Source organism: Choloepus didactylus, chromosome 3 (assembly GCF_015220235.1).
Source record: "Choloepus didactylus isolate mChoDid1 chromosome 3, mChoDid1.pri, whole genome shotgun sequence".
NCBI classification, from domain to species: Eukaryota; Metazoa; Chordata; class Mammalia; order Pilosa; family Megalonychidae; genus Choloepus; species Choloepus didactylus.
The window spans coordinates 74137587-74203590 of NC_051309.1; the positions used below are offsets into that span (position 1 = coordinate 74137587).

The window sequence follows — 66004 nt, forward strand, 5'->3', positions numbered from 1 at the left end:
TCCTTGATTTCTTTTAGCAATGCTTTGTAGTTTTTTCTGTACATGTCCTTAACATCTGTCAGCCCCCAGAAAAAGAGTCTAACATATAGAAGGAATGTCTGATCCACGGGCCCTGCTGCTTATCTCATAAATACCAGGTGTGCCATAAACTAAGAGTTAAAGGCTGTTTTAAGAATCCCAGTCACAGTGGCACCTAGACTCCAGGGGGCAGACAAGGTAAGATCAGATATCCCCATAAAGATGAATGACGGCAAACAAGCCAAAAGGCCTGCTTCCTCCACATAGATGCACATCAAAGAAGAGTAGTGTGTTAAAACCCTAGTAACCAGTCAGCAGAAACTGATAAACACTCACCCAATCGAGGCCCAGAACACACTCAGCAGGACCTTCCCCCCCAATACCCAACGTGGGTTTTTCCTTTTAAAAAAAATGCTGCTCTCAGATAGAGGGCCGGAGCCATTTTTCCTTTCTTTCTTTTCTGATGGCTCCCACCTGCTTTCTTCTGCTTTCTTCCTCTAACAAACCTTAAACTCTCTACTTAAACCATGACTTGCTGCGTTTGTGTGGATTCTTGAACGGCTCTGAACCTAACAACATCCTTGGTTAGAATTATTCCAAAATATTCAATTATTTTAGTTGCTATTGTTAAAGGAATTTTGTTCTTGATTTCTTCTTCTGATTGTAATACCAGACAAAAGTGATGAGTTCTTTGCCTGATACACTCAAATGATCAGTTCCTGAGACACCTAGGCTTCAAGGAGAGTGTATTGCTAAGCATGAAGTAGGAGGTAGACAGCCTATTAGTCTAAAAAATCTGTCTTCCGAAGTCTAAGAAGTTCAAGGTTTTTATGCATTCAAACAAGGGGAGATGGAATTGTGACCATTTCGATAACAAGCATAAGCAGCTACAATTTACAAATGTAAATGAGTGGAGCTATGCTAGAACTAAGCTAACCATTATAAGAATAAGTCAATGGTTACTTCTGAGCTGACTCAATTTCCTTCAATTATATTAGGGGTTGCCTTTGTGATTATAGGACTCTAAAGTTGAAAAAAATGAATGGATAAAAGGGTGTCAGTCACCAGGTTTTGTAATCACATGGTCACAAGATAAAGGCTAATAGTTAGACAATCATTATCAAAGATCAAGACAACTGGTTTACAGTTCAGCGATTTCAGGCATTTCGTTCTGGCCATCCTAATACACTAGAAAGTAAAAATAAATATCTCTATAATTATTCAGTAATCATAATCATTTCTAAAGCCCTAACTTCTTGATTACAATCGTTCATTACTAGTGTATACAAACACTACCAATTTTTGTGTGTTGATCTTGTACACCATTACTTTACTGAATTCATTCATTAGTTCTAATAGCTTTGTTGTGGATTTTTCATGATTTTCTGTATAAAAGTTCATATTCATCTGCAAATAGAGCAAGTTTTACTTCTCCCTCTCCAATTTGGATGCCTTTTACTTTTCCTTTCTCTTGTCTGAGCCTGAGTGGCTCCTGCTTCTTTTCCTGGGCTTGTGCTTGCCAGGGGCATTAAGAGTTTCCTCATTTACAACTTACAGGAGTTTGAATGCCCACTCTACTCCCTTTGAAATAGACTTTCACCCCTCCTGGGTGCTCTTTTCTGTTACTTACATATGCAGGTAGTCCTTTGTCCCAGGCCACATTTACTTAATTGTATCTCACATTCTCCCAGCTGTCTGCAAGCTGCTTCTCTGCCCTCAGGACAAACTCTGAGAGGAAGTGCCTGAGACAAGTTCCCTAGTTCACCCCTTCAGAATTCCACCCACACCTCAGTGTGCATGCAGGAGCCACTCTGCTCCCTCTGAAACAGGGTCAGGGACCCATCATGGGGAGCACAGCTGGGATCCACCCTGCATGATACATAGGGTGGAAGGCCAGCAAGGTCTCCAAGAGCTTCTTCTATGACTTTTGAAACTGCATTTTCTTGATTCAGCACTTGCCCAGTTAACATAGCCATTTTAACTGTTTTCCATAGTTTTGAGGAGGTTTACTGTGTTTAAGATTGGTGTCTTGGCCCAAGAGGGATTAAAATAATGGCTGCCCTCAGCTATCAGAACACACAGGCCTGAGTTTAGAAGACTATGTCTTTGTGTCCCACCTTGGCATGAGCAAGTTGTGCCAGGAGCCTGAGCTGCACTTCCCAACCTCCATGAGGCTGAGGGATGGGGGATTATAGCAACTGCAGAGAGTGGAGCTCACCAGTATTTACTGCAATTTGCCAGGTTCTTCCTCCTGCGATGCTGCATGGAATTCCATTAGATTCTGGAGTTTCAAAATAGTTAATTCAGACAGTTCCTGCCAGTTCAATAGTTGTTTTGGTGGATTATATTGATTCTTGGAACTTCTTTCTTTGCAATCTTCCTGTAATACCCCGAAAATCCACTGAAATTGCACCATAACTGATTATCTTTGATTAGATTTCATTTCAGGCTATAGTTACCACTGTTTGCTTAAAACTCTTCTTTTTAAAATCAACCCTTTTTATTTTGAGGTAATTGTCAATTTACATATAGTTGTAAGAAAAAGATCTTATTGTCCTTTACCCAGTTTCTCCCAATGACAATGTCTTGCAAAATTATAGCACAATATCAAAACCAGGGTGTTGATATTGATATAGTCATGATATAGAATCTTTCTACCTCCACAGGATCCCTCATGCTGCTCTTGTATACCCACTTCCCTCCAATCTCTTCCTTAGACCCTGGCAACCACTAATCAGTTTTCCATTGCAGTAATTTTGTCATTTCAAAAATGTTATAAATGGAACCATACAGTAGGTGACTTTTTGTTTTTAGTTCTTTTTCACTCAGAGTAATTCCCTTGGGATGCATCCCACTTGTTGTATGTATCAATAGCTTGTTTCTTTTTATTGCTGAATAGTGCCTCTTTTGTAGGAGGGTCTGTATCTCAGCTAAGAATGGTTAATGCCAGAGGAGCAATGTAACAGCAAAGAACTCAGCTGTGGGCCAGCGACCACATATAGAAGTAAAGAGGTCTGACTGAAGGACAATTTATTGTACAAGGAGATCCTGATGGAGGCCATCCAAATCTGACTTAATATTGTGAACAAAAGGATGGAGAAAATGGTATTTGCTGGGAATATTTTGAGCAGGTATCACTAGCTGCAGCAGTATAATTTCACAGCAGCAAAAATGTGGGATTGAAGAATAGAAATGATTGGACCACACTAACTTTTCTTCCTTTAGGTACTAGAGAATTAGTAAGATTAGCCCATCGTTTTAAAATTTAATGTATCTCAACTGGCCAAAAAGGGGAAATGAATTCCTGATATTATGAACCTAATTAAATCACCTATGTCACAGTCATAATCAGTTTAGATATAAAGTGACATCTGATTGAGTTGATGATTCAATTTCATGTTTCATTGTCTAGGTGGTGACCTAAATGCTGGAGGGAAATGACATCCCTCAGAAACCTGAAGTCTAAGAGCACCGGAGACTATGTATAGATCTATAGCAAACTGTTAGTCACTGAAAGGTGGTTTAATGTGAAGCCTCTAAGCATAATATTATATTGATAGTAAAGAAGTGGGAGGAAAACTAGTTGATGACTCTTCCTCAAAGGCAGAGAACAAATAGAGGATTATTAGCTGTGACTTATAGGAGTGGTCCACAATGTGGCATGTATGTACTCCAAGGAGTACCCAAATTAATATAATGTTTGGTTCAAAAAGAAAATATTAACTTGTTTTTCCAAATGTGTATACAGTGCTGGTTTGAATCTGTTATGACCCCAGAAAAGACCATGTTCTTTTAATCCACTCTTGTGGGAGCAGACTTATTGTGGATGGGACCTTTTGGTTAGGCTATTTCAATTGAGATGTGAGCCAGCCCATTCAAGGTGGGTCTTAATCCTTTACTGGAGTACTTTGTGAAGAGGATAAAAGACAGTAAAAGCCCAAAGAGTTTAGAGAGAAAAGCCCTGGAAGAAACAAGCAAGGACCCACAAGATCTGAGAGAGAAAGCCATTGAAACCAGAACCCAAGAGCAAAGGACTAGCAGATGTCACCATGTGCCAAAGGCTCTGGATGCCAGCAGCCTTTCTTCAGAGAAGTTATCTTCCTCTTGATGCCTTAATTTGGACATTTTCATGGTCTTAGAACTGTAAATTTGTAAGCTAATAAACCCCCTTTGTAAAAGCCAATCCATTTCTGGTATATTACATTCTGGCAGCTTTAGCAAACTGAAACATATATATGCACACAAATGTAGATAACACTTATTCACACACACATATGTGCATATATAATGACTATGATTACAAAAATAAGAAGAAATTGAGGTTTACTTCTATATAATTTGCAGATTCTCTCTCGCATAGTCACTTGGTCCCTATGTCAGGTAACCATGAATCATATGCAAATAATACTTCAAATGTTCTAAGGCAAGAGGGGAGTTCTAGGAATCAGAAGGATTGATTGACAAGGGACTTCTCAACAGTTGTTTTTACTTTCAGTGAATTGCAATGGATTACAGTTTGCAGACAATATGAGGTCACGTTCAAAAATAATTTTATAGAGACATGTATTATAAATTTTGCTCTTATTTAAACAATCAGAAATGCTATACCAATTATGGAAATCCTTTAAACACACTAAAGTTTTTCCATTATCTCATGGAAAAATACTTACATGAATTTAAAAACCATTACATTTTCTTTTATCTTTAAAAAGTTTCAAATTGTTTACCTTTCTATGACAAAAATTGACTATCAGTTGTATGATTGCAGAGAAATTTGATGTTTTAACATTGAGTGTGAAACAAGGGCTTTCTGAAACAAAGTAAGTCAAAAAATGACCTAAAGAGAGGGTATTTTGAAAATTTTAGAAATGCTTTTATGGTTACAAGATTTTTTTTGCTGAAAATGAAGTAAATGTGTCACAGAAAAACTCAAAGCAGCGCACTTAAATACATTAAGCACTTAATGTACTTAAAATTTATAAATTTTAACACAAATTTTTTTCTAAAGAGCTTCAATATATTTTAACATTATTGCTAAAAATGTAAAAATATAACACCCACAACATGGCATATTACATGAAGATAGAAATTTAATACCAAATTTCAATTATCATAATTGTCAGGTAAGGTGGGAAAAATGAGCCCATGATTCAGTAAGTACAGGAAAATTTGCATTTCTACTATTCAGACATATGATTTTTAGTGACAAATATTATTCACCTCTTATCACCACTTTACCAAGTTGTAAAATAATCTGAACTTAAAACCAGTTTTCTAAATCAATGTGTTAAACCAAGATTAAAAAAAATCGTGATGCAATTTCAATCATACATTTCTCATCATAATGTAACATTGCTGGAGAAGTCATGGACACATGTAGAGCTGCCATCTCCCAGACCACACCTATCCCTGCCTCTGCTTCTATTATGTGACAGTGTTTCAGTCTGCTTCCATTCCACTACTTTGGGGAAGATGTTAAGTCTAATGAAAAGGACCAACCAAGTTTTAAACCTGGAAACCAATAACCAGCAGTCACAGATTTCTTTCCCTGCTCTTTGGATCCTTTGTGTTGTGTTAATAATAAGGTAGTCAACTGCTGAAAGTTTCTGTTGTGCCCTGTGCTGGTGTTCCCACAATGCACCATGTAGCAACTTGCTCCACAGATTTTGGTGCAGGAAGCAGGATGCACAGGGAAGTAAGGAGTAGGTTGGGTTGGGACCATTGTTTTCTTGTAGTTCTTTTTTATAGGAGTGTCTTGGGCAACATGGGACTCAGGGCTTTGTGGGATACAATGAGGGTTCACCCCTCACTAGCAACCTGGGGAGAAGAGCCAGATTCACTCTGGGGTTCTAGGGTGTGCTGCCTCTCCTCTCTGAGTGAGATGGTGATGCATGGGACTTTGGAATTCCCCCATGAATACCAGGGAATTGGCTATTTGGTTCCATGCTCCCCTGGCTCATGGCTTCTCATATCTACTTTCATTTTGGAAACAGGCATACCAAAACTCAGGTCACCAGGACTGATTTTGAGATTAGTGAGAAGCCAGATATTATTCATGAGACTATTAGAACTAAAGTTGGGGAAATGGAGGTGAAAATGAAAGTGCAAGGTTTTAGGGAAAAGAGATAAGGGATATGAAAGACAGATATGGGCAGAATCCAGGAGAAGATCTGGCTTCCCCTGATCTTCAAGGAACAGCCTGATCAACAAAGCTGACTAGAAGAGTCTCAGCTGCCTTATGCCGAACCCCATCCATCCTCCAATGGATTCTCAGTCATTAAGAGATAAAAGAGGAGGAAGCTATGAGTGGAGAGGCAGTGGTGAGAGCCCCCCAGGGCTGAGTCATGGTCAGGCATGGCATGGCCACAAACATTGTTTGACTGGGTCCTAAAAGGATTCAGACAAGGATAACCCACCTTGTGTGACCTCCCCTGAATTCCAACTAAGGCTTGGAGTTACAAAGAGGAAGCTGTGGTCACTCTGTCATAGCTGGAGATTGGAGCATGGATACTCCATGCCCACAAGAGGGATTTATCCCCTCACAAGATTCCAAAGTCCTGATGGGATATTGATAATTTTATTAGAATGGCCCTCCATGAATGGGACAGCAAGCTGATTTTGCTCCTCACCCCAGGGCTTCCACTGGGAGAATGACTGAGCAGGTTTATTACACCCTCCCCACTTGGGGGAGGAGCTCCATGCTAGTGGAGTGGCCTCCATGGTGACTGGTAGGGGAGCCAGGTCTGTGGGCAGCAGGCACATGTCTACTAACCTGATGGGATCTAAGACTCACCAGTTAGGTCATCAGCCACTGCTTCCTCTGGGGCCTCCATTCACTGATATATATATTATATATTTTAATATATATATTTAAAGCAGTTTTATTGAGATATATTCACATATCATATGAATCATCTGAAGTATACAACCACTGGCTCACTGTGTCATCACATAGTTGTGCATACTTCCCCATGATCAATTTTAGGACATTTTCATTATCCAGAAAATAAATAAAAAAGAAAAACCCAAATCTTCCCATACCCCTTGTCCCCCACCCCCATTATTGAACAATAGTATTGGTGTGGTACATTTGTTACTATTGATGAAAGAGTATTAAAATATTACTCTTAACTCTAGTCCATAGTTTGCAATAGGTACATTTTTTCCTATATACCTTTCCATTATTAACTCCTTGTAATAGTGTTGTACATTTGTTCTAGTTCATGAGAGGACTTTCTCTATTTGTATAGTTAATAGCAGCACAAGAGTCACTGTGTTATACATTCCCATGTTTTAACTTCCAACTTCCCTTCTGGTGACATACATGACTCCAAACTTCCCATTTCTGCCACATTCACACAGCATTCAGCACTGTTAATTACTTTCATAATAACATGCTACTGTCACCTCTGTCCACTTCCAAATGCTTAAATTCAGACTAGTAAACCATGCTGCACATATTAAGCAACCACTCCCATTCTTTAGCCTCATTTTATATCCTGCTAGCCTATATTCTAAATTTTATGTCCTTGAGTTTGCATATTATAATTAGATCATATAAGTGAAATCATACAATATTTGTCCTTTTGTGTCTGACTTATTTCACTTAACATAATGTCCTCAAGATTCATCCAGTTGTCACATGCTTCAATCCTTCATTCCTTCTTACTGATGAATAATATTCCATCATATGTATACTCCACATTTTGTTTATCCATTCATCTGCTGATGAGCACTTCAGTTGTTTCCATTTTTTGGCAAGTGTGAATAATGCTGCTATGAACATTGGTGTGCAAATGTCTGTTCACATCCCTGCTTTCAGATCCTCTGGGTATATCCTGAGAGGTGGGATTGCTGGGTTGTAAAGCAGCTCTATACTTAGCTTCCTGAGAAGCCACCACACCATCCTCCACAGAGCCTGCACCATTGTACATTCCCTTCAGCAGTCAATAAGTGTTCCAACCTTCTCCAACACTTGTAGTTTTCTGTTTGTTTAATAGCAGCCATTCTAATAGGTGTGAGATGATATCTCATTGTGATTTTGATTGCATTTCCATAATTGAGCTACTTTCTTGTGATTACTATAGAGCAAGGGATCCCCAAAGACACCATAGATGGAATCTCCATTATAGAACTTTGGGAAATATATAAACTAGACGAAGGGCTGCAGGCTCGACAGGGCAATCTGCCCCTGTCAATTCATTCTCATAATCCCAGTTCTGGGCAGTGGAGGGGAGGTTGTCTGTAGATCCCCTGCCTTTCCCTTTGGCCCAACTGAGAAGTCCAGCCCCAGGAAAGGCCTCCCCACTCAGGCTTGAATAAATTAAAAATGGCTTAGGGGTGGGGCCCTTTCATCCCCCAGGAGCCAAAGGCCTTATTCTCTAGTGCATGTGCTTTATGAGGACAGTGAGTGAAACTTTATGGTGCTTTTGGATACAGGCATCCAAGCCACTATTATTCCAGGACATGCAGAGGGGAGGGGGCAATGAATAGCACTGGAAAATTTGGGGCATTCCACATGAGTGTGGGGATGGAAGATTACTGCCACCCTGTAGGTCTGTGCCTCTGGTCAAGGTCATGCTTTCTTCCAGGGAATGCATTATAGGGATAGATCTCCTGTGCTACTGCACCTCTCAGTAGTGACTGTGAGGATATGCTCTCCTATCCCAACAAATTCTGGCCATTATGATTGGGTGAGTGACAGACTGGGCAACCCCAGTGCTATTACCTCCTCGCTGCATTATCCAGCTGTGGCAATATCACCTCCCTTATGGGGAAAATGACATTACTGATCTCATAAAAGACTGTCTGTGAGGGGCAACACCAGGCTGCTCATGGCAAGTGGACTATGTTGGCCCTCTCCCACCATCCCAAGGTATGTCCTATGCCTTGGTTATGATAGATACCTGTTCAAGCTATGGTCTTGCCTTTCCAGTTCATTGTGCAGACACAGTACATACACAGGATACCTTGAAAAAGTGGCTTTGCAACCATTTTGGCTACCCAGACAACATCTCTGACCAAGGACTCCACTTTACTGAACAACCCACTCAACAATGGACCCAGACTCTCAGAAAAAAAGGGAACTTCTGTGTCACCTGCTACTCCCAGCAGCTGGCATTGTGGAGAACTTTAATGGCCTCCAGAAAAAAAATGAGTATTATCACCTATACTTTGACAGCTGTCTTACTGGATGGACTCCCCACCTTACTTGGGCCCTCTGGAAACTGAATTCAATGTTCCCCATAAGGAAAATAAGACTCATCCCACTTCCAAGCTCAGGAAGGAGACAAGAACTGGGGAGGAACCCAGTTTTCATCTGCCTCTGCACCAATCAAGATGTGGATTGGCCCCAAAAGGGGGACCAAAGACATACCACTTAGGACTTTCCAGCCACTATCAGGTCATCATCTTGTTTTATACCAATTATACCTGCCACATGATTTCCAGGTTGGTGGGAAGTTAGGGCCACCAGGTAGAGGAGTGAGATGACAGAAACAGGCCAAGAAGTGCCAGACCTGTGGGATCTGACACAAGTATACTGGAGGTTAGTGGGTGATGTCTACTCCTGGTTGCACTACCTGTCTCCCTGGAGAATGGTCATGGGACACCTTTGAGGAGTCCTAACAACTTTCATCTATCAGGGAGGGGTGGATGTGGGCCAGAAGATATGGGTAAGACACTCAAATCAATGGGAAAGGGGTAAAGTTATAACCCAGGGGAAGGGGCAGAGTGGGTGTACTTAGAAGGAAAAAATAATTTACTGCAAATAGACCAAGAGAAGTATGTCCCATGGGAAGCAGTGACATTACCACCCAAAGGTTTTACAGATTTGACCCAGCCAGCAACCTGGAAGGTAAACAGCTTTGTCCAGGTGACCTAGGCCTTCATAGTAACAAGGAACCTGAGTGGTGGCTGGATCTGCCATCTGATCCCTCACTCTCTCCTCTTTCCCAAGTCTAGATTGACACTCAAGGAGTGTCAAAAGGCTCAGTCATCTTTCCAATTTATTCACCAATATACATGTGATATACAATCTGTCAGCTACCTTGGCTGACCTTACTGAGTTCACAGCACAAGACCTTCAGACTCAGCAAAAATCACTAGACCCTCTAGCCAAGGTAGTATCTGATAACTGCATTACCTTAGACTTCCTCCTAGCCCAACAAAGAGGCATATGTGTTATTGTCAACACATCCTTCTATACATGAGTTAATACCTCAGGGGAGGTGGAACAGGAGGTAACTAAAATCCAATGGCAAGCCCACTGGCTTCAAAGTTTACAAACAGATTCTCTGTGGGACCTCTCCCTCTGTCTCCTGGGAGGTTAGAGGAGTATAGATGGAACCATCTCTTCTCACAGGCCTGATCATCCTGCTTGGAGAAATGGTATGCATGGGTGAAGTTTTCCTAATGTGTAGCCACTGGTGTTCCCAAACCTTTACTGTCAACATTGTTGAAAGCTATAGGCTTACAGGCTCAGCCCATCTCCACTTTCATGTCCAAGGAGGGTGTGGGCTTATGTTGTGAAAGACAGTGCTGAGGAATAGGCTATCCCTGGTCGAGAAGCTGAAGGGTTGCCTGCTGGGAAGTCATGGGACACTCTCAGCTGCCACCTGCCAACCTTCACTTACCACACACCTCCTCTTCTATTATATGAGATGTTTCAGTCTGTTTCTTTGCTGATCTGAAAGTGTTATGTACCCCAGGAAAGACTTATTATAGATGAGACCTTTAGGTTATCTCTATGGAGGTGTGACCCTGCCCATTCAGAGTGGGTCTTGATTAGATCACCGGAGTCCTTTAAGAGAGCTCACAGAGAGAAGGAGCTCAGAGATGCTGAGAGAGACATTTTGAGAGAAGCTGTGTAATCCAGAGTTTCTCCAGCTAAGAGCTGACATAGACCCAGATGCTGAGAGATGCAGACAGAAAAACATTTGATGATGCTAAACTAAGAGATGAAACCCAGAGTTTTCTCCAGAGAAGCTAAGAGAGGACCCCCAGATGCTTAGAGAGAAACACCTTAGGAGAACAAGCAAGGATGCACAAAAGCTGAGAGAGAGGAGATAAGAGACAGAAGCCCAGAGACATTTTGGAGAAGGTTGTTTTGAAACCAGAACCTGGGAACAAAGGGCCAGCAGACACCAGCCACATGACTTCCCAGATGACAGAGGTGTCCCAGGTGCCATCGGCCTTTCCTCAGTGAGGGCATCCTCTTGTTGATGCCTTAGTTTGGACACTTTTTTGTCCTTAGAACTGTAAATTTGTAATCTAATAAATCTCCTTTATAAAAGCTGTCCCATTTCTGGTATTTTGCATAATGGCACCTTTAGCAAACTGGAAGTTTCCATTCCACAATCCAAGGGAAATGTTAGGTCTAATGAAAGGCCCAACCAGACCTTAATCCCTGAAAAAACCTGGAACAAGCATCGCCATATACTAATCAAGTCAAGAATTCTCACCATCTGCTCCTAGAGTGGATAAATACCTCATCCTTGGCAGCATAGATTTGTCTGTCTTCTCCCATGTGAAGTGGGTTTGTGGAGCTGTCATTTACCAACCACAACATGAACAATTTTGGTCACTCCAGGAGACCAGCCCTGATGGTATCTCTTCCCCTGCTCTTTTGGACCCTTTGTGCTGCATAAACAACAAAGCAATAATAATCAATTTTTGGAAGTTTTGGTTGTGCCCTGAGCTTCTGTCCCCATGAAGTACCATGTAGCAACTCACTCCACAATCACTATAAAAATATTTTAGTAGCAACAAGTGTATTTTGTGCAATTAATTAATAAATAATATATTCTAAGTTGTTTATTTCACATTTATCTCCTTTTAATTTCTATTTACATGTATTTCACAGAGTTCATAATATATTAATACATCATATATGTGTGTAATTTACAGAGAAATAAATATGTATATATTATAGGATATTCTCAAAATTTTTATAGTAATGGTGAATGATAAGAAAGATTTAAAGATTGCTAGAATAGAGCATCAAATATTCAATAAGAATGAGATTTGAAAATATCTCCTGTTTTCTGTAGCAGGAAATGGGAGATTTTCAGTGATCTTTAGAATTTTAATCACATTTCAATGAGATGAAGTAATGAGGTATGATTAACATGCAATGGTAAGTGTTCTAGTTTGCTAATGCTGCTGGAATGCAAAACACCAGAGATGGAATGGCTTTTATAAAAGGGGGTTTATTTGGTTACACAGTTACAGTCTTAAGGCCACAAAGTGTCCAAGGTAACATATCAGCAATTAGATACTTGCACTGGAGGATGGCTAATGGTGTCCAGAAAACCTCTGTTAGCTGGGAAGGTACATGGCTGGCATCTGCTCTAAAGTTCTGGTTTCAAAATGGCTTTCTCCCAGGATGTTCCTCTCTAGGCTGCAGTTCCTCAAAAATGTCACTCCTAGTTGCACTTGGGATATTTGTCCTCTCTCAGCTTCTCCAGAGAAGGAGTCCGCTTTCAATGGCTGTCTTCAAACTCTCTCTCATCTGCAGCTCCTTTGCTTTCTCCAAAGTGTCCCTCTTGGCTGTAGCTCCTCTTCAAAAGTTCACTCTCAGTTGCACTGAGTTCCCCTTGTCTGTCATTTCATTTGTATGGCTCCAGTGACTCAATTTAGACCCACCCCAAATGGGCAGAGCAACACCTCCATGGAAATTATCCAATCAGAGTCATCACCCACAGCTGGGTGGGGCGCATCTCCAAAGAAACACTCAAAGAAATACAATCTAATCAACACTGATAACATCTGTCCACACAAGATTACATCAAAGATAATGGTGTTTGGGGGATACAATATATTCAAACTGGCACAGTAAGGATTAGAGTATATGAAAGTAGGAGAACAAACTAGTGAGGGGTTATTGGACCCCACTAATTACTGAGTCTGTTAAAAAGGAAAAGGATCAGAAATCAAGCAATCTTTTCTTTGTGCTTTTACTGAATATTTGACAATATTTTGTGTGCATAATTACCCTATCTGCTAGCTTACATGACAGTAAAATTGGGAAAAGTTAGAATACCTATTTGAAAAACTGAATGCAGATCAGTTGACATGAATCCATGTTACTTGTATAACACAGTGTTCAGTACATAATAAGCTCTAAAAAATGTCAGATATTAGTATTGTTGTTGTTTCTGATGTTCTTCTCACAATTATTCTTCTGTATTTTTTTCTCCCTAACCTAACTTAAGTTCTTTGAATTCAAGATCAGTGTTTTATTATTTGTTTTTACTAAGGCACATTATTTACACTTAGGTGGTAGCTAATAAATTTTGATTACTTTGATATTATGATAAAATAACTGATCAGTGATTTTTGTCTTTGACTGTAGCTAATGCATTATTATGAGGACAATACTTCAGTAATATATATTTATTGATCACTTCTTGATATTATTTTAGATAATTAACATTTAAATTATGACAGTAGAAGGTTATGATCAGCAAATCCAAAAGTTAGTCTGTAGTTAGCCATTCTAAGGCAGTAAATTTCATTGAACTCTGCACAAAAAAAATCATTGATTTTATAGTAAACTGGTATAATTCTAGACATACAACAGGGAAATTACAGCCTCCTAGTGGGGAATTTGGGGTTCTAATCATTTTGGGATCTCCCTTAAATATCTTCTTTGCAAGACTGATGATCCAGAGCTTATCTTTCATTGAATTAAAAAAAATAAAATAGGTACCTTTGTAGCTTTTTAAACTTCATTCCAGGGTTTAATTTTTAAGAATACCAAACACATTGTGGAAGGTACTTAAAGTCATAGATAGTATTCATTTTTCCTATGTAGGTTTTGAAATTCTTTTATTCCATTAAAAACCACTAATCTAAGTAAATAAGGAAAAATCACATGCCAAATTTTCTTTCACTATATGCTTAAAGTGATTGTTTTATTTAATTAAGTCTCAGCTAAAAGAGTCAGAGAAAAAGCAGATATTACTCAGATCTCTGATTGAAACTTTAATGTAGAACCCTTCATTTTCTTTTTATAATCTTCTTCAAATCTCTCATACTGGGCTACAGTGAATTGATTTTTCCAGTCCCCCGAAATACCTGAAAAGAAAAAATAAAAAGGAAACTTTGAGATGATTAAATTTCTCTTCTCAGGTGAGCTTTAATTAGAATTACCTGAGTTGTATTTTTAAACCTTTAACTTTAGAATGTTGTATTTACTCCATAGTTCTCTTCCTCACCTCCTACTACCTCTTCCAGATGCCTGAGCTTTCTTAATGTTCCAATAATTTCAATGGATTATTTTTCAGTATCAAATATTTTAAAAATTATACCTTAAATAGCTTTGAGAAATGTCACTGGGATAAAATCTAATGTGTCAAAATCCTGACTTTGGTTTCAAGAACCTTGTTAACAAGTCATACAGTGAATTGCTCAGTCATTTGAAAACCATATTTTCCAAAGTCCAATAACAATTTATGTCATGAATAAAAGTTCTATGGTTAAGTAATATTGAGTATTGATGAGTTAAATGTAATTAAACAAATTTCTTTATTATAGAATTGTACAAAGTCTTCAAAATACTAACAATATCAAAAAATCTTGACAGAAGGATATAGAATACAGCATTTTCAATGAATATTTGATAAATTAATGAACTTTTCATACAACTTTTCACAAAGTTACCCAGACAAAACATTTAGAAATCTATCTTTAGGGGAAAAAAAGAAAGAAAAGAAAACATACCAAAATAATTTTGTCAGTCTGACTCAGGGTTTCTCAACCTTGGTGTTTTATTTTATTTATTTATATCTCAAATATTGAAATTTAGGTCAGACAATTCTTTGTTGGTGGAAGGAAGGATAGTCTGTGCATTGTAGGATGTTTAGCAGCATGTCTCTACCCATTGGATGCCAGTAGCATCCCCACAGTTGTAACATCAAAAATGTCTCCAGGTTACCAGGGACAGGGAAATGGGGAAATAGGGAGCTATTGCTTAAGGGGTACAGAGTTTCTGTTTCAGATGATGAATAAATGGAGGTAATGTATATTGGTGATGATAGCAAAAGAATGTAATTAATAACACTGAAGTGTGTACTTAAAAGTGGTTAAAATGGAAAATGTTGAATTGTGTGTGTGTGTGTGTGTGTGTATATGTATATAACTACAATAAAAAGATTGAAAATAATGTCTCCAGACATTGCCAGTGTCCCCTGGGAGGCAAAAATTATAGTTGGTTATATTTTCAGCAAGATTTATTATGACAACCTTCCTAAATTTCTAAAAATCTCTAGGACATACCAAGATATATTATAATTAAAATTACCTTTAACTACCCTTTTATAGGCTCTCACTAGACTGTCTCTCAAAACCTTAATTTGCATTACCATTAATACTTATTCACTCCCCACTTCACTTTAAGATTTTAGATCTTTGCCCATTGCCATGTGTTGTACCCATTTGTCCTTGCCTCATTAACTTTGAGCTTAGTTTTTGTACGATTTCACAAAAGGAATTTGAGTATGTGTGACATATGCTACATTTGAGCAAAAACTTTAAAAGTCTTGCAAGTTTCCACCAGTTCTCTTGTTCTTTCTCTTTACCATATTGGGCATGTCCAACATACGGGCAGTTCTTTCAGTCTGGATTTCCAAACTGAAGAAATGAGGAGATAAGCTCAGAAGAGCTAAGCCAAACTGAACAGAGCCCGAGAGTTGAACAAACCTGCAGCAGGCACAACTGACCAGCATCACAAACATACAACTCAATGAAAAATAAATTGTGTGGTTTTAAGCCTCTGAACACCTGAGTGTGTTATATGGAAAGCTGAGTAATAATACAATACTAGCTGCATCTCTCCTTCTCTCAGTAGCTCTCTCTCTCTCACTTGCACAATTCAATTCAATACATATTTATAAAACACTTATTTTGTGCAAAATGCTATACATTGAGTTCAATGCTAAGGATGCAATGATTTACAATAATCACAGCAACAACCTCAATGAGATGACATTCTCCCTTATTAATTTAGTCTGCCTTACACACTTAAGCTAGCTATCTAGCTCAGCAAAAGTTTCATTCAGTCAAATGAAGGCCATCCTTTGACATAGCCATGAGTATTAAATGCTGGGGAAGTCACAGGTACACACTCAGTGAGTATCTCCCACCCACCTACCCCACCCCCACCTGCTGTCCTATTGTGTGCCGATGTTTCAGTCTGTTTCCATTCCATAACCCTGGGGACATGTTAGGTATAATGAAAAGGCACAACCAGAACTTAAACCTGGAAACCAAGAACAGGCAGCCCAAGATGCAGCAGGCTTCTACACATGTCCCCCACCCCCAGGGTTGCATAAATATCCCACCCTTGGCAGCATAAATTTGTCTCTCTTCTTTGATGTGGAGTGAGGCATGTGGTGCTGCCATCCACTGACCCTGAATGGAGCAGCTGGCTTCACCAGGAGACTGGCCATGATGGGCTCTCTTCCCCTGCTCTTTTGGACCGATTGTGCTGTGTAAGTAATAAAGCTGTCATTTTCTGAAAGTTTCTATTGTGCCTGAAGCTTTGTTCCCATGATGCACCTTGTAGCAACTTGCTTCACACTAAAGCTGATATTCATTGAGGCACAGGTTATCGACTAAATATTTCCCATTAGTAAGCTTAATATGCATGTTAAACTTCTAGCAAAGTAGAGTTTCTTTGTCATAGATTGCTTCCTCTAAAGTTTTTCTTTTCATATTTTTTCTCTCCAACATATTCAATCTTTCAATTTCCTACAATATTATTTTTATCTGCCCATCTATGTTCTTCTTGATGTGACAGAAGCTGTAGAGAAATTGCTATGTGATTGCCTCACCCTTTCTCATGAAGGGAGAAACAGAATGGTCCATTGCACAGGTTGACATGGTGGTATAATTTGCACAAGGGTTCTGCTTCATCACATCAAAAGAGCTATGATAGAGGATTTTATCCATGGTTTCTTCCGTCAGGTCCTTCTTTAGGAACTTTAATAACTTCTGAAGTCCACCCTTTGGATCCTAAAGAAAGAAAAAGGAATATTTCAGATGGATTTAATAATTAAATAGGCAATGCATTTAATAATGTTCTAATTATGCCAATGTAATGGATGAAGTAATTTTATATATTATGTGCGTTTTTTAACTTTGCTTTCTCATATACATAAACCATTCTTAGTTATCCCAAGTAATTCTCTTTAAATGGATGATGGAAATGAGAAGACAAGAGGGTCCCAGGAAGACAAAGTAGACCTGGTATTATGGTGGAAGGTAATAGTGTTAGAAAGAAGTGGAAGGTTGCAAGATCTATTTTGGAGGTATAACTGATGGGACAGTAAATTAGTCATATTTATTCACCTAAAAGTAGAGTGTGAAGCAAAGCATAGGAATCTTAAATTTCCTTTCAGAATAAAGAAAATAAATCACCCTTGCCTCTTACCTCCTTCATATCTTCATAGAACAGGTAAAGGATCTGATAATCTTTCCTCTTCTCCCACCATCCTTTCACATGGTCATACCAGGAACCAAAGTTCACTGAATTGAAAGACAAAATGTTTTCAAATTGTAACTATTTGCATGAAGTAAAGAATTGTTAAATGTCATCCCAAGTCATCATTATCAACACATACGTATTGAATACCTTTTAGTTCAAGAAACAGGGATGCTAAGGATAAGAGAAGTACATAAGATAACCCCATTCTCATGGAATTTACAATCTATTTGGAAAAGAGGAAATAGTTTAATAAATAAAACAAAAAATTCAAGAGCAAGTTGGTAGATACTGGGTAATGCAGACAATAAGTAGTATAGAGGTTCATAGGAGAAGGAGAGAGGGAGAGAAAATCACAGAGATGGAGTGATTTAAAAAAAAAGGCTGTGGAAAAAACAGTTTATTTGGATTTAAGGAGAAGAATATGGCATTTATAATGATGAAAATGAGGAAGACATTCTATAGACAGAGAGTAGTCCAAACGATAGCAGAAGTAAAACGATGCAAGAAATGTATTGTGAGATGTATTTGCTTCAAGAAGAGGGCTTTTACAGGAGACTCTTGGGAAATATATATAGATATAGATATAGATATAGATATAGATATAGATATAGATGGAGAGAGAGAGAGCATGCCTTCAGCTATAGATGAAGATACTGGTTTTTTGGGGTTTATTTTCTTTAGGCAATCAGATGCCATTAATTACATCTTTAAGCAGTGGTGATATGGATGTAAAATGTTTTAGGGAGATTCAGTTAACATTAGTGGTACTGAAATTTGTGCTAAATAATATGGCTTCTTAGATGAAAAATTCATGATTTTGTGCTTGAAAGAGGTTCATCCTCTAAGAAGTGTCTAGCCATCAGGAAAGAGTATTGAGAATTTTGACTGAAGAGAGGAAATGCACACACATTTCATTGTATTCCTTAAGCACTTTTAACAATTTGGGATTAGATCAGACTGTATTTCTGCAAAAGTATTCTAATTGATCTTCCTACATTTTGTCTCTCTTCTCTCTGATCTATATAGTATATTTCCTCCAATGAGTATTCTAAAATCCCCATTGAAATATCTCAATTTTTTTCAAGGACTTAAAAATGTTCATCATTTCTCATTTCATCAAGTCGAGTTTATTCTTACATTTTAGCCCTTCACAATCCAAAACAATTGTATACCCTTCAAATCCACATCTCCAGCAGAATGGAGTTGGTAAGGACGAATTTTAAGGAAATCCAGTTAAGACATGATTGAAGTTAGGTTGTGAGGGCCTGGTGTAAGGTTGAAGCAAGCACAATGGAAAAAAAGAAGTTATTACAGAAATTAAGAAACTAAAAAGGTTTAATTTGAGATTTAATATGATAATTGATATCCAGAGAAGATTCAAAAAGACTCAATTTTACTTCTCACAACACCGGAAAGATGTTGGCACCACTCATGAAACAGAAGTATTGAAAAAGCATAACTAATTTAGGGATACTTTATAAGGACTCTTTTAAATATGTTGAACTTTCCATAATAGATTTTCAAAGTGTGTGTAGCTTGCAGGTATTTAAATACTTCATCTAGTGTTTACTTGGGAACTCAGGACTTGAAATGTCCATTTGGGTATTATCAGTAGAGTTACTACCACTGGTATGAATATGTTTCCCTAAAGGAGAAAACACAGGTAGAAGAATGGAACCTTGAGGATAAAGCTCTCACTTGAGAATTTTAACAGCTCATATAATAAAAATGAAAGAAAGGTAATGAAAATATAGTCCAAGTAATATGTATAAAATTAAAATCGTACAATGATATGGATACCAAGAGAGGAAAGCATTTAAATAAATTGGCAGTAGATAAAAGCACTTATGAAGCAATGAGACTAAACACTGAGAAATCCATGTGTTACATATTAAAAAAGTCATAATCCTTTAAAGCTGTATTCTTCATAATGCATTAGTAGAGTCCTGAGCACATGTAATGTTTGTAATATACACAAGATTTATATTTGAACTTTATAATCTCCTTTCAAAAACATCTCCCATCATGGAATTCAATGATTAAAGGAAGAGTTAGACCCACCCTTCCCAGCCATGAATTTGTCCAGGAACTCCTCCCAGGTGCCAGGCTCTGGGTGCATTTTTGCCATCTGGTAGAAATAATAGTAAGAGACAGCCACGTCTTTGGCATTCCGAGCCACATAAATCATCTGTGGAGAGATATGGAAAACCATCATTTTCTTTCTATTCCTTAACAGTTTGTAAATTTTTGCTTGCCTTGATAGAATGCTTATTTTCTATTTTCCTAATCTGGGCATTTATAACTATATTCTTATATAGAATATTCACAATTATACATTGTTTTAACACAGTGAGCTCTCCTTTCTCATGACCCACCTTTCTATTTAGTGTTTGAGAACAAGTGTTTTGAAACATGAAAAATCAACTATAAGAATAGAATTAAAGTAAATATTAAACTAATAAAATAAGTAGTATTATCTTTATATGTAGGATACTTTTCTGTATCACAAATTAAAATTAATAATTAAAATGAACAAACAAATAGAAAAATGCTTAACAAATGCCCAGTGTTTCATTGAAGATAAATTAGTACTTGGATAAATTTAGAGTAAGGAAAAATTTCATATCTTTCATTCTGTCCGTGATCATAGTTACATAATAGTAATGGCTATTTATGATGACTAGTGTAAGATTAGAATTTATTTTATGCATGAAGCCCTCAAGTCTGCTTGAGGGCTGAAATTTTGAACATATTTCCTGATAAAAATGATATTGTTATGCCTCATTCATAATAAGATTTTCAGGCAAGTCCACTAAAATCCATTAAGCCCATCTCTCCCTTGTAGTAATACTTAGTGATACTGTGGACCCAGCCACCCAGGCAGTAAATATATTTCTGAAGAAAAAATGCATTCAGGAAAATATCTTCTTTCATGTATGTAGAATCAAAATTTACTTCTTCTCTCCCAACAGATAGGCAAAGGAAATGGGTGTTTTCATACTCTCAAGTCACTGGTGTAAGTTCTTATATTCTGGGACATGAATGGGAGTGGATGTAAAGAGACATTTCAAAAAATTGTGTATAGGGTTCTAAGAGTTAAGACTCTCTTTCTGACATAACTTCCTGAGAAAATATTAAACCCCTAAATGTTCTCCATCACTCCTTATTTCAATGCAAACAGTAGAAAAGAACCCAGATTTTCTTTTTCTATCATTACCTGTAACTTCCTTAGAAAATTGTGTTTCCCACTTACCTCAGTATAGAAGAGAAGACTATCCTTAGGATATCTTCCAGTTCTCCTACCTAATAGCAAGGCCATGACTTTCTGGGGGTGTCTAAGAATTTTTACTACTGGAATTAAAATAAGAAATCATATTCTTACTTCCTTATCTCCTGCATTTTCAATTAGACTTTGGAGGAAAAGAGAAAGTCACACACTAGAAGAGGTGCAAAGATTCTTTGTATAACAAGGATGAAAGTATAACCAGTCAATTTTTCAAGGGCAAAACAAACAACTGTTTTGCTTTTTCTGTTAAAAATGCTGTGTAAACGGCATCTGCAAAAGACCTACAGGTCGAAGACGGTTGCTGCAAAGGAGAGGCTAGGCCTCCCTATGGTTGTGCCTAAGAGCCTCCTCCCGAATGCCTCTTTGTTGCTCAGATGTGGCCCTCTCTCTCTGGCTAAGCCAACTTGAAAGGTGAAATCACTGCCCTCCCCCCTACGTGGAATCAGACACCCAGGGGACTGAATCTCCCTGGCAACGTGGAATATGACTCCCGGGGAGGAATGTAGATCCGGCATCGTGGGACGGAGAACATCTTCTTGACCAAAAGGGGGATGTGAAAGGAAATGAAATAAGCTTCAGTGGCAGAGAGATTCCAAAAGGAGCCGAGAGGTCACTCTGGTGGGCACTCTTACGCACACTTTAGACAACCCTTTTTAGGTTCCAAAGAATTGGGGTAGCTGGTGGTGGATACCTGAAACTATCAAACTACAACCCAGAACCCATGAATCTCGAAGACAATTGTATAAAAATGTAGCTTATGAGGGGTGGCAATGGGATTGGGAAAGCCATAAGGACCACACTCCACTTTGTCTAGTTTATGGATGGATGAGTAGAAAAATAGGGGAAGGAAACAAACAGACAAAGGTACCCAGTGTTCTTTTTTACTTCAATTGCTCTTTTTCACTCTAATTATTATTCTTGTTATTTTTGTTTGTGTGCTAATGAAGGTGTCAGGGATTGATTTAGGTGATGAATGTACAACTATGTAATGGTACTGTGAACAATCGAAAGTACGATTTGTTTTGTATGACTGCGTGGTATGTGAATATATCTCAATAAAATGAAGATTAAAAAAAAAAAAAAAAAAGGACAAGCCATTTGCCAGTGGGTGGCTGGCTGAGTACTTCCTGGGGTTTTGAAACAAATCTTTCCACTATCATTCTGGGAATTAGTCATTCCTAGGCAAGAAAGGACTCTGGAAGTGAGCCTTAAACTGATTTAAGAGACTAGCTTTCTCCTCTCTCTGGGTTGGTCGTCAGCATTATCAAAACTCCAAGAGGTAGAGACTCTCAGCATCTGGAAGCAAGGCAAGAATGAGTCAGGTAAACAGCCCCAGAGGGCACTTGTGATGGCTTGGAGCTACAAACCCAAGAAAAATGTGTTTTTAATCTTAATCCATTTCTGTGGGTGTGAACCCATGTAAATAGGACCTTTTGATGAAGTTAGTTCAGTTAAGGCGTGACATATCTGGATCAAACGGGTCTTAACCCTATTAATGGAGACCCTATAGAGAAGGCCACAGAGAGAGAGAGCCATGGGGAGTGGCCAGAAGCTGGGAGTCAACAGAACCCAGAAAATGGAGAGGACATTGCCATGTGACAGAAAAGCCAAGGGACACCAAGGATCGCCAACAGCCAGCCCAGAAGGCCACAGGCTTCAGAGAGAAAGCATCACTTTGCTGACGCCATGATTTTGGACTTCTCCTAGATTTAAAACTGTCAGCCAATGAATTCCTATTGTGAAGTCAACCCCATTGTATGGTATTTGTTTTAGGGGCCAGGAAACTAAAGCAGGATTCTACGACTAGTCTTCCATTCACTCCCAAAGTTTAGCAATGTCTTGTTAAGTTGTATCCTGGTTATCAGTGGTCTTATGAAATAAAGGGAGGAATCTGCCTCACATTGTTGGGAGTGACAAAGGGGATCCCCCTTTCCCTTCAGCCCCAGCAGGCCAGCATGATGTTAGCCACAGCAGTCTCCAGCAGAAGACAGCTGTGCTCCAAAGCATCTCAAGAAACCAAAGCATCTCAAGAAATTCACTTGCAGTATTGTTAGCAAAGCGGACAGAGAACAGGGAGACACTGCCTGCCTTGGGTACACTTGAGATGACCCCTCAGAATGCTGGAGACCACCCAGAAATAGCCAAAGGACATGCAGAGGGAGAATTCTTCCAGGCAGTCAGGCTGTAGATGTTTGAGCTTTCAAGTTTAGTCATTAAGAGTAAATGTGTTCTGATAAACTCTCTTAATAAAACTGAAATTTTATACATAAATTTTTTTTTTATTGTGGTAAGGAATTATCCACTTATTCTAATTTTTCCAAAGCAGTATCTTGATAAATAGTCAGACCCAAAAAGAATTACCATTAAACTGAGGAAAAGGCAACATTGTTGAACAGATTGAGCATATTTAGCATTGGTTAAGTACTACCGAATTAGATAAGGGGAAAAAATTATAAAAATTTGAAAAGGATGAGGCAAAATGATAATTATTTACAAATGATGCAATCAAATAGCTAAAAGAGCTACACTATTGGAAATGATAAAGTAATCCAAAACAAAAGATGATTATAAAATAAAATAACCAATAACTTTTCTATATAAAAACAACAACAAATTAGAAATCGTAATAAAAAATCCCATTTAAAATAGCACCCGGAATAATAAAGTATATTAAAATAAAAACAACAATAAACATTCAAGATATATATGACTGAATCTTGAAAGGATGAAATGGCATTCCCTATGTTTGGTTTGAAAGAATCAGTGTTATAAAGATGTCAACTTTACCTAAATTAAATTATTAATGAAATGTAATACCAATAAAAATGCCAACAAGAAAAAAAAAAAAAAAAAAGACCTACAGGTAACATCACCATATTTAATAGTGAAATACTGGTTGCATTTTCCCTCAGATCAAAGGCAAAACAAGGATGTCTGCTTTCACCACTTCTATTCACTGTTTACTACAGGTTATGGTCAGAAGAAGTAAAAGGCATCCAGGTTGGGGTAAAAAGAATTAATAATATTTTTATTTGCTGATGAAATGAGCATCTGTATAAAAAATCAGATGGAATCTACAAAAAGGCTAGTAGATCTAAGTGAATTTATCAAGATTACAGAATAAAAGATCAGAAATCAATTGTATTTCTATATACTAAAAACAAACATTTGGAAATATACCATTTTAAATTTCATCAAAACTAAAATAATTTAGGTAAAAATCTAACAAAATATGTGCAAGATTTGTACATAGAAACTATAAAACAAGAATGAGCAAAATAAAAGAATATCCAAATAGAGAGGCATTTCCTGTTCATGGATTGGAAGACTCAATATTTTTAAGATGTGAATCCCCCCTAAACTGATCTAAAGGTTCAATGAAATCATTCTCAAAATTCCAGCAGGAATCTAAAATTCATATGGAAAGGTAAAAGAACCAATTTGGAAAAGAAGAAAAGAGATAGAGGATTAGCACCACTTTATTTCAAGATATTATAAAACTATTGATTTATTTGTCTATCTTGAAGAGCATAATGCACTATCTTAATCAATTTAGTTTTATAATATCTTGCTTCAAGAGAAGCCCTGAATATGTAAATTTGATGTGAAATGCTGAAAATTGATTATTTAAATATCCATTTCAATAATAAAACTAAATTGTGACAGGAAAAAATTAAGATCCTAACAATATTAATGAAATAGAAAACTTAGAGAAAATTTGTGAAGACTAATAAAATTTTAGAAACCCATCCATGTCATACCAATAACTGAAACAGAGAGAAAGAGTGAAAGAGAAAGACAATTCAGTTTACTCTTACATCAGAAATAAAAGAGAACATTGCTATTTATACTACATATATTAAACAAATTTTTAGATCTAAATGTGATAACTGGAACAATAAAGCCCCAAGATGAAAACTGAAGGGAGAATATCATCATCACTTTAGGGAAGATATTTTTTAAATAAACACATAAAGCTCTAAAAATAAAGCAAAAACCTGATATATTGAACAATTCAAAATTAAGAACCTTTTTAAAAGACACTATTAAGAAAGTGGAAAAGGGAAAAAACAGAATGGGTTAAGATATAAAGACATACAATTATCCCACCAAAGAACTTTTAACCAGAATAAATAGAGAATTTCTAACTTTATAATAAAAAGAAGGAAACCCTTATAGGAAAATGGGCAAAAGACTTGAACAGGTACTCTAGACAAGATATCTAAATTGTCAATATTTATATATAAAGGTGCATCACCTAATTAGTCATTTAGGAAATGCAAAGTAAAAGCACAGTGAGAAGCCACCAGACAACCACCAACACAGCTAAAATTAAGAGTGACTTTTTGTGTTGGTGAGGATGTAGAGCAGCTTGAACTCTCATTCACTGCTGGTCAAAATGTAAATTTGTGCAAATGCTTTGGAAAGTAGAGCTGAGCAAATGAACTAAGATTCAGCAGTTCCATCCCAAGAAACATAACCAACAGAAATGTGTATATATAAGTGCAATAAAACGCATGTATAAGAATGTTCATAGCAGAACTATTTTAATAACTGACAAGCTGCAACAACCCAACTATCCATCAACAGTACAATGGATAAGTAGTAGAATATACACATACAACTAATGGAATGCTCTACCAAAGTTGTTCTCAAACATTAGCATGAACCAGATGAAGTTCTTGTTAAAACTCACATTGCAGGGACCCTCTCCCCAGAGTTTCTGTTTTGGTAGGTCTAAATGGGACCCAAGAATTTGCATATCTAACAAGTTTCTCAAGTCATACATAATGCTTCTGTTGGTCGGAAAAAAGCAAAACAAAAACAAAACTACAAGCATGATATTGACCGATGTCACTAACGTAATGCTGAATGAAATAAATGAAACATTCAAGAATACATACTTTACTATTATAGGCAAAACAGGCAAACTAAAATGATGATAGCATTACAATGGTGGTTACCTTTGTGGATGGGAGTTTTGGCCTGGAATTGGGCAGGAAATGGAGTTTTTGGGGTTGCTAATTACATTCTATTTCTTAATCTGTGTGCTGGTTTTGTGGGTATGCTTACTTTGTGAAAACTCATCAAGCTATATACTTATGATTTATGTACTTTCTCCCTAAATGTTATGCTTCAATATCAATATTCATAAAAAAGGAGCCTAAAACTGATCCATAAGTTATAATCTACCATATTTGCAACTGTTATTATACTGAGCCATGAAGAATAAATTATAGGATAATTTGAATATCTATTGTTTAAAAGTAGCTGTCAGTCAGGTGAACTCGCTGCCCTCCCCCCTACGTGGGACCCGACTCCCAGGGTTGTAAATCTCCCTGGCAATGCAGACTATGACTCCCAGGGATGAATGTGGATCTGGCATCATGGGACTGAGAGTATCTTCTTGACCAAAAGAGGGATGCAAAATGAGACGAAATAGTTTCAGTGGCTGAGAGATTTCAAATGGAGTCGAGAGGTCACTCTGGTGGACATTCTTATGCACTATATAGATAACACCTCTCAGGTTTTAATGTATTGGAATAGCTAGAAGTAAATACCTGAACCTACCAAACTCCAACCCAGCAGTCTGGACTCCTGAAGACAATTATATAATAATGTAGATTACAAGGGGGACAGTGTGATTGTGAAGACCTTGTGGATCACACCCCCCTAATCTAGTGTATGGATGAGTAGAAAAATGGGGATAAAAACTAAAGGACAAATGGGGTGAGATGGGGGGATGATTTGGGTGTTCTTTTCTCACTTTTATGTTTTATTCTTGTTCTGGTTCTTTCCTATGTAAGGAAAATGTTCAGAGATAGATTGTGGTGATGAACATATAACTATGTTATCATACTGTGGACAGTGGATTGTATACCATGGATGATTGTATGGTGTGTGAATGTATTTCAATAAAACTGAATTTAATTAAAAAAAAAAAGTAGCTGTCAGTGAGTGAAGGGATTTAGATAGAATGATAGGCAGCTTCAAGAATAGAAAACCTGACAGATTATCATTGCTTGGGCACTGATAGTCTAATCTCTGTCTTCAGAATTGGTGTCCAAGCCAATTACATACATTGGTATTATTTTGATCCCAAAGTTATAGGGCCAACATTATTATTTTCACAATGACTTATCCAGAGGTTGCAATATCTTATCTTGTGTTTTGGCCTACTTAGTAAAAGAAATTACCAAACAAATAAGGATTGGCCTTCTTTAAAATTTGCTACCTTGCAGTCATTCTTCCAAAATGAAGACGGAAGAAGTTGAACAGGTAGGTGTGTTTTCACTAATCGAGGCGATTGCATGCTATTCAACTGTTCAATGCCTACAAGTACAAAAATTAACAAACTACATTACAAATGTGGAATCATAAATGTCAATTGCAATACAATCTAAGACATTCTGAACTTTAATCCAAAATAATGAGGTTTCATATACTCCTAAAATTTACCATGAGATCAAAAATAATAAATACTATGTAATTAGGCTGTTTTATTGCCTATGAGTAGCAAAAGTTTATTATCTACTTAAGTATCTTTAAAATCCTCAAATCAGCTTGATGGTACAGAAAAATACTCAATGGTATGGAAACAGCAGTGCATCAAGAGTCAAGATATCCAGATTTTTCCTCGTCTTCCTCTTTTTTTAATTTATGACATAAGAAGTTGAACCAGAAGATTTCAAAATCCCTTTTTTTCAAATTATAAGAGTAAATTAAATTATGAGGCCCTTGCCTATCTTAAAATGTTTTAATAATGCAAAACCATATATCCCCATAATTCCTCTCCTTGAGTCTGTAACATCAACTAAATAGCATTATACATGATTTTATATTGGATCACACACTGAATTTTCTCTATATAATGATCACACAGTATTTAAATGTTGAAGACATTAATGTTGAAGGCCTGTCTATTAAGAAAAAATAAGCTACATCAAAATCTTCTCTTATGCAGATTTTATCTTTGGATTGAGGAAGAGTATAATACAGTTATTGGCACAGACAGATTCCAACTATTCTATTACAGACTCATGATTCAACTGTCCAAGCTCTATCTGTATCACTGTCCATCATAAACTCTCCAGACATCAAGAAAACAGGAGGATTTACTTCTGTGCTGAAAAGGAACATTCTGTGAAAATACCATTTGTGACTCCAGGGATTATCAATTCCATGAATGGCACTCGTGAGTATATTGCATCCCTTTTACATTTCTCCACATCCCCATTGTTATAGATTAAATCCAATATTTCACTGATCCAGGTTGTTCCTAAAAAAAAGAAAAAAAGACGGAAGTTCTATACATTTCTGCCCAAAAGATTATGAGAGAGGAAACAGGAAGAGAAAAGTTACATGGCAACTAAAGCATAAAAACGTGCTCTTAACATCCACACTCTACCCCTTCTCTCTTCTCTTTATTAGGACTTATCCTTCACTGCCTTAAATACATACATATGCAATGTTTGCATGGAAGATATGATTACAACAACCATAAAAATAAAACTTGTAAAGGAGGTAAAAAGGAGATATTAAAGATAAAAATAATGATCTCTTTATCATTATATAAGTAATGATAATATACTTCCCAGGATAGAATGGACAGGGAAAGAGAAGGCTGACCACCTTACAGCCGACTTCAATCAGCCTGACTATCACTTTATACATTTCCTATTGACATCAAAACAATTACTAGGTTTTAAGAATAATTAGGATACACAATAAAAGTGCTCAACATACAGTGGAGGAGAGGTGAAGATAAACAGGAGGAATTTTGTGATTTCATTGGTGGTGACCAGTGTGTCACTCACAGACAAAAGACAATAGATACTGATTGAGTGGAGTGGAATAAGTCACTCTGACTTTCATGATATTGTGTCTGACCAGCCTTTCTGAGAAAAGGATTTAAAGCTTGTGAGGATAAATGTACTCAATTGCATTTTGCATTTAATCAGGTTTTTGAGGCACTGGTAGAAAAGAATTAAAAGATGTAGGAGAAAAACATCTTAATTGTTACCAATTCTTTCTTCTTTACCAAACGCATAAGGTTAGTCCCTAATTGAATAGTCATGTGTATAAACCAAAATGTTTAATTTTTTTAATGACTGAATTAATTAATTCATTTACACAACAGTATTTTTGAAGAATGACTTACACATGGATGCACATTTGTGTTCCAGGTATTAAAGTACCTTAGGCATTCTTTGTTTATCTTCTTGTAGACAGCACTTCCTCATTCCTATCCCAAAATCATGAGTACTAGACAATTTCCCCCACCCTTCTAACCAGACAAGTACAGTACTAAGAAAATGGTAAGCCAAAATCAATGCTTTCTTTGAACTTTTCTTTGCTTGTTCTAGCTTAGGTTAAGCACTATTCATAGAAAAAACAAGACCTTCCAAAGTACAATATAACATATGTTAACCCTTATTAGTGGATAGTTCAAACTGTGGTCCATGAAATCTGATTTAAAAGAATGCAAATTTACCTATTTGGGATACTTTGTTTAGAAATGTTTGTTTTCTCCGATTTATAGGAAAAAAGTAATATCATTTACTTCATATAAGGAGACAGTTAACTTAGACCTTTTATAACAAAATTAACAATACATAGGTATGTTAATAACTTTAAGATCTGTTTTCCACAGCTTATAAAAGAAACAACAGCAAAACCCTACCAATTACCATTTAATTTAACTATGAATAGCCATCTAGCTTTTACTACATCAGATGAATTTTACTCCAAACAGCATCTTCTTCATAGATGAACTATTTTTATAATGGTATCTTCCAAAGATTATCTTAATAGTCTCCTGCTTTAAAATACATCTAAAAATGGCAAAAACAAAAGAGCATGTACATGTTCAGTGACTGCCCTCCTTCTAAACTTCTATCTCTATCTTATCAAGGATCTCTAAACTTGTGTCTCATCAAGGAAATGCAAAGTGGGTTTTGGTCCTAAATAACATGGATTTTATAAACTACTCCGGGAGCAAGGTTAAGTAGTAAAAAAAAAAAAAAAAAAGTTTTGCCAAAGTAGCTTGTTTTTAATATCTACAAAGTCTGCATTTTGCATCTGTTTACTTTCTACCAGGAGCCCTCTGCTCTCCACTAGTATTTGTGATTTGGGCACAAAGATCAGTGGTCATGGGGAACTTCCAGGGAAGATGGCAGAGTATAGAGTTCCAGGTCTTACTCCTCCTTCAAAACAGTTAGTGGACAGGCAGGAGCCATCTGAAACAACTATTCTGGGGTTCTGGAGGCAAGGGGAGCATGGTACAGTATCCAGATAAAAGCAGGAGGAACAGACTGAGAAACTGCAGTAAAGAACTGTGAATAGCTCAGTCTATGGAGCTGTCAGTGCCCATCTCCCACTCTCAGGGTGGGCCAGCTTAGGTCTTGTCCCTGGTTGGCTTCAGCCAATGGGGTGAGACATGGAAGTCCTTTTCCCCAATAATGGGATGGAGGAGGAGGAGCATGGTCCAACACGGACCATGGCTTTTGATTGGCAAATTTGGATCACTGAGTCCTAGCTCTGAGCTGTTGTTTCAGCCTACCTCAGACAGGGATGAATGTGGACATTGTTTCAAATCTTCCCCCAACAGGGGCATAGGCACTGGGGACTTGAAGGCAAAAAACCTTTTTAGGCCTGTAGAGAACATATTGCTGAAGAGCACCATCTGCTGCACAGACCAGGAAAGCACAGCTTTGGGGAGTCATCAAACAGGATTCTAGCATCCTTCCTGACCCTCTCCCCATGGCTCCTTAGAGTTCGTTTGTGCCCCCTCCATGGGTTCCTGGATGTGTTTTGGCTGGGTAATACTGATGTGGAAAAGATCTCTCTAGGGTGAGATCTAGCATTTGGCCTCAAGGAAAAAGCAACTACAGGCAATTAAAGGAGTGTAAAAATAATTATAGAATCAAAACAAAAACAAACAGAAGAGATCAAGATATCCAGAGAAGGAAGAGAGGATAGGAAGCTTTCTCCAGGGGTGAAACAATTGCACAAATAGTGGAATTTTAAAAATTGTACCAAAAATCCAGGGCAAGATCAGATGAAGAGGAGCTGGAAAAAATCTGATGAGTTAAACAGGGGCAATTCTAAGGTCTAGAACAAGTTGAAACAAGATTCAAAGAAGAGCCTTAACACAAAGCCAACTGACAGTAAAATTCTAGGCAAGAGGGAGAAACTGACCTTCAGAGAAAACTCATCAAGATAATCAGATGCCTAGACCAGCAAAAAATTACAAGCCACACTAAGAAACAGGAAGATATAGCCCAGTCAAAGGAACAAATTAAAACTTCAGAGAATACAGAATTTGGAACAACTAATCAAAGATGTTTAAACAAATCTAAATCAACTCAAAGAGATGAAGATGACACTGGGTGAGCATAAAAAAGAATTTGAAAGTATGAAAAGAAATAAAACAGAGATGAAGAGAATGAAAAGCACAATAGAAGAGATTTAAAATACCCTAGAGGCATACAACAGCAAATGTGAACAGGCAGAAGAAAGAATCAGTGAACTAGAAGCAGAACAATCAAAATGTCATAGAAGAACAGCAAGAAAAAGAATGGACAAAATGGAGCAAGGTCTTAGGGAATTGAATGACAGCATGAAGCACACAAACATACACATAATGGGTGTCCCAGAAGAAGAGAAAGGGAAAAGAGCAAAAGGAATATTTGAAATAATGGCCAAAAATTTCCCAACTCTTATGAAAGATATAAATATACCTGTCCAAGAAGCACAACATATGCCAAACAGAATAAATCCTAACAGATGTACCCTGAGACTATACTAATCAGAACATGAAATGCCAAGGATAAAGAGAGAATCCTGAAAGCATCAAGAGAAAAACACTTCATCACATACAAGGAGCCATAATAAGATAAAGTGCTGATTTCTCATCAGAAACCATGGAGGCGAGAAGGCAGTGGTATGATACATGTAAGTACCAAAAGAGAAAAACTGCCAGCTAAGAATTCTTTATCTGGCAAAACTGCCCTTCACAAATGAGGGAGAGTTTAAAATATTCACATATAAACAGAAAGTGAGAGAGTTCATCAACAAGAGACCTGTCATACAATATAAGGGAGTTCTGCAGGTTGAAAGAAAAAGACAGGAGAGACAGGCTTGGAGGAGAATGTAGAAATGAAGAATGTCAATAAAGGTAACTAAAAGAGAGACAAAAATAAGACAAAATAGGATATGACATATGAAAAACAAGGGACATACTGGTTAAAATAGGTACTGACTTTAAAATAATAACATTGAATGATAATGAATTAAACTCCCCAAGCAAAAGCCACAGATTGGCATAATGGATAAAAATGTGCGATCAATCTATGTGCTGTCTATAAGAAAATCACCATAGACCCAAAGACACAAATAGGTTGAAAGTGAAAGGTTGTAAAAAGATATACCATGCAAACAGTAACCAAAAAGGAGCTGGGGTAGCTATACTAATATCGGATAAAATAGACTTTACATGCAAAACTGTTACGAGACAAAGAAGGACACTATATATTAATAAAAGGGGCAACCTACCAAGAAGAAATAACGATCATAAATACTTATGGACCTAACCAGGTAGCACCAAAATACATGTGGAAAACACTGGCAAAATTGAAGGGAGAAACAGATGTCTCTACAATAATAGTTGGAGACTTCAATACACCATTCTTGTCAATAGATAGAACATCTAGACAGAGAATCAATAGAGAAACAGATAAGTTGAATAATATGATAAATGAAATAGACTTAACAACATTTCAACCCAAAACAGCAGGATATACACACTTCTCAAGGGCTCATGAATCATTATCAAGAATAGACAACATGTTGGTCACAAAACAAATCTCAAAAATTTAAGAACATTCTAATTATACAGAGCACCTACTCTGACCATAATGGAATGAAGCTGGAAATCAATAAAAGGCAGGAAACTGGAAAATTCACAAATATATGGAGGTTAAACAGCACACTCTTAAACAATCAGTGGGTTAAAGAAGAAAGTGCAAGAGGAATCAGTAAATATCTGGGATGAATGAAAATGAAATTATCAAATCTTATGGGATGCAGCATAGGCAGTGCTGAGAGGGAAATTTATAGCCCTAAACACCTATATTAATAAAAGAAGAAAGAGATAAAATAAGACCTAATGGCATAGCTGTAGGAATTAGAAAAAGAATAGCAAACTAATTCCAAATCAAGCAGAAGGAAAGAAATAACAAAGATTGGAGGAGAAATAAATGAAATTGAGAAAAAACAACAATAGGGAGAGTTAGCAAAACCAAAAGTTGGTTTCTTGAGATCAATAAAATTGGCCAACCCTTAGATAGACTAAAGATAGACTGACAAAAAAAAGAGAGAGAGAGAAGATGCAAATAAATAAAACAAAAAATGAGAGGGGGGCATTAATACTGACCTCACAGAAATAAAATAAAAAGGATCATAAGCAGGTATGATGAAAAATGAATGCCAACAAATAAGACAAATTAGACATACGAACACTGACTCAAGAAGAAATAGAAGACCTCATTAGGGCAATTACACTTAAAGAGACTGAATCAGTCATCAAAACCTCCCAATTAAGAAAAGCCCAGAACCACATTGCTTCACAGGTGAATTCTACCAATCATTCCAAGAAGAATTAATAACAATTCTCAAACTCTTCCAAAAAATTAAGAAAGGGAACATTACCTGACTCATTCCATGCTGCCAACAACAACCTAATACCAAAGCCAGATAATGATACTACAAGAAAAGAAAATTACAGACCAATTTCTCTAATGAATATAGATGCAAAACTCCTTAACAAAGAACTTGCAAATCAAATCCAACAACATATTAAAAGAATTACACACCATGATCAAGTGGGTTTTATCCCAGATATGCAAGAGTGGTTCATCACAAGAAAATCATTTGACATAATGCACCACATTAACAAATCGAAGGGGAAAACCACATGATCATCCTGATTGATGCAGAACAATCCAGCATCCTTTCTTGATTAAAACACTTCAAAAGATAGGAATAGAAGAAAACTTCCTCACCATGAAAAGGATATATATGAAAAACCCACAGCTGACATCATGCTCAATGGTGAAAGACGAAAAGCTTTCTCTCTAAGATCTGGAACAAAAGTAGGATACCCTCTGTTACCACTGTTATTCAACATTGAGCTAGAAGGTCTAGCAAGAGCAGTTAGGAAAGAAAAAGAAACAAAGGCATCCAAATTGAAAAGGAAGAAGTAAAACTTTCACTTTTGTAGATGACATGATCCTATATATAGAAGATCTACAACAAAGCTACCAGGCTAATAATTGAGATCAGCAAACTGGCAGGACACAAAAACAGCATGCAAAAATCCATGCTGTTTCTGTACACTAGTAATGAGAAATCTGAGGAGAAAATCAAGAAAAAAAATCCCATTTACAATAGCAACTAAAATAATCAAATATCTAGGGATAGATTTAATCAAGGATGTAAAGGACTTGTATGCAGAAAACTACAAAACTTTGTTAAAGAAATCAAAGAAGGCAGAAATCAATGGAAAGACATTCAGTGTTCATGGATTGGAAGACTAAATATCTTTAAGATATCAATTCTACCCAAACTGATTCACTGATTCAATGCAATACCAATAAAAATTCCAACAGCCTACTTTATAGAAATAAAAAAGCCAATTATCAAATTTATTTGGAATGTAAGGGGTCCCAAATAGCCAAAAACGTCTTGAAAAAGAAGTTTGCAGTTGGAGGGCTCACACTTCCTGATTTTAAAGCATATTGCAAAGCTGCAGTGGTCAAAACAGCATGCTACTGACATGGAGATGGTTATAATGACCAATGGAATTGAATTGAGAGCTCAGAAATAGACCCTCACATCTATGGCCAATTGATATTCTTCAAGCCTGCCAAGTCCATTAAACTGGGGTAGAATAGTCTCTTCAACAAAGAGTGCTGGGAGTTCTGGATGCCTATAGGCAAAGGAATGAAAGAGGAGCCCTCTCTCACATGTTATACAAAAAGGTATACTCTTTATACCCTAAATAGATCAAAGACCCAAATATAAGGGCCAGGATCACAAAACTCCTAGAAGAAAATGTAGAGAAGCATATTCAAGATCTTGGTAGCTAATGGTTTCTTAGATTTTACACCCAAAGCACAAGCAATGAAAGAAGAAATAGATAAATGGGACCTCCAAAATTAAAAACTTTTGCACTTCAAAGGACTTTGCCAAGAAAGTGAAACAGCAACCTACTCAATAGAAGAAAATATTTGGAAACCACATTTGATAAGGATTTAATATCCACAATATATAAAGAAATCCCACAACTCAACAATAAAAAACAACCCAATTTAAGAATGAATAAGACTTGAATAGATATTTTTCCAAAAAGGAAATACAAATGTCCAAAAAGCACACAAAAAGATGGTCAACATTACTACCTGTTAGGGAAATGCAAAACAAAACCACCATGAGATATCATTTCACACCTACTAGAATGGCAGCTATTAAAAAAACAAAAGAACTACAAGTCCTGGGGAGGATGTGGAAAAATAGGCACACTTATTGACTGTTGGTAGGAATGTGAAATGGTGCAGCCTCTGTGGAAAACAGTTTAGTGGTACCCCAGGAAGCAAAGTATGGAATTGCCATATGATTCAGCAATCTTTCTGCTAGGTATATGCCCAGAAGAATTGAAAGCAAGGACTTGAACAAACATTTGCACACCAGTATTCATTGTGGCATTCTTCACAATTGCCAAAAGATGGAGACAACCCAAGTGTCCATCAACCAATGAATGGATAAACAAAATTTCGTATATTCATATGATGAAATATTATTCAGCTGTAAGAAGGAATAAAGTCCTGATGCATGCAACAACATAGATGAATCTTGAAGACATTATGTTGAGAGAAATAAGCCAGACACAAAAGGACAAAGACTGTATGATCTCACTAATATAAAATAATTATAATAAGCAATTTCATAGAGTTAGAATCTAAAATATAGGTTACTGAGGGATAGAATGGGGGTAAAGAATGTGGAGTTGAAGCTTAATTTGTGCAGAATTTCTATTTAGGTTGATAATGTTTGGAAATGGATAGTGGTGATGGTAGCACCTTATCCTGAGTGTAATTAACAGCACTGAATTATGTTCATGAATGTGGTTGGAAGGGGAAGTTTTGTATCAGATATGTTACTGGAAAGAAAGTTAGAAGAAAAAACATGGGACTGTATGACACAGTGAACCTGTTACAGACAATGGACTGTGGTAAACAGTACAAATAAAAGAATGTTCTTTCATGAAATATATATAACAAATGCATAACACTATTACAAGATGTTAATAATAAGGTGGTATATGGAAAAATATACCTAATGTAAACTATAGACTAAAGTTAACAGTAATATTTTAATATTCTTTCATCAATTGTAACAATAGTATCACACTAATTCAACTTGTCAACAATAGGGAAGTATATGGGAAATTTGTGTTTTTTTACAAGACTTTTCTGTAAACCTACAAAATTTCTAATTAAAAATTACAATAATTAAAAAAGAAACATTATGGCAAGTGAAAGAAACCAGACACAAAGTACTATATACTGTTTGATTCCATTTATATAAAATGTAAATCTACATCAATTTATAGAGACAGAATTAGATTAGTGGTTATGGAGAACTGGGGAAGGACAGACAGATTGAGAGGTGACTGCTAAGGGGCATGGGATTTTTTTTTTTTTGAGTAATGAAAAATGTTCTCAAGTTGATTATGCTGATGAATGCACAACTCTTGTGACTATACTAAAAGCCACTGATTGTATACATTAGATGGATTGTATGGTATATGAATATATCTCAAGAAAACTACTTTTAAAAAAAGACAGTGGTCAGTATATTTACTAAAATCTTCTTTTCCTCATCTTTTAAGGAATGTGGTAGGTATATAAAGTAAAGTTGACTTTAAAGAGTTAGGTAGTTAGATTTGATTGATTTATGGGCTCAAGTAAATTAACTGGATAAAAGGTAAAAGAGAGCCTTATCTCACTTATATCTCTTTGTGTATCTAGACTCTGTCATAAAATGAACTGAAGAAATACAAATTGTTGATTTTATTGAGTTAACTTAAATTCTCCTTTCTGAGATCTTATATGGAGGTTAGTATTTGTTTAGCATATATAGTTTTAATAATTTTTACTTCAATTTAAAAAGAAATAAAAAAGAACACAGCATTAATTTCTCCTCAGATAATCCTCCATTCCATTGCTAGCCTTTCAGAACAGAAAGGGAATTGGTCTTTTTTAATACACAACTCTCTCAGCAACTGTCACAGTGTCCCCTTAATAAATGTGTAATGAACTCAGGGAAGACTGGACTGGTAATCTGCAGATCTGTGTGTTAATACATGTGGATCACTCATTATCTGATCAGAGTACATATGAATGAAAAAGGCATACCAGATTTGGGGTAGGTGGAGATCAGAAGGTCATCTGGTCGGGCCTCAAATGACTCCACCTGGGACCACTCCTCAGCAGTGCTCCAAAAGAGGGGGACATCCTGAACATCCACCAACTCCCTCCTGAAGACATCCAGCTTGTCGTCCATTTTTGATAGGCTAGATTTTAAACAAAGGGTAGATTGTTAAAAAGTCTTTATTTCTATAATATTGTTAAATGAATTGGCAAAGGGCTGGAGGCAACTTGTTCACATACGTTTAAAGCAAAGGCCAAGTTATCTGTACACGTTAAAATCACTTGAAATCTGTGACACAAGTTTTCTGAGACTCTGCTACTTGACACAACTGCTAGAATGTTCTGATGTTCTTTGAACCTGGGTCTTGATTTCCCCAAAACAGGGACTTTTGTCAGGGATAAATAAGGTTTGTTAGTTAGCACTCCATCCTCTTATAAAGCTTACTTTTAAAAATTTCTTTGCTTAACCAATCATTTTTCCTTGTGTAACTGCTGTATCCACTATATAAACTACCTCTTTCTTGGGAGAAAACACAGTGCTTTTTGTCTCAGTATAGAGTGTTCCCACATTAGTGTAGAGTGTTCCCCCATTAGCAAATTGTCTCCTTTTAATAAATAAACTGTCTCTCTTTTCTAAATTCTTAAAATTGTTTTTTTATTTGACAGTATCAATCAAATATAAAAATAAATTAGTATTTCAATAGTATTGCCATTGCTTCCAGTACTGTAGTTAAGGAAGAAGAGAAGGCATTTCAAAAACTAATGATTTTTGTATGAATTTTCATAGTTTCATATGTTTTTTGTATATTAAATAGCCTTAATACTTCTCATTTATGAAAATTACTGAAAACTCCTTCAATACTATTCAGTACCATAATGTTTACTAGCTGCTAACTACTCTGGTCTCAGTCTTTTTTTCTCTACCTTGCAGCTTGTGCAAGGTTAGCATTTTTAATAGGTAAAATAGTAATGGTTTTTCCATCCATATTCCTCACTATGCCAAAATCTATCGAGAGAATAACTTTAGTCCTTGACTAGCTACTAGGTTTTGTGTTTGTTTATTTATAATGCCAGGTTTTGTTGTTGTCATTTATTTTTACCACTTCATTCATATATACTGACACAAAAGAAAATGCCTTAAAAGCAAAATAAACTAACTAATTAAAATATTTATTAAACATTGTTATTTAATATCTAGCAGACCATTGTACACTGGGAATCTAATGATGAGGGGGAGAATGCATGGATCCTTTTCTTCATGGTGTTTCAGAGTGGGAAAGATAGATGCTGATCAATCATACCAAAAATTGAAATTTCAACAGTAAGTTCTATGAAGCACAGGTGTATCAGAAAATAGGAGCATTGACAGTTTACTTAGGAATGTCCCCTTTGAGGAATGAGCCAATATCTGAAGCAAGAGCAAGAGTAAATTTGGAGAAGAGAACTTTTCAGCCAGAGATTAGCAAGGATTCACTGATGAGAGAGAGAAATAAGGCTTGCATGCCTGGAGTGAAGAAAGGGAGGAGGAGTACATAAATACTTTACTAAATTATGTTCTAATTAACTAGAAAATTCAAGGCTATATCTGAGTAATTAAGTGTGGGAAATAAAGTAGCAGGTAATAAAGTATATATGGGGTATACCAGATTTGTAGTTAGTGTCCACCAGGCGAAGAAGTGCTTACTGACCAGCCATTATGCACAGTTTTGGCAGTAGTTCTGTCCTAATATGAGGGCATGGTGATATGCAGCTGGTTCTAGGATATTCCCTAGCATCATTGGGGAGGAGTATTATAATTAAATTAGCTTTTCTTTGGTTTTTACCAAAACTCTTATTTTTGTAAATGTCATAAAGTTTCAATACCAACAAGTAATACTAAGTTGATTTTTGTGTGTGTTATACCTCAAAAATAAATTTTAGGAAACATTCAGTTATGATCTATTGATATTGATATTGCAATAATTTCTGTTACTGTTCATCAAATTCCATGGATATCTGCATATGAAAAGAATAAGAAGGAATGTAAAGTTTAAAAACTATTATCAGGATTTTTTTTTCTTTCAAAACAATAAATAATTATTTCTTTCAAAATAATAAATTGGTAAATATTTGTTAGAGACTACTGGGTACTAAACACTATTCAAGCCTCTGGGGATGGAGAAGGGGACTGGAAAAGAGAAAATGCTGTGAAGTCACAAAACTGTTTCCTCTTTCCAAACACATAGAAGTTGTATTTTTCAGTCTCCCTTGCAGTTAGATTGTGAGCATGCAACTGTATTTTGGCTGATGGAATGTGGGTGATGTAAAACATATCTTTGAACCTTCAGTCCTCCGTTCCCCTGTCATAGAGCTATAGGAGTCTATATTCAGATGCTTAGTTACAAGACTGAGGTAAGCTTCCTACCCCTATTCAGATTGTGACAGAATGAAAAATAATGCCTATTATATTAAGTCATCAAGACTTTGGTGTTTATTTTTTAATGCATTATAGCCCATCATATCCTGGATAGTACAGAGCAAATTTTAAGCAAAATACTTATTCTTGTGAAGATTATAGTCTAATGATGGAGTTACAAAACAAATTATAAAGAGATATTATGTCATAAGTACTATGAAGAAAAATAAAACATGGTCAGGGGATAGAGTGAAGAAAGCCATAATAAATGGTGAGGGAACAAGGAAAATGAAGTCTCATAATATAGGACAGATAAATGAGTGATAATTGGGAGCAATTTTCCTGTACTTAGTCTATCTACTTCAAAAAACATCTAGCAAGGAGGAACTAAGATGGCGGCATAGAGAGGAGTGGAAGACTGTTAGTCCCCCCGGAACAATTCATAAATGACCAAAAAGCTAGTAAATAACCTGGAATAACTGTGGGGAGACAAACATGACTGTCCACTCATCATCCACCAACCTGACTTGGGAGGAATGCCCAAGATCACAGCATAAAATCTGTAACTAAAACTGCAGACCTGCTCTGAGAGCCGAGAGCCAAGAGCCCCTCCCTCATGGAAGCCTCGCGGTGCTAGAGAACAGCACTCTCTCAGCCTAGCTCCAACTGGGGTTTTAATGTTAACTGCTCAATACAGACAGCAAATCCTCAACAAGCAGACAGAGGCTTTTGGTGACAACTGACCTTGGGAGAGTCGGGGGACATAGCTATCTCAGGATGGGGAGCCCAGAAGATTGGGTGCTATCTCTGGCTGATGGGTGAACCTGGGAGCTTTTCTGTCCCTTTCTCTCTCTGTGGAGAAAACCTCAACCGTTTTCAGGCCACAGCACTTTGCAGTAAAGACAGCCTCAGCCATTTTAAAATCAAAACACTTTGATCAGCAGAGTCAGAGAAACAAAGAACTTATTGATATGCCATGACCTCTCTGGAGAGGACATAGCTTCCCAAGAGGAAAGGGAGGGGCCCAGCTCTACTGCCCACCTTTCCAGAACCGGACTCCAAACCCTGGGGAAGGAGAGCCACAAGCCACACCCTCTTACACCAGCAGGTGACAGGCTGACAGGTGCACCTGCCAGGCAGAAAAGCACAGGTGTATCAATCCTCTAAGAAAAACCAGCAGGGAAACCAGATACTGAATATAACCTCTTTCTGTGACCTGAGCCTGTTCTTATCTGGGAAAACCTGATTGGGGTGGCCTAGGAGGTCAGATGCCTAGACAACAGAAAACTACAAACTACACTAAGAAAAACAAAGCTATGGCCCAGTCAAAGGAACAAATGTACACTTCAACTGAGATACAGGAATTTAAACAACTAATGCTAAATCAATTCAAAAAGTTTAGATAAGATTTCACAAAAGAGATAGAGGCTGTAAAGAAAACACTGGGCATACATATGGCAGAAATCAAAAGCTCAAAAAAAAACAACTAGTGGAATCTATGGAAATGAAAGGCACAACACAAGAGACAAAAGACACAATTGAAACATACAACAGCAGATCTCAAGAGGCAGAAGAAAACACTCAAGAACTGGAGAACAAAACACCTGAAAGCCTACATGCAAAGGAGCAGATGGAGAAAAGAATGAAAAAATATGAGCAATGTCTCTGGGAACTTAAGGATGAAACAAAGTATAAGAATGTACATATCATCAGTGTCCCAGAAGGAGAAGAGAAGGGAAAAGGGGCAGAGGCCATAATAGAGGAAATAATCAATGTAGTTTCCCATCTCTTATGAAAGACATAAAATTACAGATCCAAGAAGCACAGCATACTCCACACAAAATAGATCTGAATAGGCCTCTACCAAGACATGTAATAATCAGATTATCAAATGTGAAAGACAAAGAGAGAATCCTGAAAGCAGCAAGAGAAAAGCAACCCATCACATACAAAGGAAGTGTAATAAGACTATGTGCGGCTTTCTCAGCAGAAACCATGGAGGCAAGAAGGAAGTGGTGTGATATATTTAAGATACTGAAAGAGAAAAACCACCAACCAGGAATCTTATATCCAGCAAAGCTGTCCTTCAAATATGAGGGAGAGCTTAAAATATTTTCTGACAAACAGACAATGAGAGACTTTGTGAATAAGATACCCGCCCTACAGGAAATACTAAAGGGAGCAGTACAGAGTGATAGAAGACAGGAGTGTGTGGTTTGGAACACAATTTTGGGAGATGGTAGCACAGCAATGTAAGTACACTGAACAAAGATAACTATGAATATGGTTGAGAGAGGAAGGTTGGGAGCATGAGAGACACCAGAAGAAAGGAGGAAAGATAAAAACTGGGACTGTGTAACTCGGTGAAATCTAGAGTGTTCAACAATTGTGATACAATGTACAAATATATTCTTTATGAGGGAGAACAAGCAAATGTCAACCTTGCAAGGTGTTAAAAATGGGGAGGCATTTGGGGAGGGATGCAATCAACGTAAACTAGAGACTGTAACTAACAGAATCATTGTATTATGCTTCCTTTAATGTAACAAAGGTGATTACCAAGGTAAATGCAGATAAGAGGAGGGGATAGGGGAGGCAAGTTAGACACTTGACATTGATGTTGTTGTCTGACTCTTTAGTCTACTTTGATTTAAGGTTACTTTTCCTTTTGCTACTTCCTAGCTATCATTTTTTTTCCTCTTTCTTTTGCCTCTCTACCTTCTTTGACTCTCCCTCCTGTCTTGTGGAAGAAATGTAGATGCCCTTATATAGATAGTGGTGAAGGTGGTGAACACATAAATATGTGACCATACAGAGAACCATCAATTGTTTACTTAGGATGGAATGTATGGTTTGTGAACCATTTTAAAAAGAAAAAGAAAATGGGTTGATGACAAAACCTCAAGGGCAAAATACACATAGGGACAAATATTGCAGGGTCTCACTGATAAGAACTAATTATAATATGTGAACTCATAGACATGAAATATAAGGTACCAAGATATAGGACAAAGCTTAAGAATGGGAGTGGTTGCTTAGTATGAGCAGAATGTTCAACTAGGATGAACTTAAATGTTTGGAAATAAACAGAGGTGTCAGTATCAAGATGTCAGAATAACTAACAGTGCCGAATGGCACATGAATGAGGTGGAAAGGGGAGGCTCAGAGTCATATATGTCACCAGAAGGAAAGTTGGAGGTCAACAGATGGGAATGTATAAAACTGAATCCTATGGTGGGCAATGTCCATGATTAACTGTACAAATATTAGAAAACCCTCCCATGAACCAGAACAAATGTATGACAATACAACTAGAAGTTAATAATAGAGGGGCATATAGGGAAACAATATGTACCTACTGCAAACTATATACTACAGTTAGTAGTATTTCAACATTCTTTCATAAACAGTAACAAATGTACTACACCAATGCTAGGAGTCAACAATTGAGAGTGGTTGGTTAGGGATATGGGAGGATTCAAGTTTCTGTTTTTTTGTTTGTTTGTTTGTTTGTTTTCCTTTTACATCTTTCACTTTATTTCTTGCCTGGAGTAATGAAAAGTTTCTAAAAATTGAACAAAAATTAAGTGCAGTGATGGATGCACAGCTCTATGAGTGTACCAGGGGCAACTGATTGTACACTTTGGATCTTTGGATAGTTGTATGGTATCTGAACAATCCCAATAAAAACTAAAAATTAAAAAAAAATATCTAGCATGCTACTGTAGGATTAGTTTTCTTATAGTTTTACTGAGTTATTTTACTTCCTTTCAAAGAAACACATTTTCTTAAATTCACTAAGCTATTTAAGTTATTAATTTTTGGTTGAGGGTGTCACCTGAATTTGATAGATGCAGGAATGTGGGGACACTACTGTTTGTCCACCATGAGATAGCACTTTGCAGGACAGGAAATTTGCTGCAACTTGAGGGACACTCATAGTGACTACCTCTTTAAAACTCAGAGAGATCCTGCTTGGGCTCTTCAAATAGTTCTGATGCCATGAAGATTTGAGTCAAATTTGGGATATTTGAGGTTATAAATCCAATTCCATTTATGCCATTCATCCCTATAATTCTCAGTAAACAAATATGTCAGCCTCCCCTTGCCACCAACCAACTCTTTGCTCTGCTCTCATTACCTTAATGCCCTGTGCTTCTCCCATCATTTAATCCTCCCCAGCTTCTTACCTCCATTGAAACCCAAGTCACCTATGAAGGCACCATCTACCTTATAGCTTTCTAGAAAGCATACTACCCATTTTCCTACATATACAGTTTCCTTTCTTGGGGTTAGGAGGGATGATGCCACTTGCCTGTCTTTCTGTATCACTTCCAAGCCATTATCCTTCATCTTCATTTAAACACATTCTTTTATGATGTTTATAAAATGTTTATTTCTTCCTTTATTTCCCTTAATTTCTGAGATCTACCAAATCCTCAAACACTCACCCTCATTCACTGAAGACATTGAGATTCAGCACACAGTCTGTACCTTTATATCAAAACCTGCCATCACTCTGATGACTTTAATATCTAAGTGAAACACCTATCTAAAATCTCTGTCTCACAGTTCTTTGACCTTTTCAACCATAAGTTGTTACCTGGAATCCCCTTCAGCCACCAAATCCCCTAAATGTTGTCATTTCCAAGAATAAAGGAAGCATATAACATTGTACAAAGGTGATGACTTTGCAAATAACAAGGGTAACTATATATAATTATTCCGGGACTATCCTTGGCAAACCTGTGTTACCCAAGCTAAAATTAATCCATGTCTGAAATCTTAAACATTAATACACCACTCTCTGATCAAATTTTTTCTACTGTATCATGCATGCATATCTAACAATTCCTCCAAAGCTTCAATTTTCTCTGCAAATATTAGTCTATTATAGCTTCTTTTCATTCTCCAATTAGCTAGTTACCTAAAGTTGATCAAATAAAATGTTCTCTATTTTTTCTTAATCTTACTCCACTTTCTCCAGGGGAAAAATGTAAATACTGTATCAATATTAAAATTGGTGTTCTACATTTCATGAGTGTTTGAGTTCTACACAACTAGACAAATTAGTGATGCCCCAAAAGTAGTCTCCTTTTGCATCTAATAATTTAGAAATGCCCCCAAATCATTTTACCAGCTTTTCCCCTACTTCTCTGACTAGCTCTTACAAAGATAAAAGGTTTTCTAACCCCATCCCTCTCCAAAGCAAAGCTGACTGCTTCAGAATCAATCCAGGCCAATCAGAAACCCACAATTCTGAGGCCAGGGTCTTCTTGAACTTTCTGAGGTTGTATGATTAACTTTGTGGAGATACTACCATATCTTTCTGATCATTTCTTTCATTTTTTTTCTCCCTCAATTTATAACTGCTTCTGCTCAGGGAAACAAAAACTAAACAAGTAAAAATGCAAACAGATCTTGCATCCCTTTTCATTTGTGATATTTACATGTAGTCTGTACCTTTATCATATTTGCTTCATCTCCTCCACTCTTGACTAAACTCACAGCAATCAAACTTCTGTCCCTACAAATCTAGTAACAGTCTTCTCAGGGAATATATCCCAAAATTAACATTTTAAAATATTAAAATGTACAGTATGCAAAAAAAAAAAAAAGATTATAAGACAAACAAAGAAACAGGAAGTGGTGGCCCATTAAAAGGAAGAGGATAAAAATTCAGAAAACATGAGGGAGTAAGACCAGACTATGAATATATCAGACAAAGATTTTAAAAGAAGGATCTTCAATATGCTCATGATGACAAAGGAAAACAGAGAAAGAACTAAAGAATGTCAGGAAAACAAAGAATGCATAATATGAGAATCACAATAAAGAAATAGAAATTTTAAAGGAGCCAAACAGAACCACTAGAGTTGAAGACCACAAAAACTGAAGTGAAAAATTCCCAGGAAGGTTTCAACAACAGATTGGAGTTGGCAGAAGAAAGAATCAGTGAACTCAAAGACAGGACAATAGAAATGAGTCAGGTTGAGGAGCAGAAAGAAAAAGCATTATAAAAAGCAAAAATAGCTTAAGAGACCTCCAGCAAACCAACAAGCATACCAAGACATGCATTATGGAAGTCCCAGAAGGAATAGAAAGAGAGAAAGGGATCAAAAGAATATTCAAAGGAATAATGACAGAAAACTTCCCAAACCCAGGGAAAAGACATAAATATTCACATTCAAGAAATAAAAAGGACACCAAACAGGATAAACATGAAGAGAAATATACTCCATCACATATTGCTTAAACTGTCAAATGTAAAGGACAAGGAGAGAGTTCTCAAAGCAAAGTGTTTTGTAGAGGAGAGTCTGAATTAGATTGAGCACCATTTCTCACCAGAAACCATGGAAGCAAGAAGGCAGTGGGTTAAAATATTTAAAGTGTTGAAAAAGATAATAGCTAATCAAGAATCTTATATCCAGCAAAACTTTCTTCCAAAAATGAGGGAGAGAGAGGGACAGGGCAAGATGGCAGAGTGGGAGGTGTGGAATTTAGTCTCTCCTCTAGGACAGCTGGTAATTGGCCAGGAACTGTATGAAACAGTGTTTTCTGGGTCTCCAGTGACGAGTCACACATCGTACACAAGTTTGGAATGGGTGGAAAAGCTGAGATAGCAGCAAAATTTGTAAGTCGCCCCTGACACCAGGGCCCCTTCTTGCCCAGACCTCATGGACTCTTTTGCAGCTGGCTTCCTGAAAGGAAAAAAAAAAAAAAAGCAGCAATCTGCTCAGAGCAAGAGGGGTCTCAACCCAGCCTCAACTGCAGAATTAATTACCAAATTAATTAATTAACTTTTGGAGATGGGGTGCTAGACAAGGCCTGGGCTCTGGGAAAAGGAGGCACATAAAAGTGGGCCCCATTCCCTGGCTCCAAAAATGCTTGGGGTTCTCTTTTTTTTTTTTCCTACATTTTGTCCCTTCTCTTTTCTCACTCTCTGACTATTTTTACATTTCAGTAGCCCCTGGCAAGGACAAAATTAAAACTGTTGGACAGTAATTATCCAGATAATTCTGACACTGACAAAATTTCCAGGCTGGGGAAAGGCTGTAAAAAGGGACTTCTTTTTTCCCTTTTTCTTTTCTTTTCTTTTCTTTTTAAATTTAAAAATAGCATATGTGAGTTGAAAATTTAAAGTAATGTATGTGGTTATTTTCTATCTGACAGCCCAAGTTGAAGGTCTGGGCTAGTCAGGGGAGAGATGGAGTACCCAGAACTTCTTTGAATTCCAGATTCACTTCTGAAGAAAGTCTCCACCCCAGTCTTTAATTGGCAACTCAAGCTGACCAAGGAATTAAGCTGGAGTTGCCCCAAAGAGGAGAGGGGAGAAGGGAATAGTGTTCCAGGAGCAGCTGGAGTTCCTAGGATTGGGAAAGTGGAGGGAGGTCCAGCTCAATTGGCAGCCCTCCTTCTGGGAACTCAGACCCCAGGGACTGGAATTCAGAAACCAGCTTCAGTCAGCCATGCCCCTGACAGGATCAGAGTCACCAGGATAACCAAAGGCAATGCACCTACTTACACTGGTGGGGGAGCTGCAGGCTAGCAGTCACCACCTGCTGGACAGGATAGGAAAAGCACTGAGTCTAGAGGCCTTACAGGAGGATCTCATTCTCAGGGATACTCCATACCCCCTTCCTGAGACCTAGACCTCTCTGGACTGGGAAAACCTGACTGGAGTCAACCATATCTGAGGAGACCCTCTCACATAAAGGTACATAGAGGCAAGGCAAGAAACAGAAAAACAAGAAGTGAAATATTCTGATCAACTAAATAGAACCTAAGTTAGAGGTCCATAATAAGTTGAGCTGAACACCAAAGCTTAGAGAACAAAGCCAACCAACCAGAAAACCCTAGGTAAAAGAGTGAAAATGAGCTCTAGAATAACCTAATCAAGAAAATCACATGCCTAGACAACTTAAGATAATGAGCCATACTAGGAAATGCAAAAATATGGAATAGACAAAGGAACAAACTAATAGTTCAACCAAGATACAGAAGTTGACACAACTAATGCTAAATCAATTCAACGAACTGCAGGAAGAACTAATTAAAGATGTTTAAACAAATCTCCTAAATCAATTCAATGAGCTGAGTAAGGTATGGCAAAAGAGATGAAGGATATAAAGAAGACATTGAATGGCTATAAAGAATTCATAAACTTGAAAAAACAAATAGCAGAACTTATGGGAATGAAGGGCACAATGGAAGAGATGAAAAACATAACGGAGGGATACAACAGTAGATTCGAACAGGCAGAAGAAAGGATCAGTGAACTGGGAGACAAAAGATTTGAATTCATACACACAAAAGAACAGATGTTGAAAAGAATGGAAAAATATGAGCAGGTTCTTAGGGAGATGAATGACAATATGAAGTGCACGAATATACATGTTATGGGTACCCCAGAAGGAGATGAGAGGGAAAAAGGGACAGAAAGAATAATAAAAGAAATATTCACTGAAAATTTCCCAAGTCCTATGAAAGACAAAAAATTACAGAGTCAAATACAGCATACCCCAAACAGAATAGATCCAATAGACCTACTCCAAGACAGGTACTGATCAGATTGTCTAATGTCAAAGACAAAGAGAGAATTCTGAAAGCAGCAAGAGAAAAGCAATCCATCACATACAAGGGAGGTTCAGTAAGACTATGTACAGATTTCTCTGCAGAAACCATGGAGGCAAGAAGACAGTGGCATGATATATTTAAGACACTGAAAGAGAAAAACTGCCAACCAAGAATTCTATATCCAGCAAAACTGTCCTTCAAAAATGAAGGAGAGATTGAAATATTTTCAGAGAAATAGACACTGAGAGAGTTTGTGAATAAGAGATCAGCATTATAAGAAATACTAAGGGAATGCAACATGTTGATATGAAAAAGGAGAGAGAGGATTGGAGAAGAGTGTAGAAGTGAAGACTGTCAGGAAGGGTAAAAGGAGAGAGAGGAAAAAAAAACATATGACATATAAAATCCAAAAGACAAAATAGTAGAAGAAAGTACTGCCATTACAGTGATAACACTAACTGTTAATGGATTAGACTCCCCAATAAAAAGACATAGACTGGCAGAATAGATTAAAAAACAAGACCCATCTATATGCTGTCTACAAGAAACTCACTTTAGACACAAGGACAAAAAATAGGCTGAAAGTGAAAGGTTGGAAAAAGATATTTCACTCAAACAACAGCCAGAAAAAACTGGGAGTAGCTATATTAATACCGAACAAATTAGACTTCAAAAGTAAAATAATTAAAAGAGACAAAAAAGGATAGTATATATTAGTAAAAGGGTCAATTCAACAAGAAAACATAACTATCATAAGTATTTATGCACCAAGCCAGAGTGCCCCAAAATTCATGAGGCAAACACTGAGATCACTGAAAGTGAGATATGGTAGGTTTGTATAGGTTAGAGTGAAATAGTGACACATCCCAAAGTAATTTAGGCAGAGAATAAAAATATATATGCAGGCCTCCCCGAGGAGCTGGAGGAAAATGTGGAAATTGTTGGACTTCCTCACCTGGATTGTTGCTGATGTTCTCACAAACATTGAAGATTGACAGTTCAGCATGTGAAGCCCTCTATCTTGGGGCTTGCCCTTATGAAGCTTGTTACTGCAAAGGAGAGGCTAAACCTGCTTATAATTGTGCCCAACAGCCTCCCCATGTGTACCTCTTTGTTACTCAGATGTGGCCCTCTCTCTCTAGCTAAGCCAACTAGGCAGGTGAACTCACTGCCCTCTCCCCTACATGGAACCTGACTCCAGGGGTGTAAATCTCCCTGGCAACACAGGATATGACTCCCAGGGATGAATATGGACCCATCATCATGGGACTGAGAACGTCTTCTTGACCAAAAGGGGAATATGAAATGAAATGAAATAAAGTTTCATTGGCTGAGAGATTTCAAAAGGAGTCAAGAGGTCAATCAGGTGGACATTCTTACTCACTATATAGATAACCCTTTTTAGGATTTAATGTATTGGAATAGAAGTAAATACCTGAAACTATCACACTGCAACCTGGTAGCCTTGACTCTTGAAGATGATTGTATAACAATGTAGCTTACAATGGGTGACAGTGTAATTATGAAAACTTTGTGGCTCGCACTCCCTTTATCCATGGATGGATGCGTAGAAAAATGAGAATAAAAACTAAATGATAAATAGGGTGGGATGAGAGGGATGATTTGGGTTTTCTTTTTTACTTTTGTTTTTTATTCTAATTTTTTTTTCTGGTGTAAGGAAAATGTTCAAAAATAGATTGGGGTGATGAATGCACAACTATATGATGGTACTATGAGCAGTCGATTGTACACCGTAGATGATTGTATAGTATGTGAATATATCTCAATAAAACTTAATTTAATTAAAAAAAATGAGGGAGAGATTAAGACATTCCCTGATAAATAAAAGTTGAGGGAGTTCATCACCCTTATACCTCCCCTATCAGCAATGTATCAAGGGATTCTTCATATTGAAAGGAAAGGACAGTAGAGAGTGGTGCAAAGAGGAATAAAGAAATAAAGACCTGTGGTAAAAGTAACAATATGGGTAAATATAAATGCCAGTATTATTGTATTGTATTGTTTGGTATGTAGTTCTGCTTCTTACTTCCTACAGGTGTTAAAAAACAAATTTATAAAAAGTAGTGATAAATCCATGGTTTTGGACATACAGTATACAAAGATATAAATGGTAACAAGTACAAAAAAGAGTGGGGAGATGGGGGGGTATGGGAAATACATGAGTGCTACTTAAGTTAAGTTGGTATCAAACCAAATATGATTGTTATATATTTAGGATGTGGAATTTTACCTCATGGTAACTACAAGGAAAATATATGAAAAATATATTCAGATAGAAATGAGAAGGGTATAATACAAAAATAAATAAATAAATATGAAAGTAGGCATTAACAGAAGAAATAAGAGACAATATGTTTAAGAATTACAAAGACTAAAAATCAAAATGGCATAAGAAAGTCCTGCATTATCAGTAATGACTTTAAATGTAAACAGATTAAACACTCCAAAGGCGTGACTGACAGAATGAATAAAAAAGCATGAACCAAATAAATTCTGTCTACAAGAGACTCGCCTTAAATTCAAAGACATAAGTACATTATACAATAAAAAATCAAATATCTAGGAATAAATCTAACCAAGGATGTAAAGGACTTGTACACAGAAAAGTACAAAGCTTTGCTATAACAAATACAAGAAGATTTAAATAAATGGAAGAACAATCAATGTTCAAGGCTTGGAAGACTAAATATTGTTAAGACATCAATTCCTTTCAAAGAAATTTACAGATTCAGTGCAAACCCAATCAAAATTCCAACACCCCCTTTGCAGGAATGGAAAAGCCAATCATCAAATTTATATGGAAGGGTAAGGGGCCCTGAATAGCCAAAGCCATCTCAACAAAATGAACAACTGGGAGACTCAACATTCCTGATCTTGAAACATATTACAAAGCCACAGTAATGAAAACAGCATGTTATTGACACAAGGACAGACAAATAGACTAATAGAATAGAATTGAGAGCTCATAAATTTACCCTCGCATTTATGGCCAAATAATTTTTGACAAAAGGTCAAAGTCCACTCATTTCAGAAAGAAGAGTCTCTTATTTCATGTGTTGGGAAAATAGGATCTCTCTCCATTTGCAAAAGAAGGAAGGTAGAACCTATGTCATACCATATATACAAAAATCAACTCAAAATTGATCAAAGACCTAAATATAATTTTCACAACTATAAAACTCCTAGAAGGAAACATATGGAAGCATCTTCATGACTTTGTGTTGGGCAATGGTTTCTTATACTTTACAACCAAAGCACGAGCAACAAAAGAAAAAATAGATAATTGGGACTTCTTCAAAACTAAGAACATTTGTGCCTCACAGGACTTCATCATGAAAGTAAAATAACAGCCTACACAATGGAAGGAAATATTTAGAAACTACACATCTGATAAAGGTTTAAAAACCAAAACATTTTAAGAACTTCTTCAACCCAACAACAAAAAAACAATCCAATTTAAAAATGTGCAAAAGGCTTCAACAAATATCTCTCCAAAGAAAATATACAAATAGCCAGAAACACATGAAAAGATAATCAACGTCGTTAGTTATCAGGGAAATGCAAATCAAAACCGTAATTATATACTAATTTCACATCCATTAGAATGGTTACATTTAAAAAAATAGAAAATTACAAGTGTTGGGGAGGATATGGAAAAATAGGAACACTCATTCATTGCTAATGGCAATGTAAAATGATGCAGCCACTGTGAAAGGCAGTTTGGCATTTCCTTGGACAATTAAGTACTTAATTGACATATGATTGGTCAATCCCACTTTTAGGTATATTGCAAAAGAATTGAAAGCAGAGACTCAAACAGATATTTTCACACTGATGTTCATGGCATGATTCACAGGTGCCAAAAGATGGAAGCAACCCAAGTGTCCATCAACTGGTGAATGGATAAATAAAATGTAGTATATGCACACAATGGAATATTATGCAGCCATAAAAGGAATGAAATTCAGATAAATGCAAGATCATTTATGTACCTTGAAGATATCATATTGAGTGAAATAAGGACAAATATTCTATGCTATCACTGATACAAAATAATTAGAATAAGCAAACTCATAGAATCAGAATCTGGACTATAGGTTATAAGGGTACAGTGTAAGGACAGGGAACAGGAAAGACTTAAAATTTCTATTTGGGATGATGGAAAACTTTGAAATTGGATGGTGATGATTGTAGCACAACATTATGAGCATAATAATAACACTGAATTATGTAATTGTACATGGTTAAAGGGGAAATTTTAGGTGGTATATATGTTACTAGAATAATTTTTTTAAAAAAATTCATGAAACTGCACAGCACAAACACAGTCAGTCAAGCTTAAGTTTAACCATGGACTATAGTTATAGGACAATTATTAAAATGTGCTTTCCTCAATTGTAATGTATGTTCTACACCAATGCAAGGTGTTAATAATAGGGTGTCAAATGGGAATCCTGTATTTTATGCATGACTGTTCTGAAACCTAAAATTTCTCTAAAAAAGAAAAGAAAAGAAAAGGAAATAAGCAGATGCAAATATACACACACACCAAAGATCTATGACTGTTTACCATTTAGGGTCTTGAGGAAATGACATTTTAATGAGGATGTTTTACTCTGTCCTGATGACCTAAATAAATAAAACAATGCTTCTATAAATTTTTTTTGGAAATCAAATGTCTGAGACTGTTTTGTTATATATTTAATGGCAGGACCAAAATCTAAATTTTAGGGTCCCAAATCTAATATCAAAGAAAATAATGCATAAGAATAATAAATACAGATATAGAAAAGTTCAGTCAAGATTCAATAGATTTTCAGGCCAAAAGCTAGTCCTTGATTTTAGAGAATGTATATTTTCATTATTTGGTCCCTCCAATTTGTGCTGTCATAGTATCTTATAAATATTTTTATTATAGAATTTGTTCTAGTATCTTATAAATATTTTATTATAGAATTTGTTTTGTATTCATTTGTGTCCAAATATATGTTGAAATCCTACAACCCAGTACTTCAAAATGTGACCTTATTTAGAAATAGGGTCATTACTAATGGAATTAGGCAAGTAAAAAATGAGGTTGTATGGGAGTAGAGTCGGACCTTAATGCATTATGACTGGAGAAAGAGGAAAATTACATGTGATTGCTCAGACAGAGAATGTAGTTTGCTAGCAACCTACTACCAGAAGCAGAAAAGGCATGAACCAGATTCTTCCCTGCAGAAGAATTTGAATTTGAAGGAAGCATGACCCTGCCCAAACTTTGATTTTGGATATCTGGCCTCCAGAGCTGTTAGACAACAAATTTCTGTTGTTTTAAGCCAATATGCTTGCGGCACTTTGTTAGAACAGCCCTAGGAATCTAAGGTTATTAATTTGCTGCATACAATCTGCTTCTCGCATGAAATTATAAATTCCTAAACAGTAAGAAAAAAGGAACATATTGAAGTCATCTATGAATCTCAGAACAAAGGACAGAGTAGTTGTCCATATTATGTATTTTATTAATACTGAATTATAAATGAATGAATGTATAAATGAATCATCCTGAGTTATATGTATATTCCTTAGGTCCTAACTTGACTATAAATCCCATTAAAAATCTCTCCATCAAAAACATAAAACCATTCTCTCTTAGTTTTAACATATCTGTCTGGTAATTTAAAGTAACCTAAATTATAAGAAACAGAAATGCAATTTTCTGAAATGAGATATGCTCTTCTAAATGGAGATATAGCCTCTTGCTCTCTCAAACATCTCAAATATACATATTCTCTCTAAGAAACAAAATTTGTATCTCCACTGACTGATGACATCTCAAAGTCATAGTAGTAAAGGCTTTCTTGCCTATAGAGCTGAAACTTCATTTGCTTGGAGAGCCATATTTTCCCGTCTTTGCAAACATAATTTTCCTATGAGATCCTATGCATTTTACTTCATCTCTTGGTAAAATAAAATAAGAGGATTGAAACATTTATGACTGAGAATCCTTCCAATTTGATCTTTCTATGAATTTGTGAGTATATTTTGATACTAAATTAAAGATTGGTTAGTATGGGAATCTGGATATGATCTAAATTATGACACTAAAAATCCTAAGCCTAGCAGATGAAATAATTCAAATGTACCAGTTGATTTTTCAAGAAATTGTATCACAATACATTTTCATTGCAATTACATATCGCGATGTGCATATGAGATAAACCAATATGTTTACTTTACTGCAAGCTTTAAAAAATATTTTTCTATGTATCATGGTCAATGGTTATTAAATTATCATATGCTATGCATTAACATATTCTTAAATATTGCTTATTTTTATAAGCTCTTATCTGAACAAATATACAATTTGTGATGGTGAAGTACTTATGGCAAAGCTAACTGAATACACCTAAAATAAAATAGCATAACACTCTGATAAAGATTCAAAGAAAGAAGGCATCTGGTATGAATATCAGGAGAGGCCTAAAAAACAATGATAATATTTGAGATCAGGTACAAAGGATTGGTAGGATTATAACAAGCATGATTATCATGAATATTCACAAGACAGTGTCCAATGCATGAACAAATGTAAAGAAAAAAAAAGTATGAGGTATGTTCACAAGAGAATAAATGAATCATACTGACTGGAGTTTACTACATGTTTAAGAAAATAGCTGGTTAATTCACTTATTCCTTCAACAATTCAGCGCCAAGTATGTTCCAACCATTTGCCAGGTATTAGACAGAATAGCCTTTTGCCTACCTAAAATTTGCCTTCTAGTGGGTGATGAAACAATTGACCCTCTTATGGACAGCCTTGAATATTAAGCTCCAAAGTTTGTCTTAATTAATGAGCAGAGGACCACTTATGAATGACATAATAGAACTAATACAGAAATGTGAAAATTGGTTGAGAAGGAATGATTGTAACTAATGAAACTATATAATTCTTTTCCATAAGGTTCCAGGGCCCTTGAAAGTTCAAACACAATATAAATGGTTAAATCTATGCTTTATTTGACTTCTATATGGTATTTGATATTTTTGACTACATCTTGTTCTTCAAACTCTCTTCTCACAACTTCATGTTACCACTTGTCGTTTACATCCATCCCTCTGACTGTCAAGTCTCAATTGCCCAAAGGGTATTCCTATTCTTTGGTGGCCAGATGTCTTGTTTTCCTTTGGGGTACCATCCTGGGGTCTTTTGTCTTATTTTACAGATGTTTCAATGGTTTTGACAACTATTCAGAACCTGATGCCTTTCAAATGTATATTTATCTTCAGTTTTATTTTCTGTTTGGAGCTCCAGACCAATATATCCAACTGCTATTGCCCATGTTTCTCCAGATATCAGACATCTCAGATTCAGTAACCACAAATTTAACTCATTAGCTTTGCTCTTCAGTGATACCACATTCACCTCATCACTCAAATCAGAAATCTGGAATTCATCTTAGAATCTGCTTTCTCCTCAACAATTCTACCTCTATTTGACTCACAAATCTAATTTTTTTTTTTATCTTCTAAGTATCCCGTAAATGCCCCCTTATCTTCATGAGCTAGCTGAATGGTTAAGACCCCAGGGTCTTCAGATTCAGAATAAAATGTTGACTCTGACATTTACTACCAATGTAACCCTGAACAAATCACAAACCTTTCTAAGTCTCAATTTCCCAGTCTTAAAATGGAAATAATGACCGCATATACTACATAGGGCTGTTGTGATGGAGTAATAAGCATGCTGATAGAACAAGGTGCATATTTGATAGATGTTAGAAATTGTTAATGCCACTATTATTACACAAAAAAATCTGCCTTAATTCAGGCTCTTTTTAGTATCCACTGTATATATTGGCAATGGTCTTGAAATTATTCCCCTTGTCTCCAAACTCAGTTCCTCCCTTCCACCCACCAACCCCCACTTTGATCTCTCAAAAACCTAATCACACTCCTATAATCAATCTAAGGATAAAATTTAAAATCTTTAATATGGATTTTACATTTAAATTGCTCTAATACTCCCCTCTATTTACCATATTCCCTTCTACTTCAGACTTTAGCCTCCAGCAATAAAACAATAAAAATATAGTGCCCCTCCCTTATATCAAGCTGTTGCACTTGCATGCTCTTTGTCTTTGCATTAATACCTCTTACTTCTCTTGTTGATCTGGAAAACTCCTATTCATGCCTCAAAATCCTGTGCAAACAGCCCATCCACTGGAAAACATTTCTGTAGAGGCACAGACAAAATTAATGATTTTTTCTTCCCTATTGCTATACCTTGAATATACTGTTATCATTTTACATATTGCACTGCATTGCTATCTGTTTCCAATGTCTGTTTCCACCATCAAATTTAGATTCCTTTTCCAAGGATTGGGACATGTATTTGACTTTGTAGTTCCAAAGCCTATAATTCACCAAGGTTAATAAATGTACATTGACATATAATGAAGCTTCTCTATTGCAGTTGGTGTAACAAACATGGGTTTAAATATTTTATCTTCACCATTATGATTTGGATCATCAAGATAGAGCTTTGGAGCATACTGGGAGCTATCAGTAAGTCATGATCCCAATAAATAAGGAGTTTATATTCTTTGATTATTTAAAATCACTTGAACTTTGCTTTCATTGTTTTTTGTGTAATATGTTATTTAATCCTCATATTATCTCCATTTTACCAAGGAAGAAATTAACTTTAGAGAAACATAAGTAACTTGCTCCAGGTCACACTGCCAGTAAGTGAAAAGATTGGATTTTGAACCCAGATAGTTTTACTACAGGGACTGTAATCTTAATCACTATTCTATACCCCCTTCTAAATATAAAAACAAATCATAATAAAGGGTGACATAAGAGAAGTGCCAAATTACGGTGCCATGGGTGACAGAGATACAATGTAAGTGGTATGATTTGATTTTAGCCATGAATTTGGTAAGATAGAGAAACAGGATTCCTCTTTGCTCGATGTCTCACACACTCAAGTGCTTTACAAATAAATGAGAATTTAGTATACTAAAGAGCAAATGCAATGACTTTTTAAAAAATGAATCAAACCATTCATTTTAATAATATTTGTCTTCATTCAATATTCACATTTCACCTGATTACATATAATTTAAAATTTTATTTTGTACCATTTCTGAAAGGATAAATTGTACGTTTTTAACCTTATTCCATGTGTGAAAAGTGTATAATGAATCTTTTTTAAAAAAACATATTCAGTTTTTTGTAACTTCTGCTGTTCCTGGACTAACCATATGCTTGTCACCTCTGGTTATTATAGATCATATAGTAAAGTAAAATCAATGGGAATTAATCACATTAGGGTATTTTAATGTCCCTTGGATATGAGTCAAATATTTCATGTAAGTTCAATATTCTATGCTAACATTATGACTCCTTCAAAACTCACAACTAAAGTATTCATGGGAGAAATGCAGTCAAATTTAAGTTACCTCTGAACTCCTGAGATCTTGAAATGAATATCTTCAGATTAAGAATCAGAGCCAAAAAATCATTTAAAGGACAGTACCCTTGAGTGGCTGATGTCTTACTAAGTGAGAGAAATTGAGTTGGTAGAAACTCAGGAAATGTAGAAGTCAATGATTGTTTCCCTTAGGACTCTTTTGTTTACTTCTCTGAAAAGGTCTCTTGAAACATAACTTCCCCTAGAGGATAATTATAAGACCTTGAATACAATTTAATCTCCTGAACGTTTAATAGTCAATGATAACTGAACAAAACTATCAACTCTTATGCCCACTGGTGAGTTAAAATAATGAAATATTGTGCCTAAGGATTATGTGCCTCAACCATAAAAAGGGAATATTAAACAGATATAAGCAAAATATTATTTTCATAGAAAGTGATATTTTGATATTCAACATATCCTTGACATATACAGGACAAATTTCATTACTCCTCTTTATAAATATAAAAGCTAAAATATTTTAAGGATAAGGAATACAGTATTTGTGAGGCTCTTTTACATGCCACAGTGGTAACATGAAGAGAAGCATTTGGGTCCCTCTCTTCTACAAACCAGCAGTACAATCCTACTTATCTCATTTTTCTGAACCATATTTTCCTTGTTGAACAAATATGCAAAATGTACAAAATGGTACCCCAGTTTGTTTCATTTCCAACATTATGCAATTCTCAGTAAAATTAACATTCTTTTATCACCAAACTATATGTTTTAACAAGTCACAAGAGCAAAAACAGAAAGCAATGGGCAGCTTAAGAGAACACTCACTTGTTGGAAAATTGCATCAGGATATCCGTACCTAAAATGCTGAGTCATACATTTATAAGCACTCAAAAGCAAAACAAATACTATCCTACATTTTTCACATAACCTTCAGCAGCTATCACAGCAATAAGTGACCTGAGTACACATGTCTATTACTTATTTTTTGTGTACCTAGGAATATAATGAATGAGGCCATGTTCTTTTCCTACACACTATATCCTATAAACAATCTTAGTTCAAGTTAACATTGTCCAATTTAATTGGCAAAAAGCAGCAAGGAGCAAGATTAAGGCATGGGCTATGATGTTAATTATTCCCTCATGCAGTCAAATTATCTGTCACTGAACATCCTTCATTCCTCACTTTTCTCATGATAACTGACACTATAGGGAATTCCTCAATCTTTGAGCATTTGTGACCATCACTCCTGATCATTCCACTTCTGCAGATAGTCTCATTCATGCTACTCTAACCCAAAAGCCTTAGCAAGATGATCTACTTCCTATCATGCGAGCCTCTGGCTGCCTAGTTCCTGGCTAATTTCATCTGTGTGTTAAACAATCTTGCAAAGTTTGAGAGTAATGGACATACTAGAGCTAGCAGAGTAAAGCAGACTTTATTTCTAGTCTCTTAAATTTCTGTCATATCTAAGAAACATGGTTTTAAGCTTTGACAGGAAAAAAAATAACTATTTGTGATGGTTAAGTTCATGATTTAACTTACTGGGTTATGGTTTCCAATTATTTGTTCAATCAAGAACTGGCCTGATTGTTACTGTGAGGACATTTTGTGGATTTCAATCATCAGTAAATTGATTGTATCTATAGATGATTGTATCTACAATCAACTGAGGAAACTACCTTCAGCAATAAGAGACATCTCATCCAATCAGTTGAAGTCTTTTAAAGGTGAAATGTTGATTTTGGGAATCAGAAGAGAAAATTTCCATCTCGACTCCAGCCAGCCAGCATCTCCTGTAGAATTCATTGAGGACCTTCATCAGCATTCCCGGCTTTCAGACTGCCCTATGGAATTTGGACTTGTGTATCCACACAGTCATGTGTGACAAATCCTATAAAATCTCATAAAAAGTGCATTGTATGCACACAGGAAGAAAAGAAAAAAAACCTTGCTGGAATGGCTTACTGTTGATTTAGTCCCAAAAGTTTACTCTCTATTCTTAGTTACATTAATGAGAACTCCCCAGTTTTTCTTTCAGAGGAAAGATAACATCCCACAAGCAGGATGAAACGGCTCCAGAAAACAACCTACGGGCTAATAAGTCAGCACCTTCCCCTTTTCGAAGACAAGATCAAAGCCTGAATGGTCGGCAAAGAGAGGAGGACCTATAAGATAACAGGATATGATGGCCAAACAAGAATGAAGCTGGTGACCATTACTTAATTTTAATGAATCCTGTGACTATTACTTGTTTTTATTTCCCCAATTTTCTGTTTTCTTCTGTACCTTTGTCATTTCTTTGTCTCCTTGGGGTATTAAAGCCCAAATCCCCTTTCTCACTTCAAACTGGTCTTGGGAATATTTTCTCCAGATCCTTGTGGATGTATTCTCAATAAAACTTACCTTCTTGCAAAAAAAAAAAAAAATCTCATATTTACAGATATTTCCTATTGGTTCTGTTTCCCTACAGAACCCTGAGTAATACAATATTAATTTGTGATTTGATCAATAAATAAATACTGGAACTTCTAGGGAAGATGGTCTAGTAGGGAGCTGCAGTGCTCACTCCTCCTCCAAGAACAGCTGGTGAACTGGCAGAAACCATCCAAAACAAACTGTTCTGGGGCTCTGGAGGCCAGGGGAGCATTGTACAGCATGTAGGAAAAAGTGGGGCAAAAAAGCTGAGACACTGAGGTAAAAAAAAAAAAAAAAAAACTGAGTAAATCACTCAGCAGTCACTGCTGGCACCCATCCCCCACACTCAGGGCTAGCCACCTTGATTCTGGTTTCTGGCTGCCACAGACAGAGACTGATATGGAAGCCCTCTTCCCCAAGAAGAGGGGTGAAAGGTGGGAGCATGGCTGAGTACTGATCATGGCTTTTGATCAGCAAATTTGGATCGCTGGGTCCTGGCTTTGAATAGTGGTTTTTGCCCATCTGGGTCAAGGACCGTCATGGCCATTATTTCAGCCCCACTACTGACAGGGGCAAAGGCGGTGGAGGTTCAAAGGAGCAGGGCCTCCTTAGAGCTGCCGGGAGAAGTTTGCTGAAGTATGCTGTCTGCTGGACAGGAAAGCACAGCTTCAGGGAGCTGTCAAAAAACTTTCTGGCATCAATCTTGACTTCTCCACAGGGCTCTTTGGAACTGGGCTGCTCCCACTTTGTGGGTTCCTGACCCTGTTTTGTCTGAGAATACTGATTTGGGAAAGTCTTCTCCAAGGTGACCTCCTCCCATAATTTGCCCTCCAAATAAGTAAATAAAAGATAAAGAATTACTTCCAGCTCTGTTCTCCTAGGCATTTAACCTCTGTATTATGCTGTCTCTGAGGATTTTATACATCTACCTTGTTTTACAGCTATTTACCTACATGGGTGTCTTCCTTCTAAACTGTAAGCTATTTGAAGAAAGGATCCATGTTTGATTCATCTTTTTACTAACCACTGTAACTGCCATAGAGACTACTGTACATAACAGTTATTCAAAAGAATTTGTATTGCATACATAGAGGAAAAAGTGAAAATAATTGTCCTACACAATAGATGTAAAATTGAGGGCAAAGTTTATTTCACATTATAAAAATACAGTGGCTCTGGGAGGTCATGCTGAGTAGATTCATGGGCCTCCTTTCTTAATTACAGGGCGGTCTGAGGAAGTAAAAGTAGTGACTTCAGTGCTTTCAGGGTCCGAGTACAAATTGTACAAATTGTGGTTTTACAACCTATTTGAAAGTCTAGCCATGATACTTTGGTCTCCTCGTTTAGAAAAAAAACATGGGATATGATATTCCAACATGGTTTGTATAAGGATTAAATAGGAGAATGTGTGAAATTCCTATTTCCAGGACTGTTGCATGATAAACACTCAGCAAATGTTTGGCTCCTACCCTTTTAGTATGAAAATTGTTTCTAGGCCTAACCAATGTTTCCATTGTTGCAACAGAGTGATCAATAATAGCATGCTTTCAAAGTATAATGTAATTTCCCCATAACAGACATGTTTTGTGGAAAAATAACTCAGATCAAAGTCCTACGGATAACTGTAATTACTAGGAAATTTACCTCTAGGTCCTTCATAACCAACTGAAAGCAAGGACCAATCTGAAATTCTGAATACTTGACTATTTGATCTTTGAAATGTTCTTTGCCTTTAGCCTTAGTTGTACCGCTTTCCTCTGGTTTTCTTCTTTCATATATTGAACTTCCTTTTAAGAGTTATTTTTAACCTCCTTCCTCTACCCATCCCCTCCATGTTAGTTTGCATCTAGATCCCACCCATCTCTAAACCCCAGACCCTCTTTTCTGATACTACTGTACCCTCTTCCTAGGAAAGCTCTTACACCCAAATCCTTATTTAAAACCAGATCAGGCTCCTGAGATCTAGAAGTGTATATTAAACTGCTTACAGGATATCTTCCTTAGTATCCCATAGCACTTCAAATTTGACATATCCTAAATTGATTTCGTTAGCTTCCCCATACCCTGCCCCCAACAAACGGGAATAAAGGACCACTATTTTGTTATTTTTATTAAAGTAGGTATTTGATGGTGGAAGAGTTAACTATATTCCTCTTGATTCTGGACCCGGGGGCCTAATAATATCCAGAAAACAGCTCTCTCAGCACCACAACAATGGAAGAGATTGGTTAGATCATTATCACAGTTCCTGAAAACTTAAACAACTGAGCTTTATAAAAGGTATGGCTTGTTTAGCAACCTAAAAGGAAACACATGTTAAAATAGGATAACAACATGTATCTTCATTTTTAAAAAAATGTACATATGTGTGTTCATATATGAGTTTACTTTTTTATCTTTGTATCCTTCTTTAGCAATTTTGTCTTTCTGTCACCATAATGCTGTATGGTTTTATGTGAAGCCTAAGAAAAAGATTGAAAAATAGACAATTATAATAATTTATCTTTATAGCAATTCTAAAGATAAATATTGCTTATCTCTATTTTACAAAAGAAGAAAATAAGGCTTGGAGAAGCTGTGACCATCTCCCAAAATCAAACAGGTTGTGAGTAGTTAAATGAAAATTTGTAATCAGTTGTGTTACACTCTGGAGATCATCCTTATTCTGCTGTGCTGCAGTCTAGTGAAAAGCTCATTTGACTAACTGGAGACACTGTTCAAATATGACTTAGGGCCTTCTTTTCTTTCCTCTACTAAAATATACTTTAACTAGAGGTTGAAAAGACTTCCACTACTGAACAATGTTTTGCCCATTTCCAAGAGGTATGTTGTAGAATATAGTTACGATTTTAATTTTTATCCCCTCTGTCTTTGAATTCATTGTTTTCTGCATTAATACTGCTCCCTCACAACTTTGGTGCTCTTTGTGTCTGTGTTGGGGTAGGGAGGAGGTTTAAAGGAGGTCAGTTTCCTTCCTGTGTCGCTGTGTTGTTCTTGCTCCTATCTAGTTTGGGTTTTTATTTTTTATTTGAATAATTAGTTGGCTTTTTTTAACTCAATGTGAAGACCTTTAAGGTTTTGAATTTTCCACAGATCCCAGCTTTAGTCAAAGTACAGAAATTTCATTATATTCTAGTTTTTATTATTTACTAAATTGTGTTTGAATATATAAAGACTTTGCTGAATCAATAGCTATTTTTAAGAAAATATATTCAGTTTGGTTTTTTCTCTAAACAATTTTTAAGTTAGATTCTCTATGTTAATTTGCTTGTCCAGAGTATGCACACATCACAATTTCTACATTTGGGATTTGATCATGATTTTCTTGTGCCAATAAATGAGCACTTTGTTGAAAGCTGTATTAGCTGTTGCTATTATAAGCATAAACGTTGTATGTATTTACACACACACAAACATGGAAATGAATTAAATATCACTATATTTTCAAACCTCCTAAGTCCTTTTAAAATTTAATCTGTTGGATATATTGTCTATCAATTTCTCTTTGTGCCTTTAAAATTTGAAATGTCTGTTTTTTTTAATTTGAAGGTATGCTATTTGAAGCATAAAATTTGATTGATTATTTTTATTATTAAATATAGTAAAAATTTGTATTTATTATTGAATATAATAGTATTAAAAATGGATATTTCTATCATTTGTTTTTCATACTATCTTATGAAACATTGTGTTACTGCCTTTTTTTGTATGTCTAATTTTTTAGCCCATTCTTAGTTAAAAATTCTTTGAAATGTGTATATGTATGAGATCTGTTTTGATTTTAAACCAATCTAATATTTTTATTAAAAGATATATTTCATTATTTTAAACTTAAAATGATATCATCTGTCACTTCTTTATACTTTCTATTTTTACATATTATCTTTATTTTCTGCTGTTTATTATAGCATGATATACTGCAGGAATTTTAAATTACTGAAAGTATACTCAAAGTTTCTATATCATGATGCAGATGAACAGAAATGTAGCATTATCATCTATAAATAAATTGTCCTTGCCCAGGAATAGACAGGGGTTCTCTGGTTCCCAAACACCTAAGACTTTCAGATGTTCCTAAGCACTCACTCATAAAACTAAATCTGGAACATAGTTTTATGAGCCCCTGGCCCAGTATCTGATACCAATAGGCAGCATTTTTCAAGCTCTTGGACTTTAGAGTCAAAAAATTCTCATTTATGTGTTATTACCTCCCTTTTCACAGTTGCTTTCTGTCTCCACATTCAGCTCCACCTCTGTCAATCTTGATGGAACTGTATTTTGTACGGTAAAAAAAATCCTCCACTATCTACATCTTTTTGGCACACTTGTACATACTCAAGTTTTATGTGCTGACTTAAAGTAGAAGACCCTAATGTAAACTATGAACTTGAATAATATAATTCTAATGATATTGGTTCATCAGTTGTAACAAATATACCATAATAATACCAAATGTTAATAATAGGGAAAACCATGTGTGTGAGAGGGTATATGGGAACTCTGTATTTTCTGTGTAATTTTTCTGTAAACCTACAGAGGCTCTAAAAAATAAAGTCCACTTAAAAAATAAGTAAAAGAAGAGAAGAGAAAATAATAAAGAGAAGTAAAAGTCAACAGTCAAGTGAAGAGTGAGTATTACGGTAGGTTTTAATTGTAAATGATTTCTGGTACTTGTTGCTTTGCCAAAAGCAACAGATACAATGAAGTTTTGCCCCACCATGACTGCCCGTATCATCTTGCAGCTCCAGCCCCTATTACTCTGAGCTGAAAATGCTTCCGTGATTCTACTGTGGGATCTTCCACTCTGTTGCAGAACTTTATTTCCAGAACATAGGTCAATTCTTCCCATAATCCCTTCTCAACCACACAATATCTTGCAGAAAAGCCTTTCATTAACACCACTAATACAGATTTTGTTTCCTCTAAAATTGGTGACACCAATTCCTTTTTGTTCTCTTAGCCAAAACTGATATGCTTTGCTATAAAAATTTTTCTTCATTGTTTCCTTCTTCCTTATCCATTACAACTTCTATGAGTACTGTAACTTTTATAGCAATAGTTTCTTTGGGGGATAGGGTAGAAAACACTGTCTTTGAGAAATAATGGTATTTATATAGGCTAAAAGCATTAATTACTTATGCTAACTTGAGGATAAAATTGGGATTAGGTTAAACTTAAATCCACATATCCACAGATAGTAGATAGCAAAGTGATTCATGGACGGCTGAATCAGACCTGTAGAAAATTGACTGGACAATGTGTCTCTTCAGATGCCATGGAAAAACTTTTCTCCAAACAATGCATTTCTCTTCTCTAGGAAAGATTAATGTTATCTCTACTCTTCTTCCTCTCTAAAAATCTACTCTTAAGATGCAGTAAAATGATATGTGATAAATGTGTACATTGTGAAGTTTAATAAAGCTGTCCTTCAATTCTTCACAGAAGTAGATAGCTACTTCCTCTAACTCACTTGCTATGTAAGACTCGACCATCTTACATTCTGCCTGCCACAAATCCTTGAAAGTATTCTGAAATTTTATGAAGGGCTTTTTAAAGCTTATCCTTATCAAATTTTGAAAACAGTTTCAAAGACTCTTTTAAGCTTATTTGTATTTAGTTTCCAAGCACAAGAAAAGGAAGTTTCTCTTAGATTTAATGAACAAAGATATAAAATTTCTAACATTCCAGGGGGAACAAAGGATCTATTTGATGTTGAGAAAACATCCTTCAACTACCCCAACCATTATGAAATACTAAACAAGTCATGAGACCCAATGAATAAACTTTTTTAATCACATGAAAACCTTTTTTAGTGTATTTAGAAATTTTGGTCTCAAAAAGCTTCAACTAAAACTATATTATCCCCATTGTAAGTTGGGAGCACAGT

The 66004-nt window shown here is 36.2% G+C and overlaps 1 protein-coding gene across 1 annotated transcript; it reads right to left on the bottom strand.

Annotated features, from left to right (window-relative positions):
• Nucleotides 1-13984: 13984 nt before the first annotated feature.
• On the bottom strand, nt 13985-37418 carry LOC119528654 (sulfotransferase 1 family member D1). The gene is made up of 7 exons (XM_037828961.1): nt 37271-37418; nt 27946-28071; nt 27028-27125; nt 19568-19694; nt 17453-17547; nt 16854-17034; nt 13985-14097 (listed from the first exon to the last, which is right to left on the bottom strand). Exons 1-7 carry the CDS (start codon nt 37416-37418, stop codon nt 13985-13987), a joined length of 888 nt encoding a protein of 295 aa, XP_037684889.1.
• Nucleotides 37419-66004: the final 28586 nt, after the last annotated feature.

Excerpts from the sequence above, each read along its gene's own strand:
- LOC119528654 (XM_037828961.1), bottom strand. The coding sequence starts at position 37,418 with ATGGACGACAAGCTGGATGTCTTCAGGAGGGAGTTGGTGGATGTTCAG. Across the intron at positions 17,035-17,452 it reads TCTATGAAGATATGAAGGAG|GATCCAAAGGGTGGACTTCA; the intron begins GTAAGAGGCAAG and ends TTCTTTCTTTAG. Across the intron at positions 14,098-16,853 it reads TTCTCCCTTCATGAGAAAGG|GTATTTCGGGGGACTGGAAA; the intron begins GTGAGGCAATCA and ends TTTTCTTTTCAG.